We start from the raw sequence: 58,053 nt of genomic DNA on the forward strand, positions 1-58,053 counted from the left end.
CATGGACACGATTTTTCCATTTTTTTCGTGACACTCAACACGACTTTCAAACTAATGTATTTCAACTGGAAGTATCTTTCGTGCCTGCAACACGTTTTTTTTTCTGTCAGTTGGGACTCAGGAAGTAGTGTGACACTGAAATAAAACGGTGGACAGTCAGGGTGTTGTGGTCGGGGGGGCGGACTGGCATGTGGTTAGGGTTTCATACGTTTGCCTTCCATGCCGACGACCGGGGTTCGATTCCCAGCGTGTTCAAAGTACATTTCAACCGTAAGCCACATTTAAATTTTTAACAAATGTTTTTCTTATTTAACCATGACCAAACCATTTCTCTAACCTTAACCAAGTTGTTTTAGTTGCCTAAACATAACCGTAACACAAGTAGTTTTATTTGCCAAAACTTACGTTTTCAAATTCGTGGTGGAGGAACGTAATTCAGGTCGTGTTCATTTCACGAAAAAAATGACAAAATCGTGTCCATGTATACGAATCAATAGATCAAATTTTTGTGACAATTTCACAAACTGCCGTGAGACCGTGTTGAGTTCCAACACTGCCAGGGTTTGGGGTTCAATTCCCTGTGCGGCTCGGCAGCTAGAGCAAGGCACTGACACGGAACATGATGCTTTATTTCTGCCTGCAGGGAAATTCATCTCTGCTCTCGCGCTCTTAGCTTCAGGTTTTGCTTTCAGTAAATGAAAACTTGTTGGGTCGTATTTTCAGACACTGTGCTCATTTCAAGAAATTTCGTGAGATCAGGCCGATTCATGTGCTCATGTTCTGCAAAGCGCTTCGGAGTCCGAGTCACGGCGAGCGTACAGCCGTTTGTCTCGGTGGCGTTGGAGCTGGAACGTGTTTACATGGCAGATGGCAGATGTGAGGGAATATGTTGTGTTGGCTCCCAGCTCTCTGCGGCCCTCAGGGGTTCGGCTTCGACTCCAAATATTAAAACTGGGACGTGTTTCTCTGCTGGCATCTCAGTACGTTTCCATCCTCCTCCTGTTAGAAATGCATCATTCTGACTGTCAGCTTCAATAGCCTCCTTTCCACTGAGGGCCAAACCTGCTGCTTGAACTGAGTTCCAGAGTTCCTGACCCCTTTCCACTGGGTTGGCCTGGGCCAAAACAGGGCTAGTCCAGGAACTCAAGCCTCACTACTTGGGCCTTCCAGATCCTCAGGGCCAGAGCTGTTAGCCCTGATGCTTATACATCATCACATTCTATATTTTTTCAAATAGGAAGTGTTGCTTAGTAACATCTGTAACTGAGTTACTGTATCATTAAGGAGCATCTACCTGTTAGAAAGGTATGTTAATTCTTAAATCTGCATTACTTTCAGCTGCTATCTTAGAAAAAAAAACAAAAAATACATCTTACTACACATAGAAAAATAAGACTGCTACGAGTTGGAAACAACTTTTTAGCCTGATACCGTATATTAAAACCAACATTGGCCTTATTTAGCTGTCTAGAAAATACCGCAATTAGGCTACTATCACTCACTTTCCAAGTTTGACACACACAGTAGTAAAGGACTGATGTTAAAGGAAAAAAAATCCTTTGCTTACGCAGGCAAGGCAGTTTTTTTTTTACTTTAACGCCTTCAGTAGGTGTTTAACTGCCCAGAGATGACACTTTGTTTTTTCATGTGAGTGATGTTAGCCTCATCCTGCAGCCTTCTTCTGTTTTAAAACTTCCCACAAAGTAATTAAAATGAATGTTAACGATTATACGGTACATTTGACAGCAGCGTTGTCTGCCATGTTTGATGACAAGCAGTTGTGTAAGTTAGTTGTCATGGTTACGCAGGGACACGGTTGCTCAGTGGAAACACTTTAACAAGTTTAGCCCAGTGCTTAAGTTCCAGGCTGGAGCTCCTGGGCCAAAGTTCTTGGGCTTTTGGCCTTCAGTGGAAAGGGGGCTAAGGAGTCCGGGTCTCACATGTTTTGTGGGTGTAAAGTCACGTTCCAGAGGCATTTGGTGTGAAATGAGGCCGTATGGCAACGCTCTGCTCCGAACAAGAAAGATGAAACCGACATTCATTCATTCCTAATGTGAACAATCCAGGCTTTCCAAACTGTGGAGCCGGGACCCTGAGAGGGGCCGTTAAAGGGAATGTGAGGCCGCTTGGCAGTTTCTGAATCAAACTTAAGGTTCTTTTCTAACAAAAGTAACTGTAAAATTTACCACACACACTCTCTCTCACACACACACTCTCTCACACACACACAAACTCAGTGTGTCAGGTCATGAACTGATCTGCTGCCAGTTGTCTTCATCTGTGGTTGAACTTCTCTCTGCTTCGTCTCGTCCGGTCGGCTCAGCTTCTAAATATGAGAAACCCAAAGAGCTGTGTTCTGAAAGTCCAGATACTGGAAACTGTAGCTGAAATTCACCCTAATTTTCCAAGAGAGACACTTAAAATTAGACTGTCTTTTTTTTTTTTTAAACGTTGAATGAGCGAAGCGGTTCCATAAGAACCACAGAACCAACAGAGTCTTATCTTAATGCCTCCCAGACCTGCAGAGGAATGATCCGGTTTGACGGAGCCAGACTCCAGCGTGCGCTCCAACACGCTCAATCTGCCGCCCCGTCCCACATGATGGGAATCATCTGGGCGTCGGCTGCAGCTAATTAAGGCAGGCGGCGGGCGGCGGGCTGCCGGAGCGGTGAGACGGACCGGTCCGCAGCCAGGAGCCCGCAGGTTCGATTCCAACCGCAGCCTCGTCTCTCTGAGCAAGGCACCGACCGAGCCTGCCTGGTCCACACCGAGCCGCTCTGCAGGGAGGTGTCAGGAAAATACATGAAACAGCCTATAGAACTGTGAATCACACAGTTGGGAAATTACATACATAATGATGAAGGCAGTGCATCAATGCAACAAAAAGTGTCAATAATAATAATAATAATAATAATAATAATAATAATAATGCCTTTTGCTTTCTTCAAATCCTATTCAAACAGCAGGTGAGGCTCACAGCAGCTGCTCAGGTTCAAGTTCAAGTTTGTTTATTTATTGAACTTTTTATCACAGTCTCTCAAAGCACTGTACAGAGAGAGAACCCAGCTAGATCTAACTGATCAACAATCAGCCATAGAACAGAATGATATAGAACAAACATCAGGAAGAGCACAAGACACAAGCAGAAGAGTCTCAGCTGAAAGTCTGAACTGTAGGAACGAAACGATGAGCTCAGCTCACGGCTCGGTTCACGATACTGGGTTCATATTAAAGTCCCATATGGTGTAAAGCAGGACTCCCCTCTCCTCTGTGGTGATAAAGGAGTTGGATGGTCTATCTAAACATGGTGAAAGGATCAAAACTAAATCCACACAATCCATATTAGTGCAGCGAGCCTCTAAACGAGCCGTTTGGACTTCCGTAACTTTGTGGCGTCACAAAGGTTCGCTCATTATCATTTTTGTAAGAAATAATAGACTAACAAAGTGTTTTTTTCAAAGCGGTTGAGCGGTTGTCATCGTTTATTACCGGAGAGTTTTCCCTACCTGTAGCCGCCGGGCCGCGGCGTCTCACGTTTCACTCTGGAAACGGTTAGCCGATCGGAACGGAGGGTCGTTAATATTAATGAGCCTTAAAGACACGGAGACAGAAACGGCCTGTTCTTGGTAAGGCTCAGAGAGATGCTGGAAAATGAACGTGGAGAAATGGATTGAGAGAGTTTTTGGTTCATGACACCACACACACAGCTTTGAATGGACAGAAAGACACAAAATAAAACTCTGGACAGTGCAGAATATGGAGCTTTAACGATATTATCACAATGTTTTAAGCAAAATGTGACTGAAAAAAATAAGGGGTTTAAAAACAAAAACAAATCATAACAGAGTGACGACAGGTTTCTGTATGTTCAGTTTAGAACTTTTGAAAATCTTTTTAATGCCAGTTGAATAAACTTTAAGACCAGTTTGATCCCCAGATCAGCCTGAAGGTTCAGCATGCAGGTCTGCAGCAGTCCCTGGCTTGATGTGTGACTGGTTTTGCAGCGTAACAAGTTATGATCCATGACATCAGTGAAGCAGGATAGTGATCTGTGAAGCCAGCTGTCCTGGTGCCAGAACATGATGGTTTCCATAGAGCCATGCAGCATAGCAAGATAGTGATCTGTCACCTGTAGATGTGTGAGAGTGATTAGACATTTCATGCTGCAGGCAGCACCCTAACAATAATATAAACTCTCTGTCCCTCAGTAGAGGTCATACCAAAGATGCTCTATACACACAAGATGACGCATTACAAGCTGCGCCAATGGTATGAGATGGAACACACTTCCTGTCTCCTAAGTGGGCGTGGTCCCCTCTCCCCCTCCCATCCCCCCACCTCGTTTGGAAGTGTTGTGAACGTCCTGTGGATGGATGAAAGCAGATTAGCTAGGGCGTTAGGCGAAGGTTAGTTGACGCTATCTTAAAACTTTAACACAGTTTGGCTAACGTTAACACTTTATCCAGCTGGAACTGCAGTGAAACAGACCGAAGGGAGATATGATGATGTCGCCAGATCTCGGAGAGTGTGTTGCTGAGACAGAGACCGGTCTCTAATTTTCTCGTGATTTGTCTGAAAAATGCCATTTTAGTGTCAGAATGTTCGGAAGATATGTGGCTTGTGAAAAATGGGTCCGATATTTACTTCGGTGCCTATGGGGCGAAAACACCGGTCATAATCTGTGCTCACGTTCACTTCTCCCATTGGAGTGAACAGACTCAGGACCTGCAGCTAGTCTCCTAAAGGGGCGGGGCAGTGGAGAAACCCACATGACACAGATACAGGAAGTGACTCACAGTTGGGGTTTTTTTTGTTGTTGTTTTTTTTTTTATTTCTATCATCAGCATCAGATATATGACTCACAGTTGTGCCATCTCGTTTCTAAACCGTCTCTGGTCGTACTTCCTGCCACACTCTGCAGCTGTCAAGATATTCCAGTTCCACACAGATTTCCACCATAATTTAATATTTTCTTCCATGCCTCATCACCAACTGGTTTCACATTTTCCTGACTGGACCTGAATGGGACATGAGATCTGCCTGTTCACATTCTACACACTTTTAATCATTTTATCTGAGTGAGAAGCCCCGCCCACTGTTTTTCAGAGCTCTGAAACCAGATTTTAGCCTCAAACTGAACTCTGAACCCTGCAGACTGGGCTTTCCTGTGTGATGTGACGTGGTCGGTCATGCTGCAGCGTGTTGCTGCTGTGACCTGGAGCCAAGACGCTCACAGGTCTGTCAGTTGTCAGCTGTCTGTTGATGTTTTCTTCCTTCACTGGAAAGCAGACATGCCGCCACACAGCAGACTGAGATCAGGTTCAGTTTGGTTTCCATCTAGTCTCCTGCTGCGTTACAGCAAATGCGTTATCAGCAGATTTTTGTATTATGAAATTTTTTGTCATGAGCTTTTGCTACATCCCTGCTAAACTGTAAATATTCTGATCATACAGCTTCGATATAGGCCTACTAATGTGAAGCTGTCAGCTAAGTCGTGTGTGTGTGTGTGTGTGTGTGTGTGTGAGTGGAAGGCTGATTGAACAGGATGTGGTTCATCTCCCTCCGTGTGATGGATGATGCCCAAAACCTCAGGAGAAAAAAAAAAAAAGAGCTTTCAGATTGTAGCGAGGCTTTTTCCACTCAATAACACAACCGCCATGCCTCACACCCCACCGCATCACACACACTCACACACACACACACACACACGCACACACACACACACACACACACACACACTCACGCACATTCCACTTTCTGATGCTGGCACCAATGAAGTTGGCCTATGTTGAATTATTATATTATCATCATGGTTACTGGTGATTATTTACATCAGTGCGGTTAGGGTTCTCTGCTCCCGTATATACCATAACAATAAAACTCAAATATCTAATAATATAATAACAACAGCAATAATATCAATAATAATAGTAGTAGTAGTAGTAGAACTAGTATTCATAGTAGTTGTAGAAGTATGTGAGCTAGCCTGTAAGAATAAGAATATAAACTTTATTCATACAGCACATTAGGAAGGCATGAAAACAAGAATAGTAACGTGTATGAGAAAGAGACAAAAACAGCATACAGGCATAACACAAACAGGCATATTACAATGAAAATTGGTTAGAATAAAATAAATACAGACAATAGAATAAGTTAAAAAACAACACAGTGGCCACTTCAAATCAAATCCATCAGTCTGGCCTGATGTCAGTGAAGTGGTTTCCCTCATCAGCTGCAGCAGAAAGCCATTAAACTTCCATACATTTACAGTACAGCTGTAGTTAAAATGATCGGTTGAGGCTTTGAAACTGGATCCGGTTTCACTAAGTGCAGCAGAATTATTTCCAAACTGGCAAAGAAACAAAGACAGAAATTTGATTCCAAAATGAGATATGTATCTCTGACGGAAAAACCTGCTCTCATGTAGGCTAATAATGACTGAGAACAAAATGAAAACGCATTATGGAGCTTTTTAGCAGGTCACTGAAGTCCATAACTGACAAGTTTACAAACGGAATCCTGCAGACTTTACAAATACTGATTGGTGAACATCAATGACATTTTTTCAAAAATGGATATATAGCATTTTGGAATGTAACTCTTGATATAGCCAAAATAAATCAGTTTTGTACTTCTGTAAAGGTTGAATGTGTTTAGCTCTGTGACTGCAGAGGCTTCACTCCATCCTGGACTTGATGAAACGCTCCTGAGTTTGTTTAGCAGAGTGTTTGGGGGGGTTAGCATCTTGGAATCTTAGAGGAATACACCAAGTTTTTGGAAAATTGTCCTGTTGGTCAACTTCACTGCTGAATGATGAGAACATAGATGCCAAAATCATGCTAACACTTTAGCATACACTATGTTGAGAGATAGTAGCTCCATGCTAACACTTTAGCATACACTATGTTGAGAGATAGTAGCTCCATGCTAACACTTTAGCATACACTATGTTGAGTGATACACTTTATGCTAACACTTTAGCATACACTGTGATAGTAGCTCCATGCTATGTTTTAGCATTCACTATGTTGAGTGATAGGCTCTACGCTAACACTTTAGCATACACTATGTTGAGTGATACACTTTATGCTAACACTTTAGCATACACTGTGATAGTAGCTCCATGCTATGTTTTAGCATTCACTATGTTGAGTGATAGGCTCCATGCTAACACTTTAGCATACACTATGTTGAGTGATAGTAGGCTCTATGCTAACACTTTAGCATACACTATGTTGAGTGATAATAGGCTCTATGCTAACACTTTAGCATACACTATGTTGAGTGATAGTAGCTCCATGCTAACACTGCAATCTTGAATCTTGTGATTTGTTTTGTTTCTTTGTGTATTATTTTGTTTGTACACTGTATCGCCTTATTTAGTTTTGTGATTGATTGTTGATCAGGTGATCTCTTTGTGCTGTGTGATGAAGCCCTGTAGAAATCAACTGGACTTGACAAGAATTAACACTTTAGCATTCACTATGTTGTGTGATAGTAGGCTCCATGCTACCACTCAACATAGTGGATGCTAAAGTGTTAGCATGGAGCACTGGAGCCAGTGATCTACCGGGGACACATGGATGATTTTGGTGTCCATGTTCTCATCTCTTAACACACTGGTGTCCAGGTCCAGATAAACACAGTTTACAGTCCTTTAGCAGTTTCTCTGTCCTGTTGAAAGGCAAGTGACGGGAAATCATACATTTGAGAAGCTAAGCTAAGTTAAATTTCATATCAGAGGGTGTGTGAACCCATTTGGCCACGGGTCACTTTTTTACAATTTTATTTTCCTTTTTTTCAACAACAACAACTTTGTAATACATTCAGTGTGAAATACCAAAATACAAAAGTTTGCATGTTGTCCATATTTATACCCTCCCCGACGTACATAAACGGCAAAATAGATCAAAGATGTAAACATAAATACACATACATTCATACAAACAAATAGACGTATATATTAGTCATGGTTGTCTATAGCCAATCTACATTTTTAATTTGGTTTGAATAAGAATCGGTTATGGAAGAGTACACGGTTTTAGTGTTTTCATATATGTCAGAAATGGTTGCCATGTCTAATAAAATTTACCAGTAGAGCCACCCAATGTACACTTTATTTTCTCCATGTGTAAAAACCTCATAAGTTCTCCAGCCCACTGGACTCGTGTGGGAGAGGCCTCCTGCTTCCACTTCATAAGTATAAGGCGTCTGGCAATTAAGGAAGCAAAAGCAACAGCGTTCGAGTGGCCACCGGTGACTTAATGCCCAAGTCGACCGAAACTCTGGTGTGTATCCTGTAAGGCCATGAGGACAACGATTTAACCGCTGAACTGTGATGAGTGACAGAAAGAAACCGGATTTGAAGTAATACAGAATTCAGGCGCCACACCACATTGGTCACTCTCTGGGTCGAAGTCCCATTTGCAGCTGGTTGAAACAAATGTGAGAGAGCAGAGAGACAGTAGAAACATCCTGACTGGGCCGTCTGGGCGGCTGGCAGGACAGCCTGTCATTATGGCTGTGTGGTTCCACTCTGGTCACATATGACTAGATGTGGACAGGAAAGCAGCGGTCTGTCCGGCCAAAAGCTCGGTTCAGTCCCTGGGTGTCAACTGACATCTTCTCTGTGACCTCTGACCCCTGCTGCCATGGCAACAGGCCAACGCCTATTCATACCGGCGAGGACGAAATCGCTCAGGAGCCGAAAGTCTGACTTTTAAACCGATGGGAGATAAACTTTACTGATGCTGTGGGGAAAATGTGTTGCAGCCGCAGCAGACAGTGAGAGGATACAGCAAGGAAGTTTCCTGATAACACTTTACAATAAGGGTCACTAAGTTAAGAGTTAGTTAATGCTTAATAAGCATTAACTAACCCTTAATTAACAGTTAACTAATGTGTAATTTACTAATGGTGTTCATGTTAACTAAGGTATTAATTTATACATTATTTAATAGTTTATAAAGATGACTATTAAATAATGTATAAATTAATACATTAGGCAGGCACATTAGTTAACTGTTAATTAATTAATGTACCCTTATTGTAAAGTGTTACCAGTTTCCTTTATATTTCTGCTGTTAGGAGAATGAGGAGGCTGCAGAATGGCAGTGGGGCGTTTCCACTGACGGAACATGGAAAAACTATCAGATGTAAAAGCAAATATAAAAGCTTTCATGAACAGTCTATTGTGTTATAGCAATCAGAGACGGAGAGCGGCAAAGCAGACTTTTATTTCTATGAAAAAGCTGCGGATTATTACTTTAAGGAACATTCAGAGGAACTATAAGCTCATTCATTCCATTTTAAAATCCCTTTCGACTTGACTTCCATTAACTCACCGCTCACAAACAGAAACTAAAATAAAACAGCAGGAAAGTTCAGATGAAGGTGAAGAGCCTTCAGCTGGTTTTCTTCCCTGTAGTAAAGAAAGCAGAAACACCAGACTGACAGTTAAAGCTCTGGGTTTGGTCTCACTGCACTCTTCTGTAATTCTTTCAGTGTTGTGAAATACATTATACACCTTTAATGTCTAGATATTAAAATGAGTTTTTTCTTTCTCCTGTCACCCTCCCTATGTCTCTCTTTCTCTCTCTTTGTCTTCTTTCTGTCTCTTGTCTCTCTCTCTTTCTCTCCCTCTCTCTGTCACTCTTGGTCTCCATGTCGCTCTCCCTCTTTCCTTCTCTCTGTCTCTCTCTCTTTTTCCCTCTTTTTCTCTGTCTCTACCTCTCTCTCTCTCTCTCTTTCCCTCTCTCTCTCTCTCTCTCTCTCTCTCAAGGATGATTGACAGTTCCTCCTCCTGAACCCCAGCATGCCCGTGGTGCCAGTGGGCGGGGCTTCCTCGCACCACGTCGTACCCGTCGCTCTCACCTGTTCCTGGCTGCTGCTGCTCTTCCACGCCGCCTTCGGTCAGAAACCCGCCAAGCTGCCGCTGGTCGGCCGCAGACCGTTCATCGCGGCCTGGAACGCCCCGCTGGACATGTGCACCATCAAGTACAACGTCACCGCCAACCTGGACCGCCTCTTCCACATCCACGGCAGCCCGCGCGCCGCCCGCACCGGCCAGAACGTCACCATCTTCTACGCCAACCGGCTGGGCTCCTACCCGTACTACACGGAGCGCGGCGCCGCCGTGCACGGAGGCCTGCCGCAGAACTGCAGCCTGGACCGCCACCTGCTCAAGGCCTACCAGGACGTCGGACACTTCATCCCCGCCGAGGACTTCCGCGGCCTGGCCGTCATCGACTGGGAGTACTGGCGCCCGCAGTGGAGCCGCAACTGGCACAAGAAGGACATCTACCGCCGCAAGTCGCGGGAGCTGATCGCCAAGGCGTACGTCAACGTGACGGAGGCGCAGGTGGAGGAGCTGGCGCGGCGGCGCTTCGAGAAGAGCGCCCGGGCGTTCATGCAGAGGACCGTTCAGCTCGGGACGCGCCTCCGCCCCAACGGCCTCTGGGGTTTCTACCTCTACCCCGACTGCCACAACTACAACCTGCACGAGGAGAACTACACCGGCTTCTGCCCCCTGCTGGAGAGGCTGAGGAACGACGAGCTGCTGTGGCTGTGGAACAGCAGCACGGCGCTCTTCCCCTCCGTGGCGATCAGGAAGAGCCACACCAACAGTGTCAGCAACCTGCACTTCTCCCAGCACCGGATCCGCGAGTCGCTGCGGGTCGCCTCCCTCACCTCCAAGGAGTACGACCTCCCCACCTACGTCTACCTGAGGCTGGGCTACCGGGACGAGGCCATGGCCTTCCTCACCACGGTAAGACCACGGCTGTCAGGAGGTGATCGGTCTCGGGTCGAGAGCGGCGCCCTCTAGCGGCCGAAGCTCTCGGCCAGACAGACGTACATTTCTGCTTCGGACTTCTGTCACAGCTTTCCAGTTTACATTCAGTTTTGATGTTTAAACCGGTGCAACATCTCTGTTTAAGGTATTTCATGGTGAAACAAGATGGTTTTACCTTCTTACTGGTTTCAGGAAGAATTTACTTTATCAAACATGGCCGACTGCGTGTTCTCTACTCGTTACAACATCCCTCAGCTGCAGGGTTACGGTTTCCATATCTATAACAGAAGAGCAGGTGAAGGGCGAACCTGCTGCACTCGTGTTTTCCTCCGCCATGTTTCCCAGAGCGCAGCAGCAGCTTCCGGTTGAATCCTCTCCTCGGCTCTTAAGCTCCTCCCTCTCCCAGTCGTGATTGGACAAGCGAGTCGTGATTGACTGTCAACCAACCAAAAGCACAAAGCAGGACAGAAGCTTAATTTCCAATGGAGATTCTGTGGACAGAGATAGTTATTGATTAATGTGAAAAAAAAAACACTCATATTGAAATTTGATGTAGTTTTGCTCTGCTGTTAGTATCACTCCATGCAGGAATGCCTAAACTGAACTCACCTTACTCACCTTTTCATTTGTGAGTTTACCAGAGGTGGGGACTCGAGTCACGTGACTTGTGAACAACGACTTGATGCATGAAGAGAAGACTTGAGACTGGACTTGACTTGGGTTCTGGTGACTTGGGACTTGACTCTGACTTGTACTCTGATGACTTGAAAAGGTTTCTAAAGTCTTGACTTGAGATCTTGTGTTTGTGTAAATGACTTAGATTGAAAGTGATGAGATTTGTTCCAGCGGACGACTGAATTTAAATTCTGTTTTCTGAATTTGTATGGAATGATTGAATTTATTGAAGTTGAAACTGATTATAGAAATCAAACTCACGATGCTCTTACCAAGTTTTTATCCTATTAAAACCATATTGCATTGAAAAGTCCTAGATATTTAGTTTTCTTTAAGATATTAAATTGATACTGGACTCTTGATTTGTTCTGACTTGACTTGCTGTTCTACATTTAGACTTGAGACTTGACATTAATGACATGGACTTGACTTGGTAATCTACATTTAGACTTGGCACTTGACTTGAGACTTGTGCCTCAAGACTTGAGACTGACTTGGGACTCGAGCAGAGTTGACTTAGTCACACCTCTGTTATGATGTAAACTGTTGGTCTACATCATCATAGTAGGTTGTAAAAAACTTATGTAAGTTACACAAAGGTGTTTTTTTTTTTTCAAGGAACTACAACCTAAATCAATGCCTCTCCGAAAACATGATTGATTTTTTTTTTCTAACGCCTGTTTGCCTTACGCTGATCATAGTTTGGAGGTTCATAGTTTACAGTTTCCCCTCCTCTTTACTTACTGCTGCCATCTAGTGGAGATAAACAGTAAAGCAGCTCAGAATCACAGAATACAAACCTCATGCTGTAGTTTCTGTGATTTCCTTGCTGCAGTTAAACATGCAGCGCTGGTAACATGAAAGACTAAAATCAAATGGAGTATTTACCTGAACAGCGTCAGCAGTGAGCAGGTTTGGATGACAGTAAACCTTCCAGATGAGTTCAGTTCAGTTCTGTCCGCATCATCTCAGACTTCAGGAGGATCAGTGGCTCCATCTGGTGGACATTCAGAGTAACGCAGTTCACTCCATATGATTCTTATAATCAACCTTTATTTCGTTCTCGGAAGACACACTGAGGGTTGAGACCCTCTTTTCCAGTGGTGCCGAGATTACAAGTAGAGAAAATCACAAATAACACGAAAGAGGAAATTAATGAATAAATGAATAAATAAACAACTAAATAAACAAACAAAAAAGACAATTCAAAAAGAGAATCACACAGATCAGTCCATCCTCACAAGTACATAATTTAAAACAGGAGCAATTAATTAAGGTTAACCAGTTGATATCTTTGACTGAAAATGTCCCAGGGGAACAAGGGAATCATATTTCAACAAACCCTGTAAAATATTCCAAGTATGCGGAGCACAAAACTTAAAAGCGGTCTTTCCGAGGTCCGTGGAGACACGCGGGACCTCAAGCATCAGAAAGTCCTGGGAGCGTGTGTGGTAGGCTCCAATACTCCAGTGTAAAAGTGAGTTAAGGTAGAATGGTAATTTCCTAACGAGGGCTTTGTAAATAACCATAAACCAATGCTGATCTCTCCTGATACTAAGGGAGGCATCAGTTGAAGACTTTAAAAAATGAGTTTAAATTATAATTACAAAATCATGACAGATGATTACAAAAATCATTAGTACATCATTCAGTATAATATAATATAGAGGATTCACTCTGGACTTGTTGCCTTCTGCGGTTTAAAAAGTATTACAACTTGTTTTAACTTTGTGACTAACTGATCTGAGAGCTGTTCCTGTGTCTCTTGCAGAAAGACTTGATCCACACCGTTGGGGAGAGCGCAGCGCTGGGAGCTGCTGGGTTTGTGATCTGGGGCGACCTGAACCTCACGTCCTCCCGGGTGAGACGAGACACGACACTAAATCTCTGCTTAAAACTACTTAAAGACTTTTATCATAACGCCTTTTCATAATTTCTGCCTCTTATTTATTTTTATTCATTTTATCTTGTCTGTTATTTATTCCTTTTGTTGTTAAGCCTTAAGGCTGAAACTGTATTTATTATTTTTTTCTACCTCGTCGTCCTTCTGTCTTCTATTTCTCCATTGTGAAGCACTTTGTAACTTTATTTTGAAAAGCGTATAATAACTATTATTTTAATAGTAGAGTAAGGCTGTGTTCAGACGATGTTTAGAGAAGCGTTGTTATTTAGAGCAGGGATTAGACTCATGTGAACAAGCTAGGCTAACTTAGCTAACGTTAGCCTAGCTTGCACCGTTCAGTGTTTGTTGGAAACTGATGAAAAAACCCAAACTATAATAACTAATAACCTGCTGTCTGTCTCCACAGTACAACTGCACCAAGGTGAAGTCGTTCCTGAGCCACCGGCTCGGTCAGTACATCACCAACGTGACGCGGGCCGCCGAGGTCTGCAGCGACTTCCTGTGCCAGGGAAACGGCCGCTGCGTCCGGCGGGATCCTCGCGCCCGACATTACCTCCACCTGAGCGCCGACAGCTACCACATCCGGCCCTCGGGAGACGGAGACTTCTCCGTCACCGGCTGGCACTCGCAGCACGAGCTGCGGCTGCTGGCCGAGAGGTTTCGCTGTCACTGCTACGAAGGACACGACGGCGAGCGCTGCGACAGCCTGAACGAGGTGGTGGAGGACGACCGGCAGTGGAGGGAGGAGGAGGAGGAGGAGGAGGAGCGCCGAAGGTCCAAATGGGAGAAGGAGCAGGAGGAGCGCTCTGACGGACAGGACAGCTCCGCCAGCAGACTGCACTTCATGCTGATGGCGCTTCTGTTGAACTTATCATTAGTGACGATACTTGTATGATGCAATCTGAAGAAGAAAGTGTCGTTTTCAGCACAGCTGTGTGCAGATGTTTCTGTTATTTTCAGCACACATGTTGATAACGACACGTGTCGTTATTAACATATTTTAACATATTGTCGCTGTCAGGTGAAAACCTCTGAAAGGGAAACCGAGCACAGACGACTTTTCAGGTTGGACTGACATCTACTGGTTAAAAACATGCTACTGCAGCTGCAATCTGCTATTGGCTGATCCATGACAAAACAGGTAACCTACATCACAGGTCACCAAGATCAGCCAATAGCAGATGGCAACCATAGCATGCTTTCAACCAGATGTCAGAGGTTTCTGTGTTTGGTTTCCCTTTAACTTGATTTTCATGTTTTGACTTCAGTTGGATCACAGGCTCCTGTCTGGGTTTATGAAAACTTTTCAAAACCAAAACTTTAAAATACACGGAGGACAGTCTGAAACAAAAACAAGGCTGGCTTTCTTAGATCCAGAAAAGTTTTAAAAGACTTTTTTTAGATACAGGGTTTTCACCTGACATCAGCAATATGTTTTGTTGAAAAGTAGCCTAACACAGATGTGTATTGCGTGTTGAAAAGGACTCTTCCTGTGATGGCACTTTACTCTGACAGATGGTGCGGGTGATGATCAGCTGTCACATTCGCCTCGGTCTGCCAGTGACAGTTTGCAACAGCATGCACTGTGACCAACTGCACCCATTTCTCCAGAAATATCAGTCAGTGATAATCAGTGATGTTCTTTTCCTTCCTGGTCTATTCAGTAGTTAGTTGTGTTTTTATTCTTGGTGGAAAACTGGCCAATCGTAGACGAGGTGACGTCACCTCCAGATGTTTCCAGCAGCTACAGTGGAGTTTGATATGAGAAAATGTTTCAAGATGTAAAACATCAGCGGTAAACGTCAGGTTTTGGTGTCAGTCCCTCAGAATCAAAGAGAAGAAGGCAGCTTTCCTTTAAAAAGTTCAGTTTTATGGTTTTAACCACAGAACCTGAATGGATAGAACGGTCCTTCCACTGTTTGTCATGATAATTTGGCACAGGTACAGGATAAAATGGGATTTTAAGGGTTAGTTGCTATGGTGACAACTTAAGTCTGGAAATTAAGGCTGTAAAGTCTGTCACACTGTGAGAACTGAGCAGATGAGTCTGTTAGCAAACTGTCAAAACTCAGCTGAAAGCTAACGTTAGCGACGAGGCTAACGTAGCTTCATCACAGACTGGACTTCTCTCTCTAGCTCTTCTAGTCAACATTAGCATGTTAGCAATCCATGGCAGCAAGGAGACAGAGAAGCTGCTTTGGTTCTTGCTGTAAAACCTCTCAGCTCAGTGACTTGCTGCGAGTCCCTTTATACAGAAGCTAGTCCAACGGGTCACAGCAAGATGGCCGCCGCTCCGGCCGTCCAGGACCGTTGATTTGAATGGGAAAGACCGCTCTATCCGTTCAGGTTCTGTGGTTTTAACGTTGCGCGGTCGAATCCCAGACTGCCACGCTGCCGGAGGTTTGGTTCGGTTCAGGTGTGATAACAGCCGGCTGAGAGCCACACGGTGCTGTCAGGGATTATTTTACATTAATGACATGAAAAATAAAACACAACAGCCTTCCAATGGAAAACCAAAGGGTGCTAATACTGTCACACAGCCACAGAGGCACAGCATGGCTCTTGTACAGTGGAAAAAGACTCTGAATCTGTGGTATTTTGGAAGACATCCAACAAAATCCATTTATAAAAGTCCTATTAGATTGTTTCTTACAGGTTTCTCTCATTAACATTAATGTACTGTGCAGTCTTCTTTTAATTTTCTCAACAATAAGCTGCGGTTTTATTTGACATTATATATAAAGTGTGTAATTTTTTTTTACTGATACTTATTCTAACCTTGAATTGCAGCTTGTCATGAAATGCCATATATTTGAGCCATTGGAACATGGTGTGTACATATTGTAGGTGCTAAGCAATTGAAAAGAAATAATTTCAACATGCTATATATCATTTCTGGGGTTGGGATCATTATCTTCAAACTCTCTGAAATATAGAGGATCCAGTCTGTAGAAGTGTAAAGGACTAACTTGTATTTGTTTTTATTTTGCGCCGTCAGTCATTTTGTAAAAGATTTCACAAGATCTCAGTTTGGAAGAAGTCCTGACTATTGACTCGCCGCTGTCCTACATGTTTCAGAGAGACAGACTGGGGTTAGTGATTATGGCTCCGAGGCGTCTGTCAGTACTGTAGGTATGAGAAACACTGAACAGGATGTGTCATATTGCACATAGTGTCTCTTGATAGATTATTCAAAGACTCCATGGTACTGTGGTTCTTCCACAATCCTCTGTTCATACTGGTATTTTGTTTGCAATAATTCTTGCCAAAGTGTCTGTCCTCCCAACAGGGAATTAGTTAACTGGTTGATTATTCTTTCCCCCGGGTCATTTCATGTTGACTTGAGCATCTGATCTCACTGGGTGCTGATGGACTGTACACATCCTGCTGCATTGTCGGCATTTAAAGAGAAATAATCTATCTATCTACTATCTAGAACAGGGATATTGAGCAAATGATCTTGACAACTTGAGCAAAACACCAAAGATAAGGCACATGAGCAGGATGTCATCACTCTGAACAGTAGCAGCATCTCTCTACATCCGCTTCAAGGCCTTTTGAGTTTGGATGAGGTGTTCCAGGCAGTTCAGGCCTGCAGCAGCTGGACTGAAGTTCAGACGTAAGCTGGACTCATCTGCTCCTGACACACTGCGCTGCGAGTGAGCGAACAGCAGAGCGACACCAGAAAGTAAAGAGAGGCCGGTAGTTTCACACTGACGACGTCAGCGAGCCGAGTCGCTCTGGTCGCAACTTCTGTAGAGTCACGACCTGGAAACAAATGTGCTGCTGCCAGAATATCAGATAATGAAAATAATTCATAGAACATAACGTTTATTTAATATAGTTAAAATTTTGATTTTGATTTCGTTAGGAAGAGGGGGAAGCGAAGGAAAAGTATTGAAGGGAAAAGAGCGCCAAATAAAGTTTACGGCCACTGAAAGATCATTCGTTTCCGTTTTGTGACTCGATAACGCGGTGACAGTTCGGATCAAAGCGATATCGCCGGGCGTCCACTCGATCACGTTTCGATCGCTTGCGGTACGTTAGGGACCGGTGTATAAGTCTGAGTTTAGGCATTACAAAAATTTTAATGGCTGTACCAACTGCAATAGTTCCAGCATAGTCGGAAGTAAAACTGACAGCGACCCCCGGACTAGGAGTAAAGTCTTCTGTAAAGTAGCATGGAGTTAGCATGGAGCATCGGTTTGATAGAGGGAAACTTCCTTTAAGTTTTACCTTAAGGGACTTTCACTCTGGCCTTTTAGTCCAAATCTGGGTTTGGTTCGTGTCAAAAGTTGGTCATGTGAAAACATTTTTCCGAACTCAGGCAGACCGAGGACCCACACCGAGGTCAGCAGTCGGAGGATCTGAGTCCGGCTCCAAGAGAACTGAGGTCCAGTTCATCAGTGAGAACGCAGTCCAGACTCAATCAAACGAGCGCATGAGCTTCTGCTGCGACCTGATGGAAAATAAATGTGTAAAGTCTGTCCAGTAGTGATGAGCTCAGCTAACAGACGGCTGAATGATGCAAACAGGCCGATATCTACACACTAACCCTTCTTATCTCTCCTGCCTCTAAACCTTCTGCTCTCTGCAGCATGAAGCAGGCGAGGCTCTCAGGCTCAGAGTCGCTCTGCTGCTCCATTTGTGACATTTTCACCGATAAAGTTCATCGGACGGACTCACATTGATGACGGATGTTTTACCAAACGCTCCAGCAGAATTCTAACAGTGTGAAACCAGAGCAGCGATGCCGGGCGGCTTGGGAACAATCCAACTTGGGTTCAGACCCAAGTATGTACCAAGTGTAGATAGTGTACCAAGTGTGAAAAAAGGAGCGTGTCTATGTTCCCTCAACCCCATGTTCCCTCAGATCAGTACCTCCACCAATGAGGTAATGTTTTCGCCCTCTAACCCTAACCCTAACCCTCTGATGCTGAGGGAACATAGGGCTGAGGGAAATAGCGATGACCCCGTGAAAACGTCCTGAGTCTCCATGGTGCAGCCACACCAAGACTTCATAGTCAAACCGACTCGTCTCGACGTAATGTCTAGAGTCGACTTCACACTCTGACTTGTGATTGAACGCTCAGCTGCTGCAACAGAAACTTCCAGCTTGAAAATGTAGCATCTGTCATTCCTCTCTTCAGCACTGATCTGGTTTAATTGTGGACTGAACCTCAGTCACTTCATCTCACTCAAACCAGCGTTAGTTCAGGTATAAAGATTTTCATTCTTCTCACTATGATGCAGTACTTGTGTGTACAACAGAGTGCACTTTTTATATTTTTACATATCGAGATTGTAAACCAAATATGCAACAAGGACTATGCAACAAGTGAAAATGTTGCCTGAATGTAGATGCACTGCAAATAAAGACAAATCATTTTTTCAATACTACGTTTTTTTTCTGTTTTTCTTCCAAGTAGTTCAAGACGTTATTTCAGAGAAGCTGAGGGCCGCTGCGTCAGCCATGTTGGATGAACAGTTACATGGTCTCCACATTTCACAGCATCAGAAGTAAAGTGAAACTTTTGACAGGTTTAGAAAAACTGGAGTGAACTGTGTATCGTTTAGCAGCATTTATGAGTATAATTTTGGTTAAGAAAACTAAACCCTAGACCCAACCTTCTTTAAAACATCACACTTTACATTAAGTGTTCATTAATTAATGTTAACTAATGCATCTACTAACATAAATTAAACATGAATAACAACATTAACAAAGATTAGTTAGTGTTAAATGCACATGAACAACTGCATTAAGTCATGGTGTTACTGTATTTCCTCCAATATTGGCCGTATATTTACCTCAGCTGCAGAGGGTACCAGGCCTTTATTGGAAGCAGGCCTTTATTTCTAATTCCCTCTGTTTGATAAGTATATTTGCTATATATATAATATATATATATTTTAGTACGAAGCCTCCTTGTTTTCTGATCTGCTTCTGTTGGGGTTTGTTAGGTAGCCGTTTTTTTGTTACTGCGACGCTTTACCGATAATTACGGTAATCGACGACGGCACGCTCCATACTGCCATCTTGTGGCACTTGTACGTTACTACAAACTACAGTTACATTATATAACAGGCACCAGGAGTTTACCGGTATCCACCGTTGTTTTTTCCTTTGTTTTTTTCCCCGGCCTGTATTTGGGGCCGGCCTTTATTTGCTCGTGTCGACCGCGGCCCCGGACATTATCGGAGACCCGGCTTTTAATTGACTACCGGCCACTATTGGAGGAAATACGGTATTACATATTTGTTAATGCCAATGTATCTGTCTAAATTTAAACCCGAACTCTTCATGTATTACTTCCACATGTTCTGAGTTTACACTTTACATCAGGTTTACCAAATTACATGACTAACACACTGTTCACGTTAGGTAATGCTTGTTATGACTTAATCACTTTAGTTAATGTCAGGATATGTTTCAGTAACTCATGAAGAGTTTGGGTTTCAATTTAGTAGAGCTGCAACGATTAATCGATTAATCGATTAGTTGTCAACGATTAAATTAATCGCCAACTATTTTGATAATCGATTAATCGGTTTGAGTAATTTATAAAGAAAAATAAGTCAAAATTCTCTGATTCCAGCTTCTTAAATTTATATTTATATATTTTCTGGTTTCTTTCCTCCTCTATGACAGTAAACTGAATATCTTTGGGTTGTGGACAAACCAAGACATTTGAGAACGTCATCTTGGGCTTTGGGAAACACTGATCCACATTTTTCACCATTTTCTGACATTTTATAGACCAAACAACTAATCGATTAATCGAGAAAATAATCAACAGATTAATCGACAATGAAAATAATCATTAGTTGCAGCCCTACAATTTAGACAATACGTTGGGATTAACAAACATGTAGAACAACATTACTTCATGCAGTTAATTATTGTGCATTTAATATGAACTCATCTTTGTTAATGTCACTGTTCAAGCTTAATTCATGTTAGTAAACACATTAGTTAACATTATTAACAAACATGTATGACAACATTAATTAATGCAGTTGTTCATGCGCATTTAAAATTAACTCATCATTGTTAATGTTGTTATTCATATTTAATTCAGGTTAGTAAATGCATTAGTTAATGAGCACTTCATGTTAAGTGTTACCAGCACATCCAAAAATGAAAATGTTTTGCCTTTGTAGGACGTTTTCACTGGTTCATCCAATATGCCTGAAAATAGGCTTGAACAAGGCTGACAGTTTGAAATTTAACCTCCATCCACAGCAGCACAACTGGCAACCCACAGCCTCTGACAGTGTGTTCCTGACAAAGAGTGAAAGATTAAAAGAGGAAGAGGTGTGGACAGAGAGATTACAGTCTCTACTTACTCATAGCTGATGACTCATGAAAAACATCACACATCTAATGCTTTATCTTTTTCTTCTTTTTCTTTTGCCTTTACCGGGTAAATCTCATTGAGATTAGGAATCTCTTTTCCAAGAAAGACATGGCCAAGGAAACAGCATCAGAAACAGACAGACAAGTTACAACACAACATTAAAAACAATGTAAATACACAGTATAAATAATCAAGAGTGAAAAAATGCATCAAACTTGTACAAGGTCCATACATAAACAGAAGTGTTTCCATAAAGTGCAAGTGAATAGGTTAAAACACTAATTAAAAACAAACAAAAATATTATCATCTGATAAGAAATCAAGCACATTATTCATTGCCATGGTCACTAGCATGATGTGTGTGAGGTTAAGAGGTTAGGAGGGACTGACCGCCATGTTGGAAGAGGGACAACAAACAATGTTATTGCTTCTTCATCCCTGGCGGAAGAGAGAAAATGACTCATTTCTGATCTGTTGACACACTTCTGGAACTTGGGGGAGATAAAAAGATAAAAACATCCCACGTGTCTTACCTGTCATCAGTGCCTTCATAATACAAGTGTAAAATGTATAGATTTTAAGGATAAAGGTTACAGGAAGAAGAGCGGGATGACAGGTGTCAACAGTCCCAGGCTGGAATCGATCCCGGGACGTTTCAGAGACATGGAGGACGATTAGCTGACGAGCTGAAACTTTGTATTCTTGAAAAACAGAAAAGTGAAACAGAACAACAAAATCACATCTGATCAGATACCAGTTGAGAAACGGTTTCCTTAGAAGCATGAAGCAGCAAAGCGAGCACAGAAAAGCAGAATTAAGAAACACTCAGCAGTTGTTTGCTGGGTGTTTGAGACACCAGTCAGGAACCAGAGAGAATCAACATTGAAATTTCAGAGAGGAAATACTGAATTTTGCGACAACCATTATATTTCACTTATCAGGGAACAAAAAAAGACTATTGGATAATAAATAAAGGTAGAGTTCATAGGAACTTGTTTCAGCCCATCATCTTTTGGACATTTTGACTTCATTTTTAAGGTTACTGCTAATTTGATTCTACAAAGCGACAGCTGGTAAGAACGTTTTTTTTTTATATATTTGTATAGATGTTGCAAATGTTGAACTGCATATCGGTGTTGGCGGGTGAAAAACTTCTATCTCCAAAATGTCAGCTTTTCAGGACCTAAAAAAACAGCCTTGTTCTTAGCTTTACCACCATGACCCTTTCACTTTATCTTATTGGTTTTTAAAAGGTTTCATGAAGCTGAAAAGCCTCTAACCCTTCAGCTGAAGCTAAAACATGAAAATCACAAAGATTGGAGTTACAAGGTTTTCACCTGACAGCAGCAATATTTCGTTTTGGGACAAAAAGGGCTAATGGGCTAATAATTATTTAACGCAACTGATCAGTTTGGATATCTATCTCTCTATTTAAAGCTTAAAAGGCTCTACAAAGGTGCTACAGCTGCATCTTTATGTTTTAGAGTTAATTTCCTCATTTGAATAGAAAAGTCATTGCAAGGTTATTTTCCTGACCTTTGATAGCTGTTGAAAAGCCTGTTCCATCATTTTATAAAATGCATTTTTGGCAGTGAGAAAATACATTTCCTTTTCTTCCCTCCTGAAGAAATACAGAGGTGTACTGTAGTCTTCGTCCTCGTCATGTAATGACAGTCTGGTCCAGATGAGTTGATCCACTTCTGTATGAAGAAGTGTTTTATTTGCATTGATTTTCAACCCCATTTCTCAAACGACTCTCTGTCTCACTGGTCCAGAGCCGTGATGCTGACCCCGCCCCTCCTGTCCCGCCTCGCCCTCTGCCTCCTGGGCTGCGTCGCTGTCGTCTTCCCTTTACCGCCGACCGAGCCTCCGCTGATTGACAGCCACCCCTTCGTGGCCATATGGCACGCCCCCATCAATCAATGCAGCAAACTCGAAATCCCGCTGGACACCTCGGCCTTCCAGGTGGTGAACACGCCCGCCGCCGTCCCCGGTCAGTTCCTCACCATCTTCTATGAGGATCGTCTGGGCCTCTACCCCAAAGCCGACCATGTCAAACGCTTCAGTGGCGGCATCCCCCAAAAGGGAAACCTGACGGGGCACTTGGCGAAGGCCCAGAGAGATATCGATCATTACATCTCCCAGGATTCCTCTGCTGGGCTGGCTGTCATTGACTGGGAGGCCTGGCGCCCCCTGTGGGACCAAAACTCGGGATCAAAACGCATTTATCGCAAGCTGTCCCTCGCTCACGCCCAAGACACATCTCCGTTTTTAAAATCAAAGCAAATAACCAGTAAGGCCAAGAAACAGTTCCAGTGTGCCGGACGAAGGTACATGGAGAAGACCATCGCCCTCGGTGTCGACGAGCGGCCGAGCCGGCGGTGGGGCTTCTACCTTTTCCCAAACTGCTACAACTACGGCTGGGACAAGCCTGGCTACACAGGGAAATGCTCCAAGAAGACCCAGAGGCAGAACGACCAGCTGCTGTGGCTGTGGGAGAGCAGCACCGCCCTCTTCCCCTCCGTCTACCTGAACCTGTCCATGAGGAACTCCTCCGCCACGGCGCTCTACGTCCAAAACCGAGTCCAGGAGGCGCAGAGGGTGGCGGCTCTGCCCAAACGTCCGTACACGATGCCGGTCTACGTTTACTCAAGGCCGCTCTACCACAACCAGAACCAGAAGTTTCTGAGCCAGGTGAGGAACTCAGTTTAAGTTCCTAGCAAAAGAATTGTCCAAGGCACTTGATCGCTCCATGAAGAAGGTGTTGGTGCAAATGTTTTTAATCTATTCTTGCCATGTGAAATAAAGGCTTTTTAGTTTTTGCAATGAGACAGAATGCTTTGGACATTTTTGTTTTGCTGGCAACTACTAGTTTGACTGGAGGTTCATGTACATTTACAGTGGAAAGATTCTTACCTCCATCGAACGTGCACCTGTCCATTCTACAGTAAGGACCCAATGCAGCACTTATTCCCTTCTGGTTTTGTCTAGTTTAGTTTCTTTATTTGCATAGCGATAAAACACAGAGGTGACGTGATAAAATGTGGTCGTGAATACAATGCTGGAACTAGGGCTGGGCAATATATCAATATTATATCGATATCGTGATATGAGACTAGATATCGTCTTAGATTTTGGATATCGCAATATCGTGATATGGCATAAGTGTCTTTTCCTGGTTTTAAAGGCTGCATTACAGTAAAGTGATGTCATTTTCTGAACTTACCAGACTGTTCTAGCTGTTCTATCATTTGCCTTTACCCACTTAGTCATTATATCCACATTACTGATGATTATTTATCAGTATTGTCGCAATATCGATATCGAGATAGTGATATTTGATTTTGTCCATATCACCCAGCCCTACTTACTGAACTGAACATTTAGCACACTTTGTAGAAAATGCCGAGATATATATCGTATATCGCCATTCAGCCTAAAAATACCGAGATATGATTTTTGGTCCATATCGTCCAGCCCTAGCTAGAACACAGTGTTGCTGTGTATTAACCGACAGGAGGACTTGGTCAGCAGCATCGGAGAGACTGCAGCACTGGGAGCTTCAGGCATCGTGATGTGGGGAGCCAGTTCAGACTACAACAACCAGGTGACTTCACCTCCTCACTGTGTACTTACTGTTTACTGACCGCTCAGTGTAGTTCGCATTTTTGTGATGTCCACTTAGAAACTGCCAGTAGGGCGGTCTGGTGGCTCCGTTGGCTAAGGCGAATACCATGTAACCACAACGTTCAAATCCCACTCTGCCCCAAACTGCCCTGTTTCCATGTACTTTGAACTATCTAATAAAGGCAAAAATGCCAAGAGAAAAAAAAGTGGAGCTGAACCTGAACCTAAACCTTCAATGGACGTGAAGACAAGTGTGTAAAGGAATGTGTCGCTCTTCACCATTTATCTAAGCTATACATCATGTGTGTGTGGCCACAGCCATAATGCCTGTGCAACACTTCACAGGTCAAATAAGGGTTAGTTAATTCTTAATAACCATTAACTAACCCTTAATTAACAGTTAACTAATGTGTAATTTACTAATGGTGTTCATGTTAACTAAGGTATTAATTTATACATTATTTAATAGTTTATAAAGATGACTATTAAATAATGTATGAATTAACACCTTAGTTAACACGAACACCATTAGTAAATGATCAGACACATTAGTTAACTGTTAATTAAGGGTTAGTTAATGGTTATTAAGCATTAACTAACCCTTAACTTAGTGACCCTTATTGTAAAGTGTTACCGATGACTTTTGGTTTTATTCAACCAATATTGCCGTGGGTGGCAGCATGTCACAGCAGCTCCCACCTTTTCTCTACTTTTCTCTATTTTTTCACCACTGTAAGAATAACTGAAGAGTTCATTAACAAAATGGTATATATATCCATTAAAAACAGACATCATTACCTGAAATTCCCACCCTGCTAACCCTAACCCATTCTGTGAAAGTGTTATTGTCAACCAAGGAGTTAAGTTCCCAACTGTCCTTTAAAGAAATGACGAAATGGGTTTAATTTCCCTCTCTCTTCTTCCCCTCCCTCCCTCCAGGCTGCTTGTGAGTCTCTGTCTGAATATCTCGTGTCCAGCCTCAACCCGTACCTCGCCAACGTGACGGCTGCTGCCAGACTCTGCAGCAAAGTCTTGTGCCAGGGAAACGGACGCTGCGTCAGGAAGAGCTACGGCTCGGCGGACTACCTCCACCTGAACCCCGACCGCTTCCACATCCTGCAGGCGGACAGGAAGTACCTGGCCGTCGGGTTTCCCTCCGCCACCGACCTCCGCGCCTTGGCCGAGAAATTCACCTGTCAGTGCTACGCGGGCCGGACATGTTCGGCCAAACTGTCGCGTCCGAGAAAGCTCGTGCTACTTTGGGTTTAGTTTCTGTTGCAGCTCAAAAGCCCAAAAAGTCATTTGCAGAATGGCGCCCCCTGCTGATAGACTGCTTTGTTTACATAGTGATTTATTGAATTTAAAGTCAGAGTGAAACAGCTTTTTGACAGCATCTTGCTTCCTTAATGTGATGTACTTCCTGTTGAAACAGGATGTTGGGGGCGCGACATAACGCAGGGAGGGATCATTCAAAAGTGTAAACCAATGGGAGATCAGTAGGTGAATATTATGACATGGAAGATTAGCTAACAAGGTGTAAAAGTTATTTATTTTTTATTTCATTGTGACTTTAAAACATGTTTTTCACTTGGGAATTGATTGTATGAGGTTTGGATCTAAGTGCTAACAGAGACTGAGTTTGAGGCTGTGAAACGTTTGTTGTGTGTGATGTGAAATGGTTGTAAGCACTGGAGTAAAACATAATTCTGTTGTGAGTTATGATGGGTTATAACAGTTTAAAAGAGCTTATTTCCCATCTACATGTCAAACTCTATGAGAAAATATATGATTACATTCAACATGGTCAAATAATTTTCTAATTGTATCATTAAAGACTCACTCAGGGAAGGATGAAGCAACATTGTCTGTCAGAGATTGCACATGTGAGTGTCGCACTTTAGAGAATCGGTCATGACAAACACAGTAATGTCTCACTTATATGAATTAAAACCTAAAATAAATCTTAATAAATGCCTTTCTGAAAACATTTTAGCACTTGATGTTAATACAGAATCAGATGGATGGATGTCGATCTTGTCGGCTGCAGTGTGAAGTTTGGAAGTAGATCACCTTGGAAACAAATGTGGGCTGGGCATCTAGTGTGCATCACACTGAAATAACAAAATAAAATTAATAAAAATAAATCATCAATCACTTGGTCATCTCTGTGAGTACAGTGGATACAGCTGGTACGTCGTCGTTTCTTCATTCATCCAGAGTTTAGCTGAGCTCCAGCACTGGGAGCTTCCCAGTACACAACGAATGTTGTTGCAATGCATAATTGTCTAGCTGGGTTATTTGTTAAAAACAGATTACTCTATTCATTACTTGTATTTATCAGAAACATCTGTTACAAAAACGTTTGTATAATATTTTGTATAAGAATTTATCTCTCAGTTTAGATAGACATGACTACTCTACCAGACATGCTATAGGAGGAAATTTTACATCACCGAAAGCAAGGACACACGCAATCAAACGGTCATCTACCGAGCTATACATGAATGGAATTTACTCCCTAGACATATCACACAAGAAAACAGTAAAATTCAATTTAACATTTTAGTAAAACAGAATCTTTTGACTGGAGACATTGAAAAGATGTAGAAACTAGTTTTGAATAAAATACAAATATGAGTTTGATTGTGTTGATGTGTTTTTTGGCTGTGGAGGGTCTGAGTTTGTGGACCGGGAAACTGGAGTGAAACGGACTAATGTCATGTATTTTGATTATTGTATTGAATACTAGTGTGAAATAGACCGTATTATGATTTGAAATGTGTTGGGACACTGGAGTGAAACGGATTATTTCCATATATTCTGATTATTGAATTGTCAGGAGCTTGTCTTGTCTGTGTGTGTGTTCTAGTCTTTGTCCTGTTTATTTTGTAATGTTGTGTGTTATGATGTAAGTGTGATGGCTGCATTGTCACTATGTAAAGTCTGTTTTGTGGACCTCAGGAAGAACAGCTGCTGCAATGCTGTGGCTAATGGGGATCCTAATAAACTAAACTAAACAACCACAGTCTAATTGTTTTTTTAAGATTCTTCTTTTGGCATTTCTGCTTTATTTTAGACAGTCACCGTAGAGAGAGACAGGGAAGAGAGGGCAGAGAGAGGGGATGACACACAGTAAAGGATACGGGATTTGAACCTGAGCCTCTGCGATTAGGACTGAGCCACCGGACGCCCCGACCCCGGTCTGCTACTGGCGTCCACTGAGCAGCTCTACTGGAGTATTTTCTATGCGGACAAACAAAAACAAAAACATGCCATCTGCACCGAACGCACAGCAACACAAACACACAGTGATGCTGCAGAACGCCGAAGAGTTCCCCTTTCCAAATTTGAGGAAGCAGCTACCTGGTCATTGTGGTCTGAAGAGGTCCAACTTCTAAGCAAAGATCACTGTGTTCACTGTAGACCGGCTCAACGCAACCAGCAGAACAACAACAGACCTGCTGCAGCAGCTCAACAGACTGAAGTCCTGCAGCTGGACCACAACAAGCTTCCATACACAAAGGTTATCCATGCTGTGGAGTTCAGGTGTAAATCCATCTGGTCTGACAGCAGATTCAGAAAGCTGTTTCTCTTCCCTACCTCACGTCTCCTCTCCTCCCTCCCTACCTCCCATCTCCTCTCCTCCCGCCTCCCTCACTACCTCTTGTCTCCTCTCCTCCCTCCTGCAATGCATACTTTGCTCAGCTCAACTTGAAGGTAAGGTATAGAAAGAATGGATTACAAATGGCAAAGGGTTGGGATTCAGGGGGCCCCATGCTTGCCTTTGCCTAGGGCCCCCAAATCATTAAGTCCGCCCCTGGGTAAGGCATGTGCACCAACAGGGTTCCCACGCAAACCTGGAAAACCTGGAAAACAGTTGACCAATTTTCCAGTCATGGAAAACACATGGAAAATGAGAGAAAAAGTAAAATGTCCTGGAAAATTTTGTGTTGTACTGGAAAATTATTTCAACATTCTCCTATTTTCCTTTAGCAATGGTTAATATAATTCATAAGAAAAAAAGGATTCCGTTCATTTTATTTACATAGCTCTTGCCAAGCATAGAGCACAAAGGGTTTTCCAAAAGAAACAAAATAAAATACAATGATGGAATACTATACAAAGTAAAAATATAATAACAATATCAAAACAGAGCATTAAAACAAGGCAAGAAATAAAAAAAACAATAGTAATTTCTACGCATGTAAGAGATGATTTCATAGATAATTTATAGCCATAGACTGTACGTCTTTTAAATCAGACTTCCACAGAGAGGAACATATTAGTGTATGGCGCAATCTCTGTCTGTCATACCAGCTATGTCCTGGAAAAGTGAGAAAAGAAAAGGATCTCTAGAAAAGAGTGGGAACCCTGACCAGGTTTGAATATCCTAAATACAGAGGAAACACTGCAGTAGAAAACCCTCCAGACTGGTTATAAGGCCGTTTTAGCTTACAGTCTCCTGCTCTCCTCTGAACAGATATCAGCCGTTTCTAAGCAGACATCAGTGTTCTTGGCTGCCTTGCTCAGCGGCACCTAGTGACAGATGCTGTGGAAAGGGAAGAGCGATCCTCATTCACATTCTCTTCCCAGATCCTCACAGTCACCCAGTGATTCAGACCGTCTGGTTACACACCTCACTTGTTGTTCTTGCTCTTCCAGTATTTCGGCTCATGTCAAAGATGATTTTATAATGGAAACAACCTGCTTCATCAGATGAGTCACATCTCTGATGAAAGCGAGTGGATTTCCCACAGTGTTCAGTACATTTCCAACTGGAGTTGACAAAGTTAAAAAGTGGAGAATCTCGGCATTCCTTGCGTGCCCCGACAAATACCTCGGATATGAGCGGCGGTGTCCACACATTGTCCTCATACAGTAGCTTCCTCACGTCCCTCCTGCAGGCGCGGAGGGTCTCATTCCACCCCGGCAAACAGCAGGACGGCCCAATAAAATCTGGAATACCTCAGGGCGGCAGGACATGAATCAAGATCCTTCTTCTCTGACAAGTTTCCACAAGTGTTCTCCGTGTAATTTAAGCTTAGGCTCCAAGCTATGGCAGAGCTTATTTAAAGACATGCTATTTAGACTCCCAGATGAGAACTAGGCTACCGTTTATGACTAAGAGGTAATAACTTCCAGCAGCAACAAAAAGGATTTTCCAAGTGTGCAGTTTGGACGGCAGGAGGTTTGATCTCCAGAGCAGGTTGGTGCACAGTGACACTTTCTACCAGACTGTTGGAGTTGTTGAGTCTGACTTGACTGGCTGTAAAGTTAATGTCTCGTTAAGGTTCTGTGTTTTGTTTTTTTTGGGGGGGGGATCAAAGGTTTATTGGCATTTCCATGTTTAAAAGGGTGTTAAACCCAGATGGTTATTGGGGTCAAGTTCACCAGCTGCACTGCAGCTAATTCTGCTTAAACTGACAGAAGTCTGATTTAGTTTATTAAACCTTATCAAATTACAAAAGTTGATATCTCAACTGTCAGAATGAATCTCTGCCTTTAATATGCCTAGATTTCATTATATTACTTCAGATTCTGTGAACTGGTAAACATACAGAACTTTGTGTCTGTTATTAACTGTTAACAGACAGTTGAATGAATGGCAAACATGCTCAGAAGTTCAAGTGAGAATCTATGCATGAGGTTTTTGAACGGGCAAAATTATGAAAAAAAAGGCCAATGTAGACAACTATCTGTGATTAGAGGTAAATACTGGATGTCAGCTTTCAGTTTGCTCCTTGTGCTTTTATATATTACATTTGATTCAGTTTTACAAATATTTTAATAAAATTCCATTGGCTCATTTCTTCAAATTCTCAGGTAGCAAATGTTGCTGTTTTTGAACCTTTATTTATCCTGTGAGGTCGACTGAGACCAAGAGAACCTCAGTCTTCTGCCGTCGGTCTCTGAGCAGCTGGGGGTTCGGTGCCTTGCTCAAGGGCAGCTCAGCTCAGCTCAGCTCAGCTCAGCTCAGCTCAGCTGTGGAGGGAGGGGACAGTGTTTCTCATTCACTTTCCCTTCTCAGATTATGACTGTCAGTTGGCAATTTGAACAACTTTGTGGTCGCCAGCTTGCTTTCTGCTGCCATCAACAGAAACCAGATGGTAACTGAAGCTGCTGAGATCTCACATTCCAGCTCAAACATTTGCGCAATAAAAGAAAATCCAAACAATTACTCCTGCAGATCCTTATCCTCAAGATATTAAAAACATCAGACATAAATCTGCTCTGTCTTCAACATGGTGCCATGTTGCTGCTGTCACGTGAAAACCTCACAACTCCAGTTTTGGTGATTTTCATGTTTTAACTTGAACTGAAGGATTACATGCTCCTCTTGCTCTGATGAAACCTTGTAAAACCTCATTGAAATTGAAAACTCTAAACCAGTGGTTCTCAACGTGGGGTCTGGGGACCACCAGGGGTCCTTGAGGTGGTTCCTGGGGGTCCCCAGCAAATTGATGAATCGTTAAACTTCAGCATTATTTCATTTACAAAAAGTTAACACAATTAGAGAATGTAGAAGAATGACTGTTCTGATCATAGTTTCTCTGTTATCTCTCTACCTACAATACAGACAGGCATGGGATTCTGGACAAGATCAAATCTGACAATAACAATATTTCAGATTTGGGTCCGAGAGACAAAATCTCATCAAATGGGGGTCTGTGGTTCTAATGTGGACTGAATTTGGGGTCCTTGATATGAAAAAGGTTGAGAATCTCTGCTCTAAACAGCATGGTTGTCAAGCTGAAAACAAGGCTGCTGACATTTGAGAGATACAAGTTTTCACCTGACAGCAACAAATTCTGCTGTGATGATGTCATATTGTGCAACATTTTGTATAATAAATAAATACATCAAATAATAACAGTGAGAGCTGCAGCTCTGACAGCGGGACAATATTTTCTCACTTCCATACAACGATTTCATTTCAAACCATCTAAATGCTGCAGGAACTCATTCTTCTCATTCTTATGTCAACTTAGACTTACTGTGTCTTCCTCCCAGAGCAGATCCCTGTTCCAACATGATCCCAGACAGACGGCTCAGTGATAAACGGCGTTTCATCTTCGTCTTCGTCACCTTGGCGGTCCTGGCCCTCGGCCGGGCGTCACCGAGGACGGACCCGCCCGTCAAGCCCGAACACCCGTTCCTGTTCATGTGGAACGCCCCGACGGAGCTGTGCACCACGCGGTTCGGCATGCCTCTCGACCTCTCCTACTTCCAGTTCGTCAGCAGCACTCTGAGGTCGGCGACCAACCAAAGCATCTCCATCTTCTACACCGACCGCTTCGGCATCTTCCCGTACGTGGACGAAGACACGGGCGAGATGTACGACGAGGGCCTGCCGCAGCTGATCGACTTCGAGGAACACCACGAGCTGGCGGAGGACGACATCGAGTACTACATCCCCTCGCACCAGCCCGGCCTCGCCGTGCTCGACTTCGAGGAGTGGAGGCCGCAGTGGGTCCGAAACTGGGGCAGCAAAGACATCTACAGACAGATCTCCATCGAGACGGTGAAGGAGAAGAACCCGGCGCTGTCCGACGACGAGGCGGAGGACAGGGCGAAGATCGTGTTCGAACGAGCCGCCAAGAGATACTTCCTCCGATCTATTCGCATCGGGAAGAGACTGAGGCCGAACAGACTCTGGGGGTACTACCTGTACCCCGACTGCTACAACTACGACTACAACCAAGACATGGCCGGCTTCTCCGGAGAATGCCCCGACATCGAGAAGCGGAGGAACGACGAGCTGCTGTGGCTCTGGAACGTGTCCACCGCCCTTTTCCCCTCCATCTACCTGGAGCAGGAGCTCAGAGACTCCTACCAAGCCCGACTGTTCGTCCGCCATCGCGTCCGGGAGGCCATGAGGGTGTCGACGCTCCCCAACAGCTCCTACTCCATCCCCGTCTACGCCTACATCCGCCCCGTCTACAAGGACAGCGTCGACGACTACATGTCAGAGGTCAGTTACAGCTGCACTCGCTAAAACGATATGCCGATGACACACGTCTGTGTTTCAGCGACATGAAGTATCTTAACGTAAAGTTTTGTTGCCTTTCTACGTTTTCTTCCCTCTTATTTATTTCTTATTCCTTATTTCTAGCACTTCCATGATCATTCAGCCATGGTGGCTCTCGCTGCTTTTGGATCACTGTTGAGTTAGAGAGAGAGAGGAGCAGGACAGACAGAGAGTTAGAGGGAAATATCACAGATTATTATTTTAAACCAAGATTAAAATCAGGATTTTTTCAGCAAAACTGAAGCAAATGAGTTCAAACTAGGCTGAGATCTGGTCACAGGAGTATTTGTTCCCTCTATTGTCAGGGTGCTGTGACCTTTGACCTTTGACCTCCTCATTGTTGTGCTCGTAATGTTGCTGATCTAGGAAATGAAGCTGATTCTATTGTTGTGGAAGTCTCTCTGAAGCATCAGCTGAATGCCTAAAACATAATAAATGTACAACTGTGGTGACGTATTGCTGTGTGTTCTGCTGTGTGTCCACATCACACTGCTCTCCTCTGATTGGCTGACTGTCACTTTCCAGTTTGACCTGGTCAACACCATCGGAGAAGCCGCTGCTCTCGGGGCCGCCGGCGTCGTTTCCTGGGGAGACATGAACGTTACCGACACCGAGGTAATACACACACACACACACACACACACACACACACAGACACACACACACACACACACAGCATGTAAACACACATAGACATACACATCCATAAAGAGACGTATGCACGCACACACACTAACAGAGCAAAAAGGCAGACAGGTAGAAACACACACACACAGACACTGACAGACAAACACACACACACACACACACACACACACACACACACACACACACACACACACACAAACACTGACAGACACATCCACCAATGAAACATCACAGATTTCTTAACAGCCCCGCCCCGCCGCCCCTCCCATCCAATCAAACTGCCTTTCTCTCCCTAACTGATTTCCCATTGGTTTACACTTTTGATTGATCCCTCCCTGTGTTATGTCCCGCCCCAACATCCTGTTTCAACAGGAAATGCATCACATTCAGGAAGCAGGATGCTGTCAATAACCAACTGAATAAACAACTAAATTACTAAATATCCCACAATCCCCTAGGACTCCTGTTTCGACGCCCGCATCCACCTGGAGCGCATCATGAACCCGTACATCCTGAACGTTTCCACGGCGACGCGGCTCTGCAGCGAGGCGCTGTGCCGGGCCAAAGGTCGCTGCGTGAGGAAGCGGTGGGACGCCGACGACTTCCTGCACCTGGACGCTCGGCGCTACCGGATCGAGCGTTACCGCGGCGGCCGGCTGGCGGTGCGGGGCGGCCTGTCGCAGGACGACGTCGACTGGTTCGACCGCAGGTTCGACTGCCTGTGCTACGGCGAGGAGCCGTGCCGCTCGCCGCTGACGCTCAACATCGTCCCGGGCGCCGTGCTCACGACCCGCAGCCGCTCCGCAGGACGTCCCGCCCCCCCGCTGCTGCTGCTGCTGGGGGCCGCCGCACTCTGCCTGACGGCTGTTATGTGAATTTATATAAAGCTTTTTAAAGTGGTAATCAGTGAGATCTGTGTGTGTGTGTGTGTGTGTGTGTGTGTGTGTGTGTGTGTGTGTGTGTGTGTGTGTGTGTTTGGAGTGGGGGTTAAAGGACAGTTCCAGTCTGATAGGAGTTTCTGCTCATTTGCAGATGGTTTTACAGTTTTTATCACGTTAGGAGATATTTTATGTTTTTCCTTTGTCGTAGTTTTTTTCCATAGTAAATATTCTGAAACAAACTCTAAATCTAAAGTCTAAATGTTAGGAGTTCCTCCCAGTGAAGAAGAGAGCAGCAGTTTAAATCTAGCTTTAATTTCTGTTTCATGTTCCAGACTGTAGCTGGAGGAAGAGTCTGGCTGTGGTTTGTCTGTTGGCTTGACTGGGCTGATTGACAGGAGGCGGGGCCTAACGGAGCCACAGAGAACGCTAGCTATTGGTTGGAAGATGAATTTTGGAGAGGAAAACAGGGAAATCAGAGACGTGGTGAAGTGAGCAGAGACCAGGGGTCAGATTCACCAATGTGTTCTTAAGATAGATCTTAAGAAATGACATAAGAAGAAATTTTAGGAAGTTCTTAAGAAGGCTCTTAAGTGCAATTCCTCAATATTTTCTTAGTAACAACCTAATTTCTTTTAAATTTCTTTAATTTTCATACTTAACAACTTCTCAAAATAGGGCCTGAATTAATTCTGGTTAATAAACTTTAGGCTTACTGCCATTGAGGCTAGGAGACAAGGCTAGGAGGCTAGGAGACAAGGCTAGGAGGCAACCCAAAGTGCTTCCATCTACAAAACAATTGGGGAAAAACCTATTTAGAGCAACTAGAGCAAAGATTTTCAACAGACATGAGACAGAGGCCTACCTGGCCCTACACCAAATAAAGCTTTACAATAAATGTTCATCTTAATGTTAGGTGTAGGGGAACCTATGAAGACTTTGAACTATAACCTACTTGTCTAAAATGTGTTTAAATATATGAGATTAGATTTTTTATAAGAAGAAAGTTAAGAAAATATATAAAAACTGTTTTTGAGAATAGCATTTTTTCCAAGATTTTTTTTCTTAAGAGGGTTTTGTGAATCCGGCCCCAGATTCCCAAATGCGACACGTTAATATGAAACAGCGACTGGAACTTCTTTCAAAATGTAAAAGTTTACATCCTGGACAAACTTTCTGTCCAAACCAAAATGTAATCAATTACTAATTTCAAAAGTAATCTCATTACTTTACTGATTCCTCAGCAGCAGCAGTAATTAGCTGTGTTCCTCGTTCTGTTCCTCTGCGTCTTGTTGGCAGCATGGGCGCAGGAAGCAGTCGGCCATAGGGGGGGAAATTTTTCAAAAAACAGCTCTGCAATACTCATTTCTAGTAACTTTTAAAAAGGCTATCTGAAAATAAAGAAAGAAAGACTCAGGTGACAGATCAGACTTTATGTGTTGGTTACAGCAGGCATTCAGCCAATCTATCTAGTTTGGCCTGTTTCTTATTAATAATAATACAATAACAATAATAATAATTTCTGTCTTGGAATTACAGTGTTTTATGTAGTTGTATTTTCCTTCCCACTAGCTGCACTGATACTATCTGGTTTCTAGTCATTTATTTTTTGCGGTGCACTGGTCCTTTTTAAGAGCAAAGTGTGTTTTTTCTCCAAGCCCTGCTGCAACACTGACTGGCTTTAGCTTGAAAAGATGTTAATTATAAAGTACATACAAAAAGCACAGTACCTGTTCCATTACGGCAGGATAATGAGCCATGCAAAGAAACGTTTCAGACAAGATGCAAGCCATCCAATATGGTGAAGAGTTAAGTTTAAGTTTAGCTGCAAAACAACTAGGCCTAACCTACCTTGCCTTTTTAAAAATCAGCACAGACGAAAATATAATGCTGTAATAATATCAGAGGAAGATTACACACTGACAAGCATACAGGAGGCAACTTTTTACACATTTATTCCTCCTTGGCGCAATATCATACGTTTTATTTGCTGCACATCCTCTTTTTTCTTTTCTCTCTCTCGGCACCTGACCAGTAGTGCTGATTGGACATCTTGCTGTTTGATTACCATGAATTTCTTCATCATGATTGACACTTGAACGGCCCTGTGCTCGCTGACTGCTCTGCTCCATCAGATCAAGTGAAGAGGCATCACTCTGCTCACAATATAAATGTATTTATTTTTTCTACACAGTTAATATAATTCCATTGTCGTTTTGCCCACAAAGTCCTGCATCAGAATGTAAGCCATTATATTCTTTACAGTCTGCCTTTGCGGGGCAAAACGTCAGTGGAATGATTTTAGTATTGCAGAACAGAACACGTAATTACAAGATATTTAATTTAGGGGCAGAGTGACACCTCTTCACATGATCTATGCAGCTTTGTTTTTGGCTGCAGTTTGGAGCGCTACCCTGTCTGCTCCTCATATGAAGCTTATCAAGTCTATTTCTTGTGGTGCACTTTTTTCATACGGAGATCCTCTCTTCATTCAACTTCATTCCACATTGGACGAAGTCAAAGGCTTTTCAAAATAAAAGTCCTGCGGTTGATTTTTCAATTTTTCAATTGTTTATTTTTTGAGGGGGACATTTTATTTGAGGGGACATGTCCCCCCTGTCCCCCCTGTCCCCCGTGCTTCCTACGCCCATGGTTGGCAGCAGCAGCTCCTTGTTTCTCCTCTCTGTGTTTCTGTATCAGATGCTTTGATAAACTGGATGTTGTGTTTTTCTCTGTGGAGTTCTGTCGCCACACAAAGTTCACAACGGACCGGAATGTTCTCTGATCCTGACTGAGATCAATTCAAAGTAACGGGAAAACTTCCAGCTGCTGAGAGTCTGGTCTCTCCCTCAGCCTCCAGATTCTGTTTTGATTTTTTTACGATGAAAAGCTGCTGCATGTCCTGAAGATACAGATGAGGAAAAAACACACACAGGGGTTTGGAAAAAAGGAGAGAAAAGAAAAGCAAAGATAGTTTACTGAGTAACATTTTACAGAGTCATTCCTATGTTCCCAGGGTCCTATGTTCCCCAGTTCTAGGGTTAGGGTTAGAGACCTTCAAAATCAAATAAAATGATAACCATTGGTTTTGTTGTGTTTATATTTTGAAGCCTTGTTCCAATAAAAAAAAACTGGATAATATTTATGAAATATTTTAACTTGAAACGGCTCAAATTTGACCCGAACACAATAGGAGGGTTAATGTGTGTTAACAGAATATTGAACTGGGGAACATAGGACCCTGGGAACATAGATACGCTTTACTGCCCAACACTGTCGTTAGATTTTCAAAATCACACAGTGAAACACTTAGAAGTGTATTTACTCCCCTCAGCTGAAGCTTCTCTGGTGTTTAAGGAATTTTCTGCCTAATTTCCTTTCAGAAACTCTTTATAGCGGTAATCCAAGAGTTCAGCTTTGAGCCTCGTTCTGATTCACTGTTCTGACATGTGACAGGTATAAATACTGTGTGAGCTCTGTACATAATAGACTGTACATTGGAAAGTGACATGGTTTATTTTTGTGTTTCTGTTTTTGAATAAAGACTCACACTGTTTAAACATGCAGAGTTCACAGTCAGGTTTCTGTCATCTGTTTTATGTCTGAAGTATTTTGTGATGGAAACTGGAAGAATCTGACTCATGATGTCCTCTTGTGTTTTATTTTAATGACGTGTAGAAAGACATGTAAGCTCTGTTTCACAGGCTATATATTAAAAAGTTTAGTTTTGTTGTTGTTATCTGTGAATAAAGACTTACACTGTTCAATTTACAACGTACAGAACATTTCTGACATGATTCAATATCAATCAACATCCTCAAAAAAAAAAAGTTTCACTCCTGAATGTGTCTGAGCTGTGCAGGGAGTTTGATCAGCGTCACTCCCATAATGCAGTGCGGCGTTTTCCGACCTGTTAAAGCTGGAAGACTCACAGACGTTTCCTCACTTCCAGTTTGACACCAAGCAGACCGAAGCTGCTGAGGATCCAGAACCAAAGACTGTAGTACTGATGCTATACTATAGTACTGATACTGTACTATACTGTAGTACTGATGCTATACTACAGTACTGATACTGTACTATACTGTAGTACTGATGCTTTACTACAGTACTGATACTGTACTATACTGCAGTACTGCTGCTATACTATAGTACTGATACTGTACTATACTGTAGTACTGATGCTATACTACAGTACTGATACGGTACTATACTGTAGTACTGATGCTATACTACAGTACTGATACTGTACTATACTGTAGTACTGATGCTTTACTACAGTACTGATACTGTACTATACTGTAGTACTGATGCTATACTATAGTACTGATACTGTACTATACTAGCCTGGTATCCAGCCCCTATGAATCACAGTTTTCAGCACTCTTCGAATTTGCATAGGGGCTGGATACTGTACTATACTGTAGTACTGATGCTATACTATAGGCCTACTGTAGTACTGATACTGTACTATAGTAGACCAGTATGATACTGTAGTACTGAGACTGTACTATAGTAAGTAAGTAAACCTTTATTTATTTAGCATGTTTCAAAACAGTGAGTTACAAGTTCTTCGCAAAATTAAGAGCAAACAGAAAACAACAAGGGAACAAAGTGTCATAACAGGATAAAACACTAAACAGTGCAGTTGAAATAAACAAATTAAAGAAAATAAATGAGCTTTAAAATGATTTTTGAAAGTTATGACAGATCCGGCCTCTCTAAGGCTTTGAGTACACCAGTATGGTACTGTAGTACTGATACTGTACTGCAGTAGGCTCAGTATTACCGCACCACAGTATTGGTGCAGTCAGGGCCGGATTAACCAACCACAGGGCCCCCGGGCACACATGTCCTGTTGGGCCCCCCTGCCTCTCGGTACGCACACACACTTTAACTTCAGACACGAGCCTGTTCACAAACAATACAAACATAAACCTTTTACAGGTTTAGCTCAGATTTAGCTTTTACAAACTGCCATTCCTTCTATCTACAGCTCGCTCATTCAGTTTGAGAGTGAAAACATTTGTCCAACCTCAAGGCAAACTTTAGTTCCTAGTTTTAGGTGGTGAGGCTTCCCTTTGTTTACATTTAGATTGCAGGTTGTGGCTTTAAGGAGGCGAGGTGCTGGGTGGAGAATGAAGGACCAAACTAGAAATAACCGCCTCACGGTTGTATGCCTCCGCCAATAAACTTTGTTTTATCATTGCAAGGACAGTCTTTATTTATTGAACATATATAATTAATGTGATTATCAGGTCAACTTAAAGGATTTTGGTTTCTGCAAAAGTAAGTGACAGCACTTCCACCGTTTTTGTAGAATGACCCAAGATCGTTTCTCAGCTACAGTGGTAAGCAAAACATTATGATGTCACAGTGAAGTTGACCTTTGAACTTTTGGAAATAAAATGTCATCACTTCATCACTATTAGACATTTTTGTGAAATTTTGTCATAATTAGCATATGTATTCTTGAGTTATGGCCAAAAACGTCTTTTGTGAGGTCACAGTGACCTTGACCTTTGACCTTTGACCACCAAATTCTAATCAGTTCATCCTTGAGTCCAAGTGGACGTTTGTGCCAGATGTAATGAAATTCCCTCCAGGCATTCCTGAGATATCGTGTTCATGAGACTGGGACGGACAGACGGACGACCTGAAAACACAATGCTCAGCCTCGGCTGTCACCGGCTCAGAGACATAAAAAAAACAGTTAAATGTTGACATTTATTGAAAAGGTTTGCCTGTCTGTACCTAGACCCCCCTGCCCCACCAGTATATAATTAGTGCTCTGCATCTTAGCTGGATGATACTCACTAAATGCACTGCTCATAAACATACAAGCAAGAGGTGGCAGTTTAATAATTGTGGTTGGGGCCTCTGCATCAAAAGAAATGTCATTAGAGGCTGTGACTTGGGCCCATGATCACAAACTGTGGCCTACGGGCCTCTATCTGCCTGACTGCACATTTCAATTGAAATTCGTTAAATGTTGTAAAATGCATTGAACACGGACACAGGACTTAGTATATTTTGGGGCCCCTGGTGGTCTGGGGCCCCGGGGCATGTGCCCTGTATGCCCTGCATGCCCTGTATGCCCGGTCAGTGATACAGGCAGGGTGCAGTACTCTGTCAGCTGTACTGCATGTTGTTGTCCTGCAGGGGGCGACAGCGCTCTGTCCTGCAGAGAGAGTTCAGCTCACAGCAGGACAGACTGCAGCCTCACAGGAAAACTGATAATACTGAAACTCATACAAACACCAACGCTACTGATACAAACACCACTGCTGCTAATACTACCACCACTACTACTACTACTAATACCAATACTACTACTGAAAGATAGAGATAAACTGAGGCTCAGTGTGGCTCCTCACTCCCTGCAGGCAGAAAACTGCTGAGTCTCAGTGTGAGAAATCATCTGTAGATATTTTGAGGGTTCAGTAGAGTTCCACACTGGACTTTCCAAATAAAGCTTTACCCTAATACTAATAATACTAATGACTAGATTTGTGTAGTACTTTTTTTTTTTAACCACTTCTTCCCTGTCGACCCGCCACTGGCTCCATCATTACAAATGCAGGTCGCACAGCCGAGCTTTGTTAAAACCCACAGAATATATTTTAAATTCTAAGATAACAAGTTTTCCAGAGACACCAAATACGTGATGCTACATGCAGGGAAACGTATAAAATGATGCACAAACATCTAGATTGTTTCCATTTGATGTAATGGTGCAGCCACAAAAACATGGCATCTTGTATTTGAATATTTCATTCAATATAAGTAGCTAGAGCTTCAAGAAAGAGTCGAAACAGCAGATACAGAATATGGATGTGATGTTGTTGTACAGTTAGGAAGAAAAAAAAAATCTACATTTGAAGCTACTTAAGGGGAAATTTAAGGGTAAAGTCAGCTAAAGTCAGGGTACAAGGGGTTAAACAAAGTCTCAAACAGCTTAATAACAACATACATAACACTGACTGACTCATCATATTGTAATATCATTATATCATATCATAATGTCATGTCATATCATCATATCATATCATCATATGTCATATCATGATATCAGTGGCATGACAGCATGTATTGTCTAAACACATAAACATGACTCGACTGTCCCTCTTCTGTTTATCCATATCTCTGTTTTATCTCTCTACACTGCAAAAAATATGAAGGCAGTTCAACTTAAAAACAGAAGTTTCCTTGCTGCCTTAAAATTGTGGATTACTTATAGTGGATTGTACTTGCCATTTGCATCAGAGAGAAATTGACTTGCTTGTGAATTCCCAGATACATAGATAAGATAGATAGTTTTATCATGTTTTTTTTTTTTTTTTTTTAAATCAGAAATTGACCTATGATTCACCAAACATACATACATAACAAGTCTCTATCCTGTAACTTCATTCAAACCAGAAGAAGGAAGAGTTTCTGGAGAGCTAAACCAAATGCAATGCATGCTGGGAAGTCTGCTAATAAACTAACAGTGTTGAGTTCAGTGAATGCTTTATAAGGCGTTCTTTCAACTCGTAATTTCACAAGATGTGAACTCATGATTTTAAGTCATGAAGCTCATAACCAGCACTTTTAAGTTGAAATTGACAAACACATCTATATACATTGTGTTAATGGATAAAGATTGAGTTGATTTCACTAAATTGCACTATGAGTTTTTACAGTGTATCCTCCGTCTCCCGTCCCTCGTCCTCTTCTGTCCCTCCCTCTCTCTTTTCTGTCCACCCTCGGTCTATCTCGCCCTATCTCTCTTCCGTCTCTCTCTACTCCACTCCTGTCTTCTTCCTCTCCTCCAGCCGTCCTTCTTCTACATCTTCTAATTGATGCCTATCTCTCTCTCTCTCTCTCTCTTTCTCTCCCTGTTCCTCTTCTATCTCTTCCTGTATCTCTGCTGCTGTCTGTCCTTCTCCTTCCTCCAGAGCGATGTGGAGGCTGCAGGCTGACAGAGGCAACAAACTCTGCTTTGTGCCTGAGAGGGAGAGAGAGAGAGAGAGAGAGAGAGAGAGAGAGAGAGAGAGAGAAGCCATGTCACTATTTGTGGTTGGTGACACTAAATTCATTCTTCCCCAGCAGCACTGAAGGCCCATTCACACCCAGAGGGAAAACTATGAAGAAAACTGTCACCAGTGAACAGAACGGTCTCCAGTCATTCCTCACCAGAGCTGTAGTGAGGAATTAGTAGAAAATATGTTGCCTCGTGTTTCTGGATTAAACAAAATGCTGTGGCGCCCCCCTCAGGCCAATCAGTGCAACTGGACAAACTTCAGGACAGACCGACGACACGCATCATTCCCTTAAGTTTTGTGAAAATCCCATCAGCAACGTCCGAGATATTGCGCGTGACGTACAGACAGTTAAACAAATGTTGTAGCGCCCCCTTAGGCCAATCAGTGAAATACAAAAAATTCTGGACCAGAGCAGTCTGATGTTCAGACTGAGCGTCCATCTGGTTCCACTCCATCATCCAGCTGAGATTTCCTTGTTAGCCATTTTCTGTGTGGGGGGGGTTGATTTTCCCCGAACCGATCACTAGTGACCGACGTATCTGAACCGATCAATAGTGACCGACGTATCTGAACCGATCAATAGTGACCGACGTATCTGAACCGATCAATAGTGACCGACGTATCTGAACCGATCAATAGTGACCGACGTATCTGAACCGATCAATAGTGACCGACGTATCGGCCGCTCTGACGTCACTTCAGTCACATGATGCCGGGCGTATTTACTGACTTCACCAAGAATGTTTGTTTTTGAAAAAAATATCGTCTTTGCAAAGACAATCTGTTGGTTAAGGAGCTGATTTCAACAAATCTATTTTTGATGACCATCTTAAATTTGATGTGAACACTGAGGCTATTGTGAAGCGGGGGCAACAGAGAATTCACCTTCTCCGTAAACTAAATTCCTTTTCTGTCAGGCCCGTCATCCTTTGTCGTTCTTATCAATCTTTTATTGAGTCTCCAGAGTTTTTCTTTCATCTGCTGGTTTGTTTCACAGCCTCACAGTAAAAGACAGAAACAGTCTGAGCAGTATTGTTAAAATCTGTTCTCAGATCATCGGAGTGAAACAAAGAGATCTGACTTCTTTCTGCCTCCTGCGGTCCTTTTTAAGAGCAAAGTGTGTTTTTTCTCCAAGCCCTGCTGCAACACTGACTGGCTTTAGCTTGAAAAGATGTTAATTATAAAGTACATACAAAAAGCACAGTACCTGTTCCATTACGGCAGGATAATGAGCCATGCAAAGAAACGTTTCAGACAAGATGCAAGCCATCCAATATGGTGAAGAGTTAAGTTTAAGTTTAGCTGCAAAACAACTAGGCCTAACCTACCTTGCCTTTTTAAAAATCAGCACAGACGAAAATATAATGCTGTAATAATATCAGAGGAAGATTACACACTGACAAGCATACAGGAGGCAACTTTTTACACATTTATTCCTCCTTGGCGCAATATCATACGTTTTATTTGCTGCACATCCTCTTTTTTCTTTTCTCTCTCTCGGCACCTGACCAGTAGTGCTGATTGGACATCTTGCTGTTTGATTACCATGAATTTCTTCATCATGATTGACACTTGAACGGCCCTGTGCTCGCTGACTGCTCTGCTCCATCAGATCAAGTGAAGAGGCATCACTCTGCTCACAATATAAATGTATTTATTTTTTCTACACAGTTAATATAATTCCATTGTCGTTTTGCCCACAAAGTCCTGCATCAGAATGTAAGCCATTATATTCTTTACAGTCTGCCTTTGCGGGGCAAAACGTCAGTGGAATGATTTTAGTATTGCAGAACAGAACACGTAATTACAAGATATTTAATTTAGGGGCAGAGTGACACCTCTTCACATGATCTATGCAGCTTTGTTTTTGGCTGCAGTTTGGAGCGCTACCCTGTCTGCTCCTCATATGAAGCTTATCAAGTCTATTTCTTGTGGTGCACTTTTTTCATACGGAGATCCTCTCTTCATTCAACTTCATTCCACATTGGACGAAGTCAAAGGCTTTTCAAAATAAAAGTCCTGCGGTTGATTTTTCAATTTTTCAATTGTTTATTTTTTGAGGGGGACATTTTATTTGAGGGGACATGTCCCCCCTGTCCCCCCTGTCCCCCGTGCTTCCTACGCCCATGGTTGGCAGCAGCAGCTCCTTGTTTCTCCTCTCTGTGTTTCTGTATCAGATGCTTTGATAAACTGGATGTTGTGTTTTTCTCTGTGGAGTTCTGTCGCCACACAAAGTTCACAACGGACCGGAATGTTCTCTGATCCTGACTGAGATCAATTCAAAGTAACGGGAAAACTTCCAGCTGCTGAGAGTCTGGTCTCTCCCTCAGCCTCCAGATTCTGTTTTGATTTTTTTACGATGAAAAGCTGCTGCATGTCCTGAAGATACAGATGAGGAAAAAACACACACAGGGGTTTGGAAAAAAGGAGAGAAAAGAAAAGCAAAGATAGTTTACTGAGTAACATTTTACAGAGTCATTCCTATGTTCCCAGGGTCCTATGTTCCCCAGTGTTAGGGTTAGAGACCTTCAAAATCAAATAAAATGATAACCATTGGTTTTGTTGTGTTTATATAGCTGTTTTGAAGCCTTGTTCCAATAAAAAAAACTGGATAATATTTATGAAATATTTTAACTTGAAACGGGTCAAATTTGACCCGAACACAATAGGAGGGTTAATGTGTGTTAACAGAATATTGAACTGGGGAACTTAGGACCCTGGGAACATAGATACGCTCCCCACTTTACTGCCCAACACTGTCATTAGATTTTCAAAATCACACAGTGAAACACTTAGAAGTGTATTTACTCCCCTCAGTTGAAGCTTCTCTGGTGTTTAAGGAATTTTCTGCCTAATTTCCTTTCAGAAACTCTTTATAGCGGTAATCCAAGAGTTCAGCTTTGAGCCTCGTTCTGGATCATTGTTCTGACATGTGACAGGTATAAATACTGTGTGAGCTCTGTACATAATAGACTGTACATTGGAAAGTGACATGGTTTATTTTTGTGTTTCTGTTTTTGAATAAAGACTCACACTGTTTAAACATGCAGAGTTTCACAGTCAGGTTTCTGTCCTCATCTGTTTTATGTCTGAAGTATTTTGTGATGGAAACTGGAAGAATCTGACTCATGATGTCCTCTTGTGTTTTATTTTAATGATGTGTAGAAAGACATGTAAGCTCTGTTTCACAGGCTATATATTAAAAAGTTTAGTTTTGTTGTTGTTATCTGTGAATAAAGACTTACACTGTTACATTTACAACGTACAGAACATTTCTGACATGATTCAATATCAATCAGCATCCTCAAAAAAAATAGTTTCACTCCTGAATGTGTCTGAGCTGTGCAGGGAGTTTCAGCGTTCAGCGTCACTCCCATATGCAGTGCGGCATTTTCCATCCTGTTAAAGCTGGAAGACTCACAGACGTTCCTCCTTCCAACAGTTTGACACCAAGCAGACCGAAGCTGCTGAGGATCCAGAACCAAAGACTGTAGTACTGATGCTATACTATAGTACTGATACTGTACTATACTGTAGTACTGATGCTATACTACAGTACTGATACGGTACTATACTGTAGTACTGATGCTTTACTACAGTACTGATACTGTACTATACTGTAGTACTGATGCTATAACTATAGTACTGATACTGTACTATACTGTAGTACTGATGCTATACTATAGTACTGATACTGTACTATACTAGCCTGGTATCCAGCCCATATGAATCACAGTTTTCAGCACTCTTTGAATATGCATAGGGGCTGGATACTGTACTATACTGTAGTACTGATGCTATACTATAGGCCTACTGTAGTACTGATACTGTACTATAGTAGACCAGTATGACACTGTAGTACTGAGACTGTACTATAGTAAGTAAGTAAACCTTTATTTATTTAGCACGTTTCAAAACAGTGAGTTACAAGTTCTTCACAAAATTAAGAGAAAACAGAAAACAACGAGGGAACAAAGTGTCATAACAGGATAAAACACTAAACAATAAACAAATTAAAGAAAATAAATGAGCTTTAAAATGATTTTTGAAAGTTATGATAGATAAGGCTTTAAGTACACCAGTATGGTACTGTAGTACTGATACTGTACTGCAGTAGGCTCAGTATTACCGCACCACAGTATTGGTGCAGTCAGGGCCGGATTAACCAACCACAGGGCCCCCGGGCACACATGTCCTGTTGGGCCCCCCTGCCTCTCGGTACGCACACACACTTTAACTTCAGATACAAGCCTGTTCACAAACAATTTAAACATAAACCTTTACAGGTTTAGCTCAGATTTAGCTTTTACAAACTGCCATTCCTTCTATCTACAGCTCGCTCATTCAGTTTGAGAGTGAAAACATTCGTCCAACCTCAAGGTCCAACCTCCTAGTTTTAGGTGGTGAGGCTTCCCTTTGTTTACATTTAGATTGCAGGTTGTGGCTTTAAGGAGGCGAGGTGCTGGGTGGCGAATGAAGGACCAAACTAGAAATAACCGCCTCACGGTGGTATGCCTCCGCCAATAAACTTTGTTTTATCATTGCAAGGACAGTCTTTATTTATTGAACATATATAATTAATGTGATTATTAGGTCAACTTTTGGAAATGAAATGTCATCACTTCATCACTATTAGACATTTTTGTGAAATTTTGTCATAATTAGCATATGAATTATTGAGTTATGGCCAAAAACGTCTTTTGTGAGGTCACAGTGACCTTGACCTTTGACCTTTGACCACCAAATTCTAATCAGTTCATCCTTGAGTCCAAGTGGACGTTTGTGCCAAATTTGAAGAAATTCCCTCCAGGCGTTCCTGAGATATCGAGTTCATGAGAATGAGACGGACAGACGGACGACCTGAAAACACAACGCTCGGCCTCAGCTGTCACCGGCTCAGATGCATAAAAAAAAAGTTAAATGTTGACATTTATTGAAAAGGTTTGCCTGTCTGTACCTAGACCCCCCTGCCCCACCAGTATAGAATTAGTGCTCTGCATCTTAGCTGGATGATACTCACTAAATGCACTGCTCATAAACATACAAGCAAGAGGTGGCAGTTTAATAATTGTGGTTGGGGCCTCTGCATCAAAAGAAATGTCATTAGAGGCTGTGACTTGGGCCCATGATCACAAACTGTGGCCTACGGGCCTCTATCTGCCTGACTGCACATTTCAATTGAAATTCGTTAAATGTTGTAAAATGTATTGAACACGGACACAGGACTGCCCTGTATGCCTTGTATGCCCTGTATGCCCTGCATGCCCGGTCAGTGATACAGGCAGGGTGCAGTACTCTGTCAGCTGTACTGCATGTTGTTGTCCTGCAGGGGGCGACAGCGCTCTGTCCTGCAGGGAGAGTTCAGCTCACAGCAGGACAGACTGCAGCCTCACAGGAAAACTGATAATACTGAAACTCATACAAACACCAACGCTACTGATACAACTACCACTGCTGCTAATACTACCACCACTACTACTACTACTAATACTAATACTACCTACTGAAAGAGATAAACGGAGGCTCAGTGTGGCTCCTCTGTGGATCTCTGTGGAATGTGGATCATCTGTAGATATTTAGCGTGAGGGTTCAGTAGAGTTCCACACTGGACTTTTCCAAATAAAGCTTTACCCTAATACTAATAATACTAATGACTAGATTTCTGTAGTACTTTTTTTTTTTAACCTCTTCTTCCCTGTCGACCCGCCACTGGCTCCATCATTACAAACGCAGGTCGCACAGCCGAGCTTTGTTAAAACCCACAGAATATATTTTAAATTCTAAGATAACAAGTTTTCCAAAGACACCAAATACGTGATGCTACATGCAGGGAAACATGTATAAAATGAGGCACAAACATCTAGATTTTTTCCATTTGATGTAATGGTGCAGCCAAAAAAACACGGCATCTTGTATTTGAATATTTCATTCAATATAAGCAGCTAGAGCTTCAAGAAAGAGTCGAAACAGCAGATACAGAATATGGATGTGATGTTGTTGTACAGTTAGGAAGAAAAAAAAAATCTACCTTTGAAGCTACTTAAGGGGAAATTTAAGGGTAAAGTCAGCTAAAGTCAGGGTACAAGGGGTTAAACAAAGTCTCAAACAGCTTAATAACAACATACATAACACTGACTGACTCATCATACTGTGATATCATCATATTGTAATATCATTATATCATATCATAATGTTGTGTCATATCATCATATTATATCATATCATCATATGTCATATCATGATATCAGTGGCATGACAGCATGTATTGTCTAAACACATAAACGTGACTCGACTGTCCCTCTTCTGTTTATCCATATCTCTGTTTTATCTCTCTACACTGCAAAAAATATTAAGGCAGTTCAACTAAAAAACATAAGTTTCCTTAATGCCTTAAAATAGTGAGTTGACTGAAGTAGTAGTGAATAGTTAGGTCAAAGGTCATTAGTTAGTTGTTCTAATGTAGAAAAGCTAACTGAGTGAACTTAAGACAATAAGTTCAATCAACAAATGTCTAGTCATGCTGATTCGTGTTTCCAAGTTGAATGCATTAATTGATAAACTGAAATCCAGTGTTATTTATTTTTTCACAAGGTTTGCTAGGTTTAAGTTCGAGTTCCTCTTGTATCACATGATTAATACACAGCTCAGCATATAGTCTGCAGCTGTAATACACTTACTTACAGTGGATTGTACTTCAGAGAGAAACTTACTTGATTGTGAATTCCCAGATACATAGATAAGATAGATAGTAGATTTTATCATGGTTTTTTATTTTGATTTTTTATCAGAAATTGACCTATGATTCACCAAACATACATACATAACACGTCTCTATCCTGTAACTTCATTCAAACCAGAAGAAGGAAGAGTTTCTGGAGAGCTAAACCGAATGCAATGCATGCTGGGAAGTCTGCTAATAAACTAACAGTGTTGAGTTCAGTGAATGCTTTATAAGGCCTTCTTTCAACTCGTAATTTCACAAGATGTGAACTCATGATTTTAAGTCATGAAGCTCATAACCAGCACTTTTAAGTTGAAATTGACAAACACATCTATATACATTGTGTTAATGGATAAAGATTGAGTTGATTTCACTAAACTGCACTATGAGTTTTTACAGTGTATCCTCCGTCTCCCGTCCCTCGTCCTCTTCTGTCCCTCCCTCTCTCTTTTCTGTCCACCCTCGGTCTATCTCGCCCTATCTCTCTTCCGTCTCTCTCTACTCCACTCCTGTCCTCTTCCTCTCCTCCAGCCGTCCTTCTTCTACATCTTCTAATTGATGCCTATCTTTCTCTCTCTCTCTCTCTCTTACTCTCCCTGTTCCTCTTCTATCTCTTCCTGTATCTCTGCTGTCTGTCTGTCCTTCTCCTTCCTCCGGAGCGATGTGTGGAGGCTGCAGGCTGACAGAGGCAACAAACTCTGCTTTGTGCCTGAGAGGGAGAGAGAGAGAGAGAGAGAGAGAGAGAGAGAGAGAGAGAGAGAAGCCATGTCACTATTTGTGGTTGGTGACACTAAATTCATTCTTCCCCAGCAGCACTGAAGGCCCATTCACACCCAGAGGGAAAACTATGAAGAAAACTGTCACCAGTGAACAGAACGGTCTCCAGTCGTTCCTCACCAGAGCTGTAGTGAGGAAAAATTAGTAGAAAATATGTTGCCTCGTGTTTCTGGATTAAACAAAACGCTGTGGCGCCCCCCTCAGGCCAATCAGTGCAATTGGACAAACTTCAGGACGGACCGACGACACGCATCATTCCCTTAAGTTTTGTGAAAATCCCATGAGCAACGTCCGAGATATTGCGCGTGACATACAGACAGTTAGACATGTTGTAGCGTCACTTTAGGCCAATCAGTGAAATACAAAAAAAATGCTGGACCAGAGCAGTCTGATGTTCAGACTGAGCGTCCATCTGGTTCCACTCCATCATCCAGCTGAGATTTCCTCGTTAGCCATTTTCTGTGTGGGGGGGGGGTTGATTTTCCCCGAACCGATCACTAGTGACCGACGTATCTGAACCGATCACTAGTGACCGACGTATCTGAACCGATCACTAGTGACCGACGTATCTGAACCGATCAATAGTGACCGACGTATCGGCCGCTCTGACGTCACTTCAGTCACATGATGCCGGGCGTATTTACTGACTTCACAAAGAATGTTTGTTTTTGACAAAAATATCATCTTTGCAAAGACGATCTGTTGGTTAAGGAGGTGATTTCAACAAATCTATTTTTGATGACCATCTTAAATTTGATGTGAACACTGAGGCTGTTGTGAAGCGGGGGCAACAGAGAATTCACCTTCTCCATAAACTAAATTATTTTCTGTCAGGCCCGTCATCCTTTGTCGTTCTTATCGATCTTTTATTGAGTCTCCTGAGTTTTTCTTTCATCTGCTGGTTTGTTTCACAGCCTCACAGTAAAAGACAGAAACAGTCTGAGCAGTATTGTTAAAATCTGTTCTCAGATCATCGGAGTGAAACAAAGAGACCAGACTTCTTTCTGCAACCAACAAATCTTCCGGAAAGCAGCGAGTATTTTGGCTTCTTCTGCACTTGTTGTTCTTGAAGTGAATTTTCTCTGTTGCCATCAGGGCGTCTTTATGTTTCACCTGCTTGTAAAACTAATCGCCATTCAAAATCATTTATCCCCTCTGCAATCTGACTTTTAAATGCTCCGTAGGTTTTTTGGGGTTTTTTTTATCTGATCTTTTATTGTGTTTACCAAGTTTATTTATTTATTTATCAACATTATTTATAGATTTTATTCCACATTTCAGCTCCTTGGTGTATTGTTTGTTTGTATGTTGTTGGATGTTACTGTTTTTCTGTGTACAACAAGCTGCTCGTAGCTAATTGCCCCTAGTGGGATTAATAAAGTTGTTTTGAATTTGAAATATTATTCTGCCGAAACGGCAATGAAAAACCGTCGCATGAATGGTTCAAACTTTAGTCCCGCCCACAAAGGCTCTGATTGGACCAATTGTTATTCCGATCGAGAAATCACCGTTGAACAGAGCAACACCAGACTCTCTGAATCTCTCTGAGTCTGGAACCAGGCGAGGAACAGAGTGATGACCAGTGATCAGCGGCCTCCGAGAAACTGTGTGAGGGACGGACGGACCGGGACAGTCCACTGTCGCTCCCCTGTCCCGCTCACATACTTTCACACTACAACAATGTTGTTTTATTTCGGCGTGTGAGTTTTCAGACCAAAATGAAGGATGATTACTTTACTGACTTTCTTTTACTTTACTCGCTCTGTAAAGTAGCTAAACAACATAATCGTAGAGTTACTGGTGGCTTCCCTTCCTGCTGTGATTATTTCAAGATAAAACTCTCTCACTCACCTCGCTGTCCAGGGTTTATTCTGGTGTGACCAATACAGAGATACTGTGGAAACAAGGCAAGGCGCTCAGGAGGCAAAAATTAATCAAAAAGTAAAAAGATCAATATTTATTGGGTATCTGAAAACACGTGGAGTCCCACAGTAATGAGACGGCTGTGACAGGCTGCCTTACAGCCTAGTGGTTTAATTGAGGAATGCAATTTGATGTTTTTTCTATAACCTAATGATATATGTGACAGGACAACTTAGTTTCTATTGGGACGTCTGCTTTCTGAACAGCTGAACGCCTGATGTCTCCAGATATCCTGTAGTTTTTTGACATTTTTTGACATGTTCTTTTGACTTGTTTTATGATGTAAACAGCACAAAGTCCTGGTGTCAACATCAGGAACTGAATGTTGAATTATGTTGTGAACGGAGTTTTTCAAAACAACGCCTTCACACAGTGATCCTTGATGTCAGGATCAGATCCTGCATGTTTAAATTGTATTGGGCATTTTGAAAGTTGTTTCTGCATATGAAATGAAATTGGAGTTTCTTGTTTTTGTTGTTTCAATGATGTAATGAGATCATGTTAACGAGATGATGAGATCACCTGTCTTTCCGTACATCTATGACAATTAAATGTCCGTTTATATAGAGACAAATGATCAGTTACTATGAGACACTGACGAAGACTGGAGGGCCGGAAACCTTCTGTCCATCATGAAATAAAATAAGTGCTTAACAAAGTCACTTTCTGTCGTTCTGTTTTCAAGTCATGTGACATCAGCAAACTAACAGTCTAGTTTTCCAGGATGAGACTATGGCTGCGGTCCAATAGTCTTTCTGCTTAGGAAGGTTCCTAACTGAGTGAAATGACCCGGAAGTATCTAAGCGGCAGCCATGATAAGAGCTGCTGGAATTCTCTAAAGGAAAAGTGCTTCAATGCTTCCTTACTTAGTTCCTTTAGCAGAGGAGACACTGGACCATCCTTTACCAAAGGAAAGGAGATAATGCCGTCCCACAATTCCTTGTGACGCACCGTTCGGCCGTTTATGAAAACAAACGATCAGACCGACAAGAGACGCAGATCATCAGGCAAGTTACCGTTGCTTATTCAGCATTTTCCATCTTATGCCATAACTTGCTAATATGCTAATATGTTCTGAACAACATGTTAAACCCAGAGGAGAACTATGAACGTTACTCTGCTGCTGTGAAATGATGAAAGTGAAGTTAAGGTTGTAGAGGAACCTGCTCAGGCTGCTTTAGTTATTTCTTCATTCTGAGCTTGTTGTCTTGCAGCTTTAGGAAAATCATTCATTCATCTGACTTCAGTCTCAGATGTGAAGCTCTTGCCTTAATAAAGTCTGGATCAGACAGAACTACTTCAAAGCATCAAGTCCACATTTCAAGGTGTTTACTGAGTTGTGTGGTGGCTCTTAAGATATTATATGCATAGGCTTATAATCAGATCATAATCAGCATATTAACCAGAACACAGAAGTCTGTCTTTCAAGAAAAAGGGATATGAGACATTTTTAGCCAGATGATGTTTTTAATTCAACATGTTTGAAACTTAAGAATGATGATATGTACCGCAGTAGATCTGTAGGCCTAACATGTTATGCCTATCTTGCATGAATTTAACAATTATTTTCATCCAATCAAACTAATTGGGATTCATGTGGATAAATATGAGTGGACAGGAGGCTGAGCGTGAACAACCATTCTCAATGTGAAACCATTTCCTTTCACTTTAGTGACTGGTCGCCTATATTCCTTTTTATTTCAATTCCAACCTTGGTGATGAAGTCATATCTTTCACCGGGTCGTCCAGGTTTACAGCCTGCATGAAACACGGTAAGAACACACAGGGAGAAGGATCTGAGATGCTTTTAGTCGTCCATCTTCTGAACATTGTAGTTTCACACAGCAGATCCACCTCATTAACATAATCATGTAGTCTAGTGTCAGTGCAGTGGGATTCTCTGAGCACCGCTCCTAAGTCCTGATGAATTCTCCTTCACATCTTTCCTTGACCTCATGACGTTTTCCATCGAGGTCGAGGAGAAGAGGTTAGGAAGAGGAGTTAGGACGGATTTTTTTGACTATTCCACCGCAGCCCAGGTTCAGCAGTGACTGAGCCAGACAGGCTTCACACCGTCTCCTCACATTTCCCAGCATGCTCCGGTGTCTCTGACAGGTCTTCGGTGCGTCTCGCTTCATTCATGTTTCTCTGCGGCTCGGCGTCAGACAGCGCGGCCACACACTGACTCTCATTCAGGACCGGGGCCTTGTGCTGAGCGTACTGAAGACAAAGCGTCCCGGCCGGGGAAACAATCGGCGTCCTGTCCGGGCGCCGTGTGGGCGCCGGTCCCAGCTGGACGCCCCATGGGAGCCGGGGGGACAGACTGGGACCCGGTCCCGACAGGCTGCTGCTGCGGGGCTCGACCTGGCAGGACATTCCTCCGGTCCCACATCTCACTGTTTTCCCTCTGAGAAGACGGATTTCTAACAGAAGTTTTGTTCCTCTGCCAGACATTTAAAAAAGTGCAAAGTGAAGCCTGGCAGCAGTTTGAAAGGTTTTTTTTAGAGCGCTCAGTACACAGCTCATGGCGGCCATCTTGAACAGCTGATTGTGTTTCTGTCCGTCTCCACAGAATTCTCAAGCAGGTCTCAAGCAATTAAAATTGTGACTCGAGTCGCACTTGAGTCCAAGTCATGTGACTTCAGTCCCCACCTCTGCATCTAGAGACTATGGCCCAATCCCAGTGTCCCCCTACAGACTGGCCCTGAGCCCTGGGCCCTGATCCCCGCCTGTGTGTGCAGCTGTAGAGCCTGAGAGTGAGAAGTCATGAGGCTCCAAAGGTTCAGGAGGAATGGGACGGCACTTTGTGACATCACATGTTGTTGTTACTCTTTGTTTGCGCTTTTGTCTAAACAGCATTATTAAGCTAAAATGAAAAAAATGTTGATGAATAATGTTAAATAGGCCTAGGTATATGTTTTGTAACATTGCAAAGTTTATACTGTGCTAATGGATGTAGAAAATACTCTTCATTCTACTAGAGGTTAACCTGCACTACATCATTACAATATGTAAAATATGAAAAAACAAAAAAAAAAAAGAAACAGTAGGAGGTAGTTGAAAGCAAAAGGTACTTTGAATAAAGCTTAATGAGCACAAATAAGCACATAAAGGCTATATGACATGCTGCTTATATCAGCAGCATCTAACATCCTTCTTAAACGTTTAGGAAAACTTAACTTTCTTTTTTCTCAAATGAGCTGTTTATTCTGTTTATTCTGTTTATTCTGTTTATTCTGTTTGTTCTGTTTTAATGTTGCAATGTTTTCTCTTTTAACTGTATCTTGCATGTAGTTTGATCCTTTCATTCCTGTTTCTCTAAGTTCTTGTTAATTGTTTTTTTGTAATTATTTTTCTGTAGTTATGTTTTTTTTTCTTTTGTATCGGGTGTATTGGCAGAAATTTTCCACATACATGAATATTAACATCACAAACGCTATGAACTGTGGGTAATTCCCTCAAGCAAAGTCTACAGAAATGTGCGGACGTTGGGATCGGGCCTTCAATATGCAGTGATGACATGGCAGCAGCTTCACACCTGGATCCAGGATCTCATTAACTCATGACCACATCCTGTTTCACTGCAGACGTTAACCAGCTCAGCCAATCAGCAGCAAGGAATAATTAAGACAGCTAATTTGACTGCTGATGTATTTTATTGAGTATTTGTTGATGTGATGGCGGTCAGGTTGTGAATTCTGTTTCATTTCACGTCACTTTGCTGCATTATAAACTGATATGAATCATAATCTACAAATCTGAGAGGCAGTTTGTTGAAAATGCGATGCAATTTAGAGCAACTTAAAGGAATAGTTCACCCAAAAATCTTAATTCAGTCATTATCTCCTCATCCTCATGCCAGTGCAAAATCAGATGAGTGTTTTTTTCTTCATAAAACTTCCCAGCAGTTCTCCAGTTCTCGTGCCGGAGGAGCTTTCTTCCAAACAGTTGCAGAAAAAGAGTCCAAAATGTCAAAAAATGTCCATAAATGTCTGTGATTATTTAATGCAAATCGAGTCTTCCTCCTTTGTATTCAGCCCCCCCATCTTCTTTTATATGTTTTCCTTATATTTTACTTTTTTATCATGTTTTCTGATCCTTCTCTTTTATTGTTTTACTGCTGTATTTTGTTGTTGTTTTGTGAAGCACTTTGTAACACGGTTATGAAAGATGCTACACAAATAAAGTTTATTATTATTATTAATATAGGAAGAAGAAGAGCAGATTTGTGTGCTGAGCGTTGGGAGCGTCTGCCTCTGAGCTCCAACTGTCTCCAGATCATTACTGAAGTGATGATGTGAGTCTAATGAGCCGAGCCGCTTCATGCGAGGCAGAAATCATTATCAGATGCTCAGAGATGATGAGGCTGATCATGACCTGCTGACACTCACCATGCAACCTGTCTGTCTGTCTGTCTGTCTGTCTGTCTGTCTGAACCACAGACTGTAAAACAGATGGAGTAGTGAGTGATTCACAAAACCCTCTTAAGAAAAAAAATCTTCTCAAGTGCCACTTTAGTCTTAAGAAAAAAAATAGGAAAAAATGCTATTCTCAAAAACAGTTCTTATATATTTTCTTAGCTTTCTTCTTATGTTTCTTCCTAAGAAAAAACTTACAAATAAATGGTATTCTTGAAATGAAAGTTGTCAAATTTGTTCTTGATTTTTTTCTTAACTTTAAGACGGCCCTTCACCTGTCTTAAAACTCCTACAGTGAAAAGGTAAGCCTCTAATATCATATATTTAAACACATTTTAGACAAGTAGGTTATAGTTCAAAGTCTTCATAGGTTCCCCTACACCTAACATTAAGATGAACATTTATTGTAAAGCTTTATTTGGTGTAGGGCCAGGTAGGCCTCTGTCTCATGTCTGTTGGAAATAAGCTGCAAATGTTACAGTTACCAACAGCAACCAATGTTTAAATCTTTGCTCTAGTTCAGTGGTTCCCAACCCAGTCCTCAAGGACCCCCTGTCCTGCAAGTTTTTATTCCATCTTTACTCTTGCACACCTGATCCCACTGGGGCCTACACACTTTCATGCTGCTCTGTTCAGGTAGATCTGTCTCTACCAATCAGCATTAAGACCTTAACTGGATCAGGTGCGCAAGAGTAGAGCTGGAACCAATACGTGCAGGAAAAGGGGTCCTTGAGGACTGGGTTGGGAAACACTGCTCTAGTTGCTCTAAATAGGTTTTTCCCCAATTGTTTTGTAGATGGAAGCACTTTGGGTTTCCTGCTAGCCTTGTCTCCTAGCTTCCTAGCCTTGTCTCCTAGCCTCCTAGCCTTGTCTCCTAGCCTCAATGGCAGTAAGCCTAAAGTTTATTAACCAGAATTAATTCAGGCCCTATTTTGAGAAGTTCTTAAGTAGGAAAATTAAAGAAATTTGTAATAAATGAGACTGTTACTAAGAAAATATTGAGGAATTGCACTTAAGAGCCTTTTTAAGAACTTCCTAAAATGTCCTCTTATGTCATTTCTTAAGATCTATCTTCAGAACACATTGGTTTAGGATCTCCTCCATGTTGACATGTTCTGGAGGCGGAGCAGCCAGAGAGGCTGAGGGTCGACACAGAGCCACAGCTCCGCCTGCTATTGGTCCGTGATTGGTGACCTGTCAATCACTGGACAGACGACCTGTCAATCACTAGGAAAACAACCCTGTGTTTTCTAACCGTTATATCTCTTAATGATGCAATTATTTAGAAAATCTCCATAAGGACACACATTAGAAGAAGTGAAATTAGCTGCTGAGACCAAAACCTCTGGTGGAGAAAATGTCTTGACTTTATATTTTTATCACAAGTTGGTTTGTGGTCCAGAGACTTCATGGAGTTGGAGGTTTGGAGTCTTTCTGGATCTGGACTCTAGCGGACTTTAGAGGAACTGCAGCTGTCAGCTACGGAGCCCGGGAGCGGCCATTGGGAGAGAAAAAAAGTTATATCGATTCCATGATTTACTGCACCGTGCGTCACGTTTTAGTTCATTCGTGCGCACGAGATACAATTCGTTCCCTCGATTTCGTTAAACTGTGCAGTTTAGGAAAAAATGCAACTTAAAAGGAACCTTTTAGGTATTGCAGATAGGCCTAGTAAGGATTTGGTATGTTAATATCCATTGTCTGTTTACACTGAATAGGCAAATCCCCCAAATATTGCAACATATTTATCCACTTAACCTTCAGGCCATGTAAACACAATCAGGTGCTGCAACACACCCAGGACAGGCCACATTTAAACATGATCACCAATATGTGACTGACTCTTTATAAGCTGTGAAGAGCTCATGTGTTATATATCAGAGCACCTTTACATTTCAGCAACTGAACCTCCACTACATTTCAGAGGGAAATATTGTACTTTTTACTCCACTACATTTATTTGACAGCTTTAGTTACTAGTTACTTTGCAGATTTAGATTATTAATACAAATTATAAAGCAACTAATAAATGATGATATATTTTTATAGGTTAAGCTACCCAGCAGTATATAAAGTAATTAAAATTAGCTCCACCTTTACCAGCTGCAACATTAATGAACACATTAACGCATCAATAATTATAGTCCAACAACATGATATATATGATTCTGAAATGGGCCATTCTGCATAATGACTACTTTTACTTTTGCTATTTTAAGTACATTTTGATGCTAATATTTTTGTACTTTGACTTAAGTAACATTTTGAATG

At 42.2% G+C, this 58,053-nt stretch overlaps 3 protein-coding genes across 3 annotated transcripts; all 3 read left to right on the top strand.

Annotated features, from left to right (window-relative positions):
* The first annotated feature begins 9,817 nt into the window (after positions 1-9,817).
* LOC139639175 (hyaluronidase-4-like) lies at positions 9,818-14,268 on the top strand. Its single transcript, XM_071513249.1, has 3 exons — positions 9,818-10,771; positions 13,242-13,331; positions 13,780-14,268. Exons 1-3 carry the CDS (start codon positions 9,818-9,820, stop codon positions 14,266-14,268), a joined length of 1,533 nt encoding a protein of 510 aa, XP_071369350.1.
* An 8,248-nt stretch (positions 14,269-22,516) lies between these two features.
* LOC139639172 (hyaluronidase PH-20-like) lies at positions 22,517-25,630 on the top strand. Its single transcript, XM_071513246.1, has 3 exons — positions 22,517-23,428; positions 24,252-24,341; positions 25,301-25,630. Exons 1-3 carry the CDS (start codon positions 22,517-22,519, stop codon positions 25,628-25,630), a joined length of 1,332 nt encoding a protein of 443 aa, XP_071369347.1.
* Positions 25,631-31,391: 5,761 nt separating this feature from the next.
* On the top strand, positions 31,392-33,913 carry LOC139639173 (hyaluronidase-5-like). Its single transcript, XM_071513247.1, has 3 exons — positions 31,392-32,333; positions 32,916-33,005; positions 33,497-33,913. The coding sequence occupies exons 1-3, from the start codon at positions 31,392-31,394 to the stop codon at positions 33,911-33,913; spliced, it is 1,449 nt and encodes a 482-aa protein (XP_071369348.1).
* Positions 33,914-58,053: the final 24,140 nt, after the last annotated feature.

The sequence above is a fragment of the Centroberyx affinis genome, unplaced genomic scaffold (genome assembly GCF_046629955.1).
Source record: "Centroberyx affinis isolate AG114_WGS23_722 - 3 ecotype Tasmania unplaced genomic scaffold, CSIRO-AGI_Caff_v1 ptg006927l_1, whole genome shotgun sequence".
Taxonomy (NCBI): Eukaryota; Metazoa; Chordata; class Actinopteri; order Beryciformes; family Berycidae; genus Centroberyx; species Centroberyx affinis.

What these genes read in the sequence shown, in the direction of transcription:
- LOC139639175 (XM_071513249.1), top strand. Translation starts at nt 9,818, where the DNA reads ATGCCCGTGGTGCCAGTGGGCGGGGCTTCCTCGCACCACGTCGTACCC. An exon ending in CCATGGCCTTCCTCACCACG is followed by an intron (nt 10,772 to 13,241) that starts GTAAGACCACGG and finishes TGTCTCTTGCAG; the next exon opens with AAAGACTTGATCCACACCGT. An exon ending in TGAACCTCACGTCCTCCCGG is followed by an intron (nt 13,332 to 13,779) that starts GTGAGACGAGAC and finishes CTGTCTCCACAG; the next exon opens with TACAACTGCACCAAGGTGAA.
- LOC139639172 (XM_071513246.1), top strand. Translation starts at nt 22,517, where the DNA reads ATGCTGACCCCGCCCCTCCTGTCCCGCCTCGCCCTCTGCCTCCTGGGC. An exon ending in ACCAGAAGTTTCTGAGCCAG is followed by an intron (nt 23,429 to 24,251) that starts GTGAGGAACTCA and finishes ATTAACCGACAG; the next exon opens with GAGGACTTGGTCAGCAGCAT. An exon ending in GTTCAGACTACAACAACCAG is followed by an intron (nt 24,342 to 25,300) that starts GTGACTTCACCT and finishes CCCTCCCTCCAG; the next exon opens with GCTGCTTGTGAGTCTCTGTC.
- LOC139639173 (XM_071513247.1), top strand. Translation starts at nt 31,392, where the DNA reads ATGATCCCAGACAGACGGCTCAGTGATAAACGGCGTTTCATCTTCGTC. An exon ending in TCGACGACTACATGTCAGAG is followed by an intron (nt 32,334 to 32,915) that starts GTCAGTTACAGC and finishes GTCACTTTCCAG; the next exon opens with TTTGACCTGGTCAACACCAT. An exon ending in TGAACGTTACCGACACCGAG is followed by an intron (nt 33,006 to 33,496) that starts GTAATACACACA and finishes ACAATCCCCTAG; the next exon opens with GACTCCTGTTTCGACGCCCG.